The sequence below is a fragment of the Cupressus sempervirens genome, chromosome 9 (assembly GCF_028749045.1).
Source record: "Cupressus sempervirens isolate cs-2001-9-10 chromosome 9, ASM2874904v1, whole genome shotgun sequence".
Classification (NCBI taxonomy): domain Eukaryota; kingdom Viridiplantae; phylum Streptophyta; class Pinopsida; order Cupressales; family Cupressaceae; genus Cupressus; species Cupressus sempervirens.
In genome coordinates this window covers 549,465,225-549,537,313 of record NC_143126.1, presented here as the reverse complement: position 1 = coordinate 549,537,313, position 72,089 = coordinate 549,465,225, and positions in this window count along the sequence as shown.

Genomic DNA, 72,089 nt, shown 5'->3' with positions numbered 1-72,089 from the left:
CATTATTATTTGATAGTTTGTTCAATATATAGTGAATTTATTGAAATAATTGTAATTTGTATATGTATTTGAATGATTTTTTATTTACAAATTGTAAGTAATTCAGATGTTTGAATAATTTGACATATAGAAATCATCATATCAAGGAAGAAACTAAAAACACAAACAATGGAAGAGGGGGCTCGAGAGATTTGGCAATTAAACAAGATAAAATAAATTGACTATGTGAACAAAGAAACATGCAATGCAATAATGAAGAATTGTCTTTCGAAGAGGAACTTGAACCACTAATACAAATAAATAAAGATAAATCATTGGAAAGACAAAGGAAATGAATGAGACTCTTACACTCAAGAAGACAATTGAATTGTGAAGCTACACCATCTTCTAATGTTAGATTCATATCATCATCTCATCTTGAAGAGACACCAATTTCTGTGTGTGACAATGTACACACTCCATCATGTTCTTATTGGATAAAAGTCACATTACCTTGAATTATAAAGAACCAAGAAAGGAAGATAGAAATTGAGATCTCTGTTTATTTGTTTAATTTAAAATTTAACAATATTTTAATAGAAAAAAAAAAAATAGGACCCAAAGTACCATAATATAAGTGGTATATATTAAGACTGCAAACATGAACCAAGATGTGTTGATTGATTGTTTCTTTTTGGAATCCAAATATTAAAATCAAAATTCCAAAATATATATCCTTGCAATCTTAAACATAAGGGAAAATCAAGAAGAGGGGGAGGGAAATTTGACAATTAAACAAGATAAAATGAAATGACTACATGAACAAAGAAACTTGCAATACAATAATGAAGAATTGTCTTTTGAAGAGGAACGCAAACCACTAATACAAAAAACAAAGAGAAATAATTGGAAAGACAGAGGGAATGAATGCAACTCTTACACTCAAGAAGACAATTGAATTGTGAAGCTACACCATTTTCTAATGTTGGAGTCATATCATCATCTCATCTTGAAGAGACACCAATTTCTACGGTTGACTATGTACACACTCCATCATGTCATGTTGAAGGTACACCATCAACATATCAAGTAGGTGATATTCTATCTTTTGCATGTTATTGCCAAGGCACATCATCTTTAGTTCATGGTAAGAAATTCACTTAGCCTTATGTGGATGTTCAAAATGTTGAGGGAATGAAAGAGATTATAACACCTTCTAGAATTCAATTTAGAAGACCAAAATATTTGATTGATATTGATCTAACATTTTGAAATCAGTGCCTAACAAGATTAGCAAGTGTATAACTCATAGATAAGGCTTCACTAGGGAAAAATTTGTTGCACCCTCTGATTTTGGTTTCCCTATCTCACCTTGTGTGACGAGTAACTTTTACCTTAAATGATTTGTTGTGTGGTCTAGGTTCTTTCCATTTGTAAAGTTTAAAAAAAGAAAAGAAAGATGAAACCAGATGAAAATGTGCATAGAAAAATAGCAACATTTGCTTCCAGTCATAGATGAGTTTTAAGACAAAGTAGACATTTTTCTTATTGAATAAAAATCACATTACCTTGAATTATTAAGAACCAAGAAAGGAAGTTAGAAATTGAGATCTCTGTTTATTTATTTTATTTCAAATTTAACAATACTTTTATAGAAATGAAAATAATAGGACACAAAGTACCACAATATAAGTGGTATATATTAAGACTACAAACATGAACCAAGATGTTGATTGATTGTTTCTTTTTGGAATCCAAATATTAAAATCAAAATTCCAAAACATATATCCTTGGAGTATTAAACATGAAGAGAAATCACCATCACACTTTTGATAGCATGCCTTAAAATTAAATTCATAACTAAAATGAATTAAAGGCGGGAGGGAAATTAAACTAAATTCCATTTAATTTGATTTATGTAATTTATACATTCTTAATTAAATAAAAAAATTCCTTATTTTATCAAAAAGGTAATATTTCAACAACTATAATAAACAAAACATAAAAGTCATAAATTAATAAAATAGCAAAAATTTTATACCTTAAAACGGTAATTAGTGAATGAATAAAGCCAATAATTATCCATTATTATTTGCACAAACTCTAGTATCAGTATTTTAATGATGTCTTTTTATCTCTTCAAAATACTATCTTAAATGAATTTAATAGAAATATAGTAGTAAGTAGTCACCCTCTAATTGTTGTTTAGTATAGATCTTAAATTTATTTTTTGTTTGTGTGAATTTTAAGAATAGATAATATACATTATAAATCTTAAATTTGGTTCTTATATGTGTAAATTATGAATTTAAACTATATGATAAATATATTTTTGTTTTTTATTGATAAATATATATATATATTATTAACCACAATTTTATTTGATTGAAAAATTATATCTCATCAGATATATAAAATTTCAAATGGAGAGAAATGAACTTTCTACAAATCCACATGTGACTATTTGAAATACAATCTACAAACTAGGGAGAAATAAGATGCCAGATGGTGAGAGCATTCTTGATGATGGGACTATATTTAGGAATTTTGTGTGTATGGTGGAGGATTTTGGGATGAAATGTTATAGAGACTTACAGGATGAAAACACGAATTTTGGATTGCTTCCATTGTTGGGAGATGAAAAGATGGATGTTCATTCAGAGGTGTCTAAGATGTATTTTGGAATAGATAAAGGTAGTAAGCTTATGATCAAGTTATTCAAAAAGTATATTGTATAGATGACGGCTATAATGAAAAATAATTAGAAAGAAGTAATTGCAAGTGAAAAATATCGAATTGTGAAGAGTGTTTTCTAATTGTATCAAAAATACTTTCACTTTGTTAATGAAAATCTTATAAACCATTGCCTTTTGGAAAATGCATCCATTGTTGGAATGTGTAATATCCCTTCAAATGAAATGTAAAATCATAGTAGAGGATTCTAGAAACTCTAGTTGGATTACCGAATAGGGTTAGGTCAAATTCATATCTAGGTTTGTAAAGTTAGTTATTTATGTTTAGATAGTGCTAGAAAAGTCTATTTGTCCTATGTCGGCTAATTTGGATGTTTCCAGAAGTGATATGGCATCTTGTAATGTTATTGATATGGACAAAATGGTTAATGAAATATATTAGAGTTGCAAGACATTAGAATTGTTCCATTTTAGTTTATTTTGTTCATCCACATTTCACAAGGTGTATCAAAGTTGTCCTAGGTTTCTACACCCATAGAAGCTTTTGAAAGTTTTGGCAATGAGCAAGTTGCAAGATATATCATGTGGGAATAATTTGTCGCATTTTTTGACAAGATTTTGACAAATGGGAACATGACGTGTAGATGTTGAAGATGCCCTTGAGAGGGTTGCAAAATTATTTTTGTATGTCTATGAGGAAGATGCCATTGTAGAGTTTTGTATGTGAAACCTTGGAGAGAAGCTTATGTGCCATAAAAGTTCAAAAGTTGATTATAAAAAGAGGCATGTTAGGTAAGTTAAACAATAAGTATGGAAGATAATATACATTTCAAATAGAGGTCATGCATACCAATTGCAGAGTTCCCTATTCTTGTTCAAATCTTCCAACATAATGCATGTTTTGAGATAGGCTAGCTTGAAAACATAATCTCAAGACATGCATTATCATTGGAAGGTTTGAAAAAAAATAGGGAACATATGCCTAATAGGTAAGCATTCCCTCTATTTTAAAGGTAAATTATCTTCCATACATACACTTTTATTTATATAACATTTTTTTTAATAATCAACACTTAAAATTTTATGACACAAAAGCCTATCTCCAAGCATTTTCGTATAAAACATTGTAATCTTATCAATGACATCTTCCTTATATACATAGGGACATAATTTTACAAACTTATGAAGGATATTTCAACATCTGCATATATCATGTTCCTATTTGTCAAAATGTGACATGCAATTTCCAAATGCTATTTCTTGCAACTTGTTCATTGGAGAAAGTTTGAAGGGATATTGTGAGTGCATTTTTGAAAAGGCTATCTCCTTAACAAATGGAAAGTATTTCTGATGCTATTGGGAAATACTCTTTGCAAAGTTATAGTTTTCAGTTGCAATTACTTATTTATGATTATCTTCCTTTATGGTACTTTCTCAATATCTTGACCATGAGCTAACTACATTTTTCTATTCTATAATAGAATTGAAAAACCTCTGAAATACAATTCATCTTCTCATCTCTCAACAATTAAAGGCAATCCAAAAAATGACTTTTATTCTTTTCAAAAATTTCATTTCGTACCATTTCTACATATCTATTTTGGCTATTTAGATGCACACAATACATTAGAATTTTTATTTCTCCAACCTTAAATACCAAACTATCTATAGCAAGTAATTTAGACAAGAATACTCACATATTCATGAAGTAGTATTTCTGAAAGTGTATGCGAGGACATTTTTAAAAAAGACCAACTATTAATCTCTATAATATTTAATCCCATACAAAAAAAATTGTTCAATATAATCCTATCATCAAGAATGCTCTTACCCTGAAACATCTTATTAACTTAACGATTAATTTTGTTACATGAAGCACCTTTATGAGAATTATGCCTGACAACTTTTTGAAGGGTCCTCATTTTACCTTGCTAAGCCTAAAAAATTCATCCATGCCTACAAACTTGGAGAGTCTCTTTTCTTGTCTGTGATTATGACTCGTAGTGCAATTGATTGACTATTGCTTGGCTACTTTCTCCTGTGTTCCATATTGTTAAGTGAAATATACACACACTCACACACTTTTAGGACTATTTAACAACTTTTAGTTTTCTCAAGAAAACATTAGATTCAAGATTCCATCCCCCTACTATTTCACTAACATATTTTGTATGCCCAAAATTTAACTCTTGAAGAATACAATTATTGCTACAGTGAATTCAATTACTTACAAATTTTTTAGTTGAGAAACTCTCTTAAACTCTTCTAGTTATTATGTATCAAATTAAATATGATGGGATGTCTTATAAATATTTTACTCTTTGTAAAGGATCTTCTATTTTAAGAATAACATTCATTTCCTTAGCTGTTGTCTATAGTTGACAATAACTTTACATTATTTTAAAGCCTTGTAGGTCTAGTAGCCAATTAAGAGTTTCCTACTAAATTCCTTATGGACAAATTCCACCTTTACAACAATTTCATTTGTAGTTAATTTTCATAGCACAAGGAGGCTTCTTTACATTTTTAAAAGTATCATACTGTAGTTGGATGATAATAGAAACTAGTAATTATTTTGATGATTAGTATTTTCTTTTTCTTTTTTTAAATTTCTAAAATAATAGAAATAATAAACAACCATTATGATTGATCTTATAATTTTTTGATTATATTTTGAATGACTTTCTAATAGAATATGGTACATGCAACAACCATTTTGATTTCAAGGATTTACCTATCCAATGTAATCATTATAATACTATTGATACTGTTAATTATAATTTTTTATAATTCTTGATATAATTATTTTCTACAACTCACGATGAATTTACATTTTTATATTTTTGAATTTTAAAATGCAAGAGAATAAACAAAATCAAATCTTAATGCAAGAAAAAACCTAACGAATATGAAATGAAATATAAAACCACAAAACACAATCAGGCATCTAATTCTAGAAAAGAAAAGAGGGCAAGCATATCGGGTTCACCAAAATGAATAGAAAGAAAATAAGATATATCCTCAACCTAAATTCCCCAAAGGAATGATCCAAACTGATTAACCACAAGAAAGTGATCAATGCAGAAATAGATCATGCAATGGAGAATATGGAGAAAACAGAAGATCCTATAATCTTGGTTATGGAAAGGTAAGTACTTGAAATTTGAAATGAATAGAAGACAAATAGTCACCTTGAAGTGGGTTAAATCTCTAGAGAATGTTGATTTTTGATGTCTATGCTTAACTTCTAGAAATTTTGCAACCTGTGCTAGATTGGAAATGTCAAAATGGAGAAAACCCAGAAAAATATCATCCTTTTAAATGTAGGTCAACCTTGACCCAAATAGAGGGGCACAATCTTACCCCAGGGCACAGTTGTTCCGCAAAAAGTTGACCTTCATAAGCACTACTTTGACAAAAAATTTATCCATGGTTCCCACAAGTTTGACAAAAAGGGTATCCAAATCTGCACTTTAATTCACTGTTCCACATCTATATTTGCAAGAAAAAGGGTTTATTCATTTGGATGGGGGGTTTGCCTTGGTCAACCCCAATTTTGAAATTAACCTTGAAATTGAAGTATAATAAACAAAGCAAATGGAACTATTCACCTTGCTTATATTGAAATCCTTGTGGAGGATTCAAATCCTTCAATCCACAAGTACAGATGCTTCAATCAATGTAAAAATATACATAAGATGTCTCAAATCAATGGCATTAGATCTTCAACACAAATCTTAAATGGATCTTTGAATAGAAAAAGGTTTGGATGAATGTAGATGGAGAAATCTTCAACAAGAGGGCTCCATAGAGATTGAATCCTTTAATGGCTAACAATTGACCTCCTTGATTAATTGGATGCTTGAACACTTAAATGCTTGAATGCTTGATAGGTAGTAGATATTCACTTCATAGAATAAATTTTCTCTTAGATAGTGGATGATGGAGACGCTAGATAATTGATGTCAAAATTAGGGAAGAAGGCTTCCTTATATAGAGATCTATGGCACAAACTTTTAGAGAAGGTCAACATGGGAGCATTACATCTCAATTAACCTTAACCCATTGAAATGGACCTAAATTAAATGAAATTTAAGAGTGTACCATTTGAAACCTTAAACAACCAACCTGGAAGAGGGAACAAACAATACAATAAACAATAGATCAAGGAACAAACAATAGAATAAAAAAGCTTAGTTGGTCAGTAGATCAAGGAACAAACAATATAATAATTTTTGTTATTATTATTAGTTGTAACTGATGGTGCAAACAAATTTTTTTTTATCAAACTAATTTTGGATGATTCTCCCAGCTATGACCTAAGGATTGGTTGGTATGATTTATCTATCAGATTCTATTATTTTTAGTTCTCCATTGATTTTTAGTATTGAAAATAATAAACAGTGAATCTATGTGATCCTCATTTTGTGTGTAACAAACTTATTGCGATAGATCTTCCTTTTGTGGATAACAACTTTATTACAATAAATTGATCCTTACTTATGCAACATGCTTAACTATTGAATCTTAAAGACTAAAGATGATGCATGAGAAATAAGAAAATTGAAAAAGTACTCTCATTTAGATGGTCCATCAAACTATTCTAATGATTTGAAACAAGATTAAGGGTTTTATCAAAGTGTTTCAAAAAAGGGAAAAAACTAGTATGCCAACCCCATGTTTCCCAGTTGAAAAGCCTCAGCATTTCCCAGTTTGCTTGTCCAAATCTCTTATATTAGTATGGACCCTTTTGGCTTACAACAAGGATAGGGCATGTAGAATTATGTGAGTAGTAACCACTCACACTTCGCAATAATATAAGAAATGTAGTCACTCTAATTTTAAATCCAAGCACTCAGCCAAGACAACGAACTTCTTTTAGCGAAAGACAATTAATTATATGATCAACACTCTCATATATATTCTACGCAATTAAAGAGAGGAAGTTTACTTATGCTAACATCTAAATTAAAGAGAGGAAGTTTCTTCAATCTTTGGCTCTAACTCACTAGACCACAGGTTGACAAATGCTTTTGACCAAGCACTAAGATGTCATAGAGCCAGGATTGCAAACCATCTCAGTGTCAAAGATAAGGTGGATAGGGGAGGGTAGAGTTACATTCTTCTCTAATAGCGGCTTAATGGCTCTAGGAAACTACAAGCAGAGATCAAGTACTTTTGCAATTATAACTTGATTACAGGATTACAATGTCTCACAAATAGCATAAATGCTTATTGTTTTTTCACAGTGCGTGCTTTGCTTTTTATGTTTCTTTTATTTCAATGTCGTATGACATTTACCTTATAAAATCTACAGTATCTTATAACTGCCAGGTTGCGAACGCACGAAAAAGTCAAGTTCAAAATTAACGCAGTTTTATAGAGGTTAAGGCTGGTTTTCACATCCGAGTTGCAAAGGAGCGACTAGCTATGGATCATATGATCGCAAGAAACATCAAGCTTGAAAGGATTCAAGTTGTAACAGCGCAAGAACAAAACAAAACAGTCCATTTCAATGTTTTAACATCATCACGAGTGGTTAAGGTTAACCCAGAGTCAAGGTGACGAGGTTGTGAAATACATTGTAATCACACTGTCGCATGAAGTTCAGAGAAATTAACCAAGGTTAAGGCTACAAAGTTGCACAAACCCATTGATCACACCACACAGGGTTATTTACTGAGCTAATGATTTAAGTTGTCAAGGTGCGATGGCCCAGTTATGTGGTTATCGCAGGTCTAAAGAGCATTGATTACTTTTCACAAACTGATCCTTTTCATAAACACTTTTCACAAACTGATCTTTTTCACTTGCAATTACTTGTTTCTAATTATTTTCCTTTACAATCTCTTCCACCGTATGGATAACATGCTTTTTGAATATCTTGACCATAAGCTGAACACCTTTATCGATTCTAGAATACAGCATGTAAAAGAATCTAATGACGAATGTTAATCAATATCTGCTGTAATTGTGGGATAATGATGCGTTTGGACTTGATTAGAAGGTGGGAAATACTACAATGAAGAAAAACAAAAATAAGAAAAACCTTTTTGAGAGGAAAACATATAAGAAAGTTGTGTCTTCCTGCAACGAGAACTGGCTGTACTGAGATTTCACAATGTTGAGTCCGGGGGCTTGACCTTGTGATTTGAATGGCCTGCTTATGCTTTCTTCAGCTTTTATAGAATGTTTTAGCTGAGGCCAGGTCAAATTCATGAGTGCATGGCTGATTTCCCTGGTGCATTGTATGTGTGCAAAGTAGAATCTATGGATGCATGACTGCTGATGGCTTTCACAAAACCAAGTTTGTAAACTGGGGATATCCTTTTTTCTGTTGAGAAAACAGTTCTTATAAGTGAGTCATTCTCCCTACCATAGAATCCTCTCTACCACTAAACCTTCAAGTGGGGCATTGCTTGACTATGCTCCTTTTATACGCCATTTTCTATGCTGGTTTCTTTTTGATAGTCTAGTCATGCTACTGGTTCTTGGACACGCTAGTCCAAGTTGCTTAATAGCTGAGGGAAATAATCTACGGACTTAGAAGCCATGATGCAATTTTATTTAGAATCTTCAATTTCAATTTCAGCATGACTTCTTTGCGCCAGAAATTTTTTATTGCTTCACCCCCGCTGATATAAACTATCATTCTAGCTAATATTACTGAAATATTGCAACCCATTCTTGGAGCAGACAACAGAGTTTGTATTTTCCCTTCTTTATCCATATACCAAAAAGTAGCATTAAACTGTTGCAGCACTGGATTGGAGGAGAAATTTTCAATAGGATAACTAACACTTCTCTCTCCTCTTCCTTGTACACTTCTAAAATTCTCAAAAAAAAATGTGAAGATCAGCAAGTTCCCATATTGAGGGCTCCTCCTTTTTCTGCTCTATTCTAAATTTCTCGTGAGGTACTTTAGTTTTGGTTATCCAGCACAATCAGTTTTACAAGTTTTCACTCTCATGAGGTACGTTCTGTTTTAGATGAGACCTGGATCTATTTGGGAAAAATGACCTTCTCCTAAGCTGAATCTTCATCTTGTCTTTTTATGGTAGTAAGCTAATGAGGAGCTGCACCACTGTTGCAGAGTTTTCACTTTCAGAACAACCTGCACGGTTACATGAGAGTTCCCTACTAAATTTCTTCTGGTCAAATTCCACCTTTACAACAATTTCGTTTGTTTCGTTTGTAGTTAATTTGCACAATACCAGAAGGCTTTGATAGTACTACCAACTGTGGTCTCTGTGGGACCAAATACATAGGAAAAGGCTTCATGATCCAGTTTAAGAGACTTCAGGTGTCTTGCCTTCTATTCTATGTCATCATTTTTTGGCTTAGATAATCCCACATTCATTATCACCATTTTATATATCTCATCCTTATTTTAAAGGGGATCCAAAATATTTAGAGAATCCTTTTTAACTGTAAAATATAGTTACACCATAGGCATCACTGTGTATTTTATAATATACTCTTGAACTTTCACGCCGACATGCTTAGCGGTTTATTTCTCTCGTATTAATCTACCATCCTAATTAATTTTGACTCCTATTTATGGTCAACTCAATCTATATTCCTTTTTAAAACCCTTTCTAGTATCCATTGTCGGGCAATTAAACACATTTTTATTTTTTTGAGCTATATATTTGTGAATTTGTTGACATCCATTCAACAACTTTTTTTTATATCTCTTACATTCTATCTCCTCTCATAAATATTTATGGAATAATTGATATAAAAAATATAGTGTAGTGTATTCAATGCAATATTTATCAAAGGGGGCCAACTCCTAAAACTTGATGTCATAAACAAGTCATAATAGAGAAATAATCTTTAAAATTTATAGAGATAATTATAATTGTCACCCTTTATTTTAGTTTTTAAAAATAAAAATAATAATTATTTAATTGGTTATTAACAACTATCAGTAATTTAAATTTAAAGTTTCTTTAAACAATTGCATTTGTCTAATTATCCTACATTAATCATGAATTTTCTTAAACAAAAGACAAAACTCCTATATAATATATTACTATGATAAAGGGAATGCATAGCTTTTTTTTTTTTTAAGGAGGACAAGTTACACCACATAGAAAAATAGTACATAAATTATTACATCACTAAGAAATCCCTATGTAATTCCAAACATGAACATAATTGATAATAGAAGCTCCATCCTATACTGAAAACCACTACAACATGTAAAGTTCCATCTATCACAACATGACCTTATAAAATGCAAAAGTAGGCACCCCAATATTAACATCAAGTATATACTATCAAAATTGGCATATGGGGGTGCATGCACCAAGTTGGTGTACAAAAAAGTGGACATCCACCCAAAAAAAAATCTCAATAACCCAATCGGGTTTGTGAGGAAAATAGTACTTTTTTAGCATTTTCATCCATGGCACCTTGCAAAAAAGGCATGTCTTCATTCTCCTTGTTGTTTATGTATTTTAACATCATAGTTTTTAATGTGTTTTTATAATTTATAAGATTTGTAATTTTTTTTTAAAAAACTTAATATTAGACGCATCAATGAATCCAAGAAAATGAGGTAGAGTAGTAATAGCTCTTACCCAACTATTTCTTGGTGCTCTACCATAAAACATGAAAAATTGAGTTCTCTGTTAATTTTGGAATTCCAAAATTTCCTCAACTATTCAATCAACCCAAATCTATAAAAGAGCTATACAACCATAAATTCTCTTAAACTATTACTCAATCCAAGTTTGGAGAAGACCTATCCAACCACAAATTTTCCTAAACTATTCAACCAACCCATTTCTAAGAAGACTTATGCTACCACAAATTTTCCTAAACTATTCAGTCAACCCATGTCTAAGAAGACCTATACAACCACAACATTGTGTAGAATTTTGCCTAATCTATAGGCAGGTTGCAAAATTGTTGGTCTAAATCATAGTTCAAAATCTCACTCTCTACCACTTAATGCAAGGCAAAAAAAAGAAATTTCTTTGCAAATATTGGATATCTCGTGTGAAAATATCAAGAATTTTAAAATTGAAAAATTAATTAGTATATATATTTTTTTTAAATCACAAAATTCAACATCTAATGAGTAAGTAAATGAATAAACAAACCAAACATGCTAATCTAAATATATAAACGCAATATGTAAACAAGTCACATCCTCATGTGGAGTTTCCACGGTTGGAAGCCATAGTCCTCTGAAGCAAACTTAAAATAGAAAATTGTCTTTGTAAAATTATAAGCAAATACAAATGTCAAGCACAATATGACATTCAAAAGTAGTTATGTTATTGCAAGAAGATCATGATTTATCGTAGAGCAGTGGTTTCTCGCAAAGAATCTAAGTTCTTCTCAGCTTCAATTTTTCTAGACAAAACCTTATGTTTTCTCATTTTGCAAAACTTCTCATGGGAAGAAGAGATATCTGCCACTTCTTGAATAGATTTAATCTATGGTCTTAACAGCTCGAGCTTCTCATAAGTTTTATTGTCTATTGTCTTCATTTGATATTTTACTAAACTATTCAATTCCATTGAACTTTGAAATGTATCAATCATGATTGATGATCTTGTCCTTTCTAATTTAATATACTTGGCAAGAACTATGTTGCCTTGCATCTCTCATTAATTTCAGCCTAACATGTTCAAAACATAATGTCCTTGAATCCATGTTTTTTATTATCTTCTTTATCCCTGAGTTATTTTCTTCCTTCTAATTTAAAATAGGCTATACATTTACCAATCTAGTTTGAGATTGGATATGAATTTAGGATAAATCGAAAGATAGAACATTGCATGTGGCTTCATTCTTTGTCCTTAGTAGGTAAACTATAGCGTATCAATGGTTAACTAGATTCTTTTAGTCCCTTTATTCCTTTTATTCCTTTAAATCAAATAGAGAATAGAGATTTTTTCATTTGAAATTCTACGTTATTTTATTTATTCATAGTTTCCTCTTTGATCCTAGGGTTGTTTGACTGTCTAGATATGCATTTTCTTCTAAATGTTGGTTAGCTGTCCTCTTTTTTCAATAGGTCTTTTTTCCTTTCCTAAATCTATAAGAACTGTTTGAGGTCTGCACACATTTGACTATAGGGTAGGTTGCTATTACTTCCCAAAGTAAGTGGTTTTTCCACCTTTGCTATATACAAATATGTAGCATTCCAAGAGTGACAATAGCATTAAATAAGTGAACTGTCATTTGTCATTTTTCCTATCCTTCAAACTTTCCTTGGCCAAGCCTAAATTCTTCCTGTTTCTCGTGCGGGGAAGTTCACTGGTCTCTAGTCTTGCGCGAGGAATTGTATTTCTCTGCGCGAGAAAGCAAGTTACTTCTGGCGAGGATTCACATAGCACCACATGAGGAACTACCTAGGTGCCTACGAGGAAGCGCACATGTGGAGTGAGGAAGTGCTCACGCCACGTGAGAAAGTGCTCACGTCATGCGAGACATTTCTTCGCGTGAGGAAGTACATGTTCCCGCGAGGAAGTACATTCATGTTCTTCCTATCGTTCTATCTCCCTTTCTTCTTATCTCTTATTTTATTTTTCCACTGTACCTCCTTTTTAGATTCATCTTTGGTTAGAATTATTCCTCAAGCTTTGGATCTCAAGAATCTCCTCATCAATGTTCTCTTCTCCCGATTATTGGTTGTCCTTTATATATGGTGATGGTTGGCTATCTTGTTTGTTAAGGTTATCATCATTGAAACACTAATGAAGCTACGAGGACCCTGTTTCCAGATAGCCTTTGATGCACCTATCACATGTGATAGAATAAAAGAGGCCCTGTTATCCTTACATTTTATATTTTATAGTGATTAGGGAAATTTCTTGAGCCCTTGAAAAAGAGTTGATCCTTAATACTGATAAATATCATGTCAATAGTGATATTCCTTCAATGTTCCTTGTAGTGACTAACATGGTAATTTTTAATAAGTATTGAATTGATCGCACCAGACCTTAATCCTACAATTTCTATAATGATTTTTGAACCTATGGAGTTCATAATTATATATATTTTCAAAATTATAATTACACTCAAATGCAGAATACTTGGTTGCATCAAGCTTTCTAGTGTAACACCTCCTTTAGACATTGGTTGACAGGTACGGATTTAAGATGTCATATTTAGCTTTATATTTTTCCAATTTTTCTCCAAAAAAAAATTGTCGTTCATTCATGAAAAACGTAATGTTTAATTCTATGACTTCTAACAAGGTTTTGGGATACTTCTGGATAGACTTTTCCAAATAGGAAGTTTTAGTGTAAGAAGGATAATGCTTGGATTTCTATTCCAGACATAGTTGCAATTCTTTTGGATTCTACAACGTGTTTGTGACTGGAAATTAAAATTTATAGCCTGGAACAATGTAATCTTGTTTGAGTAAGAATGTTGGACTTATTGGGATAGCTCGAGTTTGCTGCTGTAGTGTAGTGCATATTTCTACAGGGTTTGAATGATATTCTTTTACTCAATTTCTTTCTGAAGAATACACCTAAAATTTGTCTTTAGACAATTATTTAGCTTAGATCTTTGCCTCAAATATTGTAGTATGTCAATTATTGTTTGTCGTTTCCAACTATTGGCTTTGATGTATAAGAATGTGATTCTCTAAAATTTGTTGTCCGTTTCTATAACGTTTTTTAACAGTTCCATGCTCTCTTAAATTTGGCATTTCTGTTATGCTTCTGACTATGTTGCTTGCTAAGCTTCTTTTATGCTTGTTTGCAATTCTATTTTCTGTGTAATGGCAGTGTGTAGCTTGATTGTCAAGAATAGAGAGGCCAATACATATCTCCATACAAAGCACAAATGAGTTTGTATTTGATGAAAGATCTGGCGAGGCTTACACACAGTTTCCATCCTTATCTTGGTATTAAGTTATTAACAGAAGGCCAATACACATCTCCATACAAACCACAAATGAGTCTGTATTTGATCAAATATCTCATGAGGCTTACACACAGTTTCCATCCTGATCTTGGTACTAAGTTATTAACAAAAGGACATTAGAATACATGTGGGCTTGACATGGCTTAAACTTGACTCATCACTGTGGCAATCACTCTATCTATCCATTGGACCATGAACCAACCTAACTTTCCCACACTGAGATATAGACACACTTATGGTCACTAATATGAACAATGAAACACTTATGGTCACTAATACGAACTATGAAAATATCATGTCTCTGAGATTCAAGTTGCTCACAAGGGTTTGAACATTTATCTGATCGTCTGAAGATCATTTGTCTAAAACTCTCAGCACAAAACATAAACAATTATGCCAACATAGAATAGGCGCAACGCAGTTTAATACTCATTACCAACAACAAAAACAGGGCTGAACATGGAAAATACTTGCAGCTAAAAATATGCTACATGGAGAAAATTTACCAGTTTTTCATTTATTAAAAATGCTGCCAATAATCTTAAAAACACCCACCTTTACCAGCTTTTCATGCTTGACTCCAGTCCAAATATAGTTCTATAAAGAATGGATTAGATTGGCAGTTAACTTCCTTTGCTGGGTGCTCCAGGCAATAGCTATGATAGGAGCATAGTAAACAGTATTATTGACCCTTACTTTTGCTTCAAACTTGTATTTTGCTCATTTTCCTGACTATTCTTTTGTCATCCTCTCTCTCTCTCTCACTTCTATATGATTTGGTAGCTTTGCACCATTTTCAAGTCTGCCAATCAATATGGTTAAAATTTTAGACTCAGAATGCACTGTTTATTCTTATTGTATGAATGATAGTTCTTTCCAATAGTATACTATAAGATGTTGATGGCTTACTACTGGCATATTGATTTGTTTTGCAGGTTTCCGGCACAATGAAATCTAAAAATACTCATCTACAATCATATCAATTGTGTTGAACAATTTGCTACCACCCAACAACAACCTCCCAGCCATCTGCTGCCAACTCTTTCAAGTGCTTGCATTGTGCACACGAACCTTTTCTGCAATGTGTAATAGACACTGTAAACGAAGCTGTCGAATGTAATATGCATGGCAAGCTAGTAGAAGAACACATTCCTGAATTAGCAAGGATACCATTTTAGAATTACAAAAGGAAAATATCAATAGTCTACCTCCTACGCCATTTCTAGATATATGGTACATTCTCACTTGCATTGGACGACGATATAATTTCATTGCAGAGGCTACAGAAAGCGTAAGCTCAATAACCCTTTACTTTTATATAGAAAACAAACTATTAACTGTGCACGTCAATCTTGACTCTCTAATATACTCATTTGTTCTACATTTCGTTTACAATTGCAGAGCCCATAAAAAGAGCAACCACCTGCAGGAGTAAATTTTGTTAAAGATGAGATACTGTATATATCTAGCTAATTTTGGTTTTTACCTTCACAATGAACATCAATAGTCATGAACTCCTAAACGAGTTCACCTATAAGACAACATTTTCACAATATTGCACACATTTTAAGGTCAATGTTTATGGATGTTTAATTTTTCTGTGGCAATTTTATGTTCTCCTACTATAATGTAAATGAATGCTTTATATTGATCATGACGTACATTTCCTATTGCTATATATTGCACATATTTTTAAGTCAATGTCTATGGATGGGTAATTTCGCTGTTGCTATTTTAAGTACTCATACTACAATGTAAATGCTTCATTTTAATCATAATGTACATTTGCTATTACTATAGCATTACAGACTTCCATTTCCCAGATTTAAGAGAGCTTTATAGTATTTTTTGTGTTGCTCACGTAGTCTAGTCCTTGTGAAACACATTTTGGAACGCTAGAGCAGTTTCATTTTATTTTTCTTCCAACCTTGTTTCTTCCAATTAATATTCATTTCAGTTATATTATCGTTTACTATTTCAAATTCTTAACCAATATCAACATTTCAGATTTAAATGCTAGACAAGTCTGTTCTCCTCGTCATCTACCTGTTGCGTTCTTGTTCTAACAGGGAAAAGAATTAGATACGAAGTGAATCAGCAATACTATCATCCAATGTCCTACCCTTCTCCTTCATCCGCTCATTCATCCACTCCGACTAGCAACTGTCTCTTCTGAACCCCACCCAGGCAGGGACTAGTGCACGCACCCCTTGTTTTTATCCTGTTTTTATATTTTTGTTTAAAATATATGTTTCTTATAGATTTTCCTTATCTAATTTGTTTGTGTCCTTTTCTTTCTGATTTTCAGATAACATTTGAACATTCTCATCTAATTTTATCTTCTAGATCGTACAGTTTGCATGTATTTTGTACCCTTGACACAATGGGTTTTTCTGTTATCTTCTAGATCGTATAGTTTGCATGTATTTTCTGTTATTTTGAGATAGAATTTTGATATAGTTTGTACAACAATCCTTTAGCTTCTCTATGATGTATGAGAGACTATGCAATTGAATATTTTTTCACTCTGCCCCACTACTATTTTTGCAGTTTTGTCTTAAGATTTTTATTTATTTCATCAAATATAGTATGAAGCAATATTTAGAACACAATGGAGATGCCTGTCCCTTTACTTAATCTTAGTTCAAGATCTCTACACTATTCAGCCAAAAGAATGTATAGTGACTGACAACATTTTTCAATCATAGCCCTTGAAGTTTTGCACTAGAAAAAGCTTGAAAAATTCAAGAGAATATGTGATACAAAAGCAATTGCTAATTGTACCATGAGACCTGAAGATGCTGGTATGCAATAACTGGTCTACTGCTAGGTAGAATCTTAAATCATAACAATCTTTGTTGGTTCTTGTATGAAATTCTAGACTTGTATATCATCTTTAATATTATATTCTTTTCTCTTTTCTACTCCTTTATATAGCACCAAAGCTTTGGACTTTTATTAAAAGATTTTGTGCTATGGGTTCTTTAAGCAGAGATGGTGATCAAAATATTGGAGTTTGATTGAGACTTTTCTTTGGAGGGAAATGGTGTGCTATTCAATTTTGTTACTTCAAATGATGGTAGTGGAAAGATGCTAAGAGGACCTTAGATTTGTAATGAAAGAATGATCTATTCTATTTGGTCTTTTATGTTCTATTAGTTTGGATTAATATCTGCTATGTTAATTTTAGCAAATATTTAGGTCTTTTTCATTTTTATCTGGAGATTTTCTTCAGCATAAGTCTTTTACAATTATGCTTTCCAAAAATGCATCATATAATCTATAAAGATCCTCTAAGAAAATTATCAAAGAATAGTGTCTTGACATTTTAGTTCATAATCTATGTAGTTAGCATACTATTTGTTGTGATTAATTATTATGATTATTATTTAAGCTAGAGATTCAAACCTAGTCCCATATAAGAAGCTCACAATTTATGGTTGTGTTTTATTTTAAAAGAATATTAAGTTATGTCTTCTTTTAATAATTATTTATTCTCAGTTATAATAGAACTATAATAAATTTTGATGATATATGTGCATTTAAAAATAGCCTCACAAATAGCTAGTGTTTCTTAAAAATTTGCTAATAAGACCCTAACATTCAACCAATCACCCTCAAGAAATGTAGCATGAATACTATATAAAAATATCAAAAAAACTTTTGAAAATAAATTTTGAATCTTTATTAGCTGAAATTGAATAGTTTAATCACAATTTTTTGAAATAACTGATAGCACCCAAAAAGATGGGGTGTTGGCCCCAAAGTACAAAAGGGCTGAGGAATTAGCCTGAGCTTATCTCCTAGTCATCTAACCAATATCAACTTTAAACTTCTAAAACAAGATATGTCCTTAGCCAAATTAACGATACTATTAGTCCTTAAACTAATATGGAGAAAAGACTATAAAATAAACTAGTAGCACTTAAACAATTTTCTGCTATTAGTCCCATTAATTGACATAAAGATAAAAACCTAACAGGGTACCAAGTTCAGAGATGATCATCAAAAAAACAAAAACAAACACCTGACACAGGGCTAGCTGCCCTCTTCCTACCCATGGTTTCCTTCCTTCTTTTTGTCAAGAGTGTGCTTATCCACATCCTCCCCCTCCACCTTAACCACTTTGTCTAGGATGGTCTTCAACTAGTCCTCCGCCAGAAACCCATAGATGGATGGGGTTGTCTCAGTTAGCTTGTCCAAGTCCTTCTCCTCTTTGTTCACTTACAAAAAGTAAAGGGTGGTTGCCACAAGATGCATTAATTTGGTGGAAAACTCAACCAAAATTTCAAATTTCTGGCAGATAGTAGTTTGGTTGCCTACTAGGCCCCTTATGGATTGCTCAAGCCTTTACAGTCACACCTTATTGTGGTTATGCTTGCTTTTCTTCCCAATACCTTTGGGGGTTTCTTTCCTTGGGGAAGTGATGTCTTCCCCTGGCTTCTAGCTAGGGTAGCATCAAGGGTGTTAAAGACATGGGAGGGGCTAATAGGATTGGGGGTTGTTTTAGTGTCCATAAGTAGTCTCTTCTTTTTTGCAGGTTTAGCATCACTTTTGGAAGAATCAGAGCTACAGTCATGCTTGGGGGACTTCAATTTTTCTAGCCAGAGATGCTTACTGGTTCTCATGGCATTTCGTGTGCCCTTCCTAGAGTTCAAATTTCACTCTATAAGGCTAATTTAAACCTCAAGGTTAATTTTGACCTCAGGGCCAGGGGTTTTCTTGAATTTCTTTTGGCTAGGGCTAGGGCCAGGGTCCAAGGAGACTCGGAGGGTGACAAAGGCCAAAGGGTTAACCAAGAGCAGAAGATTTTGGGCAAAATGTTGGATATACAATTTTTTCATGACCCTTTGTTGAATAAGGTAGAAAGTTTTTCCATCCTATGTTTCCTCCTAGCCTTAAAAATACAATCTTCTAGCAAATGCAACAAAAGAAATGGGAAGGAGATGTAGTCCTAATTCTTAAAGTGATTTAGGATAGCAAAATGGTAATAATAGATTACATGACAATGGACCTCCAAGGTGATACACTAGTACATTTGGGCTCATTTTTTGACCTTTATTGGTCAAAATTTTGACCCATTTTTTGACCAAACTTCGACCAAATTCGACCAATGAATTGGTTGATAATTTTTTGGTTGAAAATTTGATGAACCTACTAGATGGTCAAAATTTCAACCAATACATTGGTCGAGAAATGTTGAGGTTGTCAAGTCATTTTCTGCCATTCATTGGTCAAACTTTCAACCAATGCTTGGTAGAAATCTACGTGACATTGGTCAAAATTTTGACCAATGCTTGGTAGAAAACTAGATGGCATTGGTCAAAAACCTTTTAGTCAAAAATTTGACCATCCAGTAGGTTGGTCAAAATTTCGACCAATACGGTGGTCGAAAAAATGTTGGCATTGTCAGCACATTTTCTGCCATTCATTGGTCAAACTTTCAAACAATGCTTGGTAGAAATCTATAGGGCCCATATCATGGACAGCGATATCATGGACCCACTTCCCATGTGCTAGGTTCAAAGATTTCTGATCGTGAGATCGATCTAAGATCAAAGGGTGGCATTGACTTGCTATGAAGAAGTGCTCGAAAGTTAAGTATAGTGAGTTAGCGAGTGTGGCCCACCACTGTTGAAGTAAAATTGTTGTCCACAAGATCAAGTCTAGATCAACAAAACTCATTGACTCGCTATAAAGAGATGTGAAAAAATTAGGTATAGCAAATTAACGAGCAATGGACTCACCATCATGTTCTTAAAGGTTGTTTCAATTGTCTACCACACAATTAAAGTAAGATCAGTGATCATCGCTAGCTCACTATGGAAAGGTGCTCGAGAATTATGTATAACGAGTTAGCGAGTTGATGACACATGTCTGTAGTCATCCATGGACCTGATTTGAAGTGCTAGCCTTGAAGGAAAGGTAGAGGTGGAGGTGTTTTATTGGCTTGACTGCCAATGTGTTAAGAAGAAAGCTGAGTCAGCTTAGTTGTCATTCCCAGATCATAGGATTTTTCAAGGATCAAGGCACAAGTTTAAAAAAGAAAGTGTGATGCCACTCTTTTTTTCTATTCAGTGCATTTATGATAAGTGAAAGCTTCGCGTGTGGGAGAAACAGAGTATAACACAGAGGTTTTCATTAATTCCAATCCCACGCGAACAGAGATTACAAATTTTTTGAGCACAAGAGCCTGATTGATTGTGTCATATTAAGCCTGGTAAAGACGTGAAACTATTCTTCTGTCGTTCAAGAGAAATTTTAGAAGTTCAAAGAAGAAAAAGTTTAGCAAGTCAAGTAAGTACTCATATTATAACCTCTATGGCATTCCAATTCTCTCAATACTATCAAAATGACTCCTAAGAAACCATTCTCTGGGCAAATTAATTATATGGGTAGGAAAGTCCACGATGATTTATTAGAATTACTCCCAGAATCTATTGTACATCCTACACAAGTTAAAAAGTTAATTTCCTTTAACCCTAGGCTTAAAATTGGTGATGGCCTATATGACAAGGGGAGCTAGGTTAGGGATGCAAAAACTACTCAAACTGGCCTTATCTTGTTTAAAATGTGGTTTTCAGAAAGAAAGTTGTTTTCCCCACATGCTAATGTCTGGAATTTTGATTTGGGAAAGTTAGTAGTCCCAAGTGTTTTCATGGATTATGATTTTCTTGAAGCCATTGCTAAGAATTATGACCAATCCATTAGGGTTGTAAGAAGAAAGGATGGTGTGCCTCTGGTCTCGATTACTCCTGAAGAAATTAGAGAGGTTTTTCACCTGGAACCATTATCAGACTACCATGTGCAAATCAATCTACTAGAATTAGAGAATAAATATAAAGAAAAGAAGGATGTAATTAGGGGAGGTGCACTAAGGGCACATATTGGTACAATAGGAACTTTTCTAGTAATTACTACAGCCTCTAGAGAGCCTTTTAAAAAGAGTCTTTTCATTTCCTAGGCTGTAGAGATATACAAGACCTTATGCTGAATTTTTGGTGAAGATGAGCAAGAATTTATGCCCATTGGTTTCATGCACATGATGGTTCAGATTGCTTCCTTCGGTGTAGATGTTATTTTTTATTTTGCTTCCTTTTGGGCTAAAGAAATTCACATTGGTTTAGTTGGGATTGCGAAGGGCAAGGTAGAAAAAACTTTTGGTCACTACTCTCTATTAATGCATATTTTTTTGTTCAAAGGAGTGACATATTTTTGTAATGAGATGGAACTAAACAGAGAGGAGAATGGGAAAATACTGCCAGTCTAGTTATGGAGTGCAGATATGACCTGGGATGCAAGTAATGCTAGTTTTGTCAGATTTGATAGATATTTTGCTGCTAAATTGAGATGCCTCATATTGAGTGACAATCCCAGAATCCCTAGGGTACTAATGAGTCTCATTAGGCCTATGGATAACCCCCATAACTTGAAAGTTTCACATAATTGGGTAGATATCATCCCCTACCCTATTTCTACTATTTTTAGAATCTATGGTTTCAAGGGGAACCCTCATGTTTTGCCTTACCAAGTTCCTTTGAAGGTGGGAATGGCTGAAGTTTTATGGCAGTTAGGGGGAGTGGAAGAAATGTTTTTGTTGAAAAGGAAATTAGGGTCAATTTTCCCTACCTGCACACTGGCCCATCAGTTTGTGATTACAAAAGGGGGATGGATCTTTTTGCATAAAATTTTGGAGCAGTATATGATGGCTGTCTCTCATCCCCCTTTTTGTGATTCTGAGGGATTTTTCAATCAAATGTTGAGGCATAGAGTCAAGTTGGGACCGGTCAAGCATGATTCTTATTATCCAGAGGATATTATAAGGAATGAATTCTCATTGCAGGAGTAGGAAACTAAAAAGGAAAAATGGAGAGTTTATTCTTGGGTCTTAGAATCCATTCATTGTTTTGATAATAAATATGATCCTTTGGATAATGCTATTATAGAGGATGACAAAATAAGTAAGCTCATGAATACCTTCCCTGAAATAATGGAGGTCATGAATGAAAAGAAACAATTTTTTATTGATTCATATCCTAATAAGGCCAGAGAGGTCATGAGGAGGTTGGCTTTCACTCCAAATGTGAAAATTGATAAAATAATTGTACAAAAGAGGCCCGGATATACTATAATTTAGAATAAAAGGGTTCCTATAGACAAGGGAAAACAAATAATAGGATCTACCAGTATAGCCCAAGAGGAGAGACCTGAAGAGCCTAGTCCTAAGAAGTAAAAGGTAATGATAGAAGAAAGGCCTCAAGATGAGGAATATTCACCCACCCAGTCCCCTTTGAGGATTGGAGAAGAGTAGCTCACTGGTGAACAGGTTGAACAAATGGGATCACAGTGAGATATTTTTATTACTCAAGCAAAATTAGATTAGGGTAACCCTCCAGAACTTCCTCTCCCAAGTTTGGATCTAACAATAGCTGAATATAGAGGCTTGGAGTTGGACCTTGTATTAGACCAGGAAAGTCATCAATTTTTGACTGATGACAGTTTTGTGAAATCAAGGGCTTTTCAACAATTTGCATGGAGGACAAACATGAGCATTTTCGAGGAGAAATGTAAAAAGATGAAAATAGAGCATCCAGAAATGGATGAAACTTCCATGCAAAACCAAATTAAAGAAGAAATGATGAAGGAATTGCAAAATATAGGCCCTGAGGAGGGGAGGAAAATGATAAAGGCATCTAACATTTTATTATTGCCCAATTGGGATATTGCAGATGCATTAATTTTCAATTCTATTTCAAGTATATTGGAGTTGCAAGACCCAAATAGAAGAGACTTCCAAGGCACTTCATTCATTAAAGATCAAGCTACATTAGTCAGTTGGTCATTGAGAAAGGGATCTAGAGCCACACCATCACAATCAGATGAGTCTGGGTTGATGGGAAATATACTTGTAAGAAGGGTTGCTGACACTTCACATGTACAGGCAGCATATTGGAATGTGGATTCTTCTAAGTTTGTGTTGGCCACTGCTAAGAAGGAGGAATAGGTCATGTATGAGTTACAGAATAAATATGAAACACTTCTTGAGGCCCATAATAGGGAGGTAAAAAGGAGAATTGAACTTGAAAACAAGGCAATGGGGAAATCCACCAAGCCAAGAATAACATACCCCCATCCTCCAGTGGAACCTTTTAAATCCATCCCCCTTGTAGAGATACCAGACACACCTCAAAGGCTTGAATATTATACAGCTGAGGAATTTGAAGAAGAGAAGAGAAAACTATGGGCCTTACATGTAGAGTTAAATATGAAGTATGAGGATAAGCTTAGGAAGCCTCTAATGTATTTAGTGGACAAAATTGAGTGGCCCTTATTCTTTGATTAGTTGATAAAAGTAATAGATATATGGGAGGAATTGAAAACTCATGATGATACCCTGAAGCCTATTGTTAATAAATGGAGAAGAAGGGAAAAGGAAATCAACCTTCTATGTTATTCAGTTATAAAGTCTTCCAATGACCATGTTGAAAAATTGTATGATATTGCTAATGACCTGTCAAATTTTGATAATAGGAGAGTTGCTCTACAATTGAAAATTGTTTCTTATTTGAATAAGTACAAGAATCAAAAATTTGATCTATTTCCTTGTGCCTTGGATAGATAGAAAAAATTGAAAAATAAGGAAGAGTGGAGTAAAGAATTGGATGACCTTTTTTGCACAAGGATAAATAAAGTTATTAATGAAAAGGGGCATGCCTGGTGAACCACCACGATAGAGGAATTGGTTAAAGTCCAATTTTTTTGATTCTTTGAAGCAAGAATTTGTTGGTTTTGAAAAGGAGGCTAGTTATATTTTAAAAAATAAAAATGATATCCTACAGTTCAGCTGGCTAGATGATATACAATTTGACACGTGGATGGCAGATCTTATGTTAGACAAGTAGTTAGAGGAGGACAGTTTAGATGATGATGAGAAACAAGAAGGCGAGGTGCAAGTTATTCACACTTCTGCACCAAAACTAAAAAAAGAAGAAGGGGAAAAGGTAATAATGCCTGCTCAGGGTGAAAGTAGTGAGAACTCACAGGAGAAAACCAATTTGGAGGTATCACAAGATCATCCTTCTTTGGCTAGCTTGGTAGCCACGTATTCTGAGGAGCCGAAATAATGAGAGATAAATCAAAAATTGATGATTCACAACAGAAACTGGAACAGGCCTACCTGAATTAATATTTGATACGCCTGGCATTCTATTGTGATTTTTTTTGTCTTTTGTATGATGCTTTCTTCCTTGGACACTTGTCAGATCACAAGTGCCCTTTGCTTGTTGCAACTCATGCTATATAAATGAGTTTTCAAGGCATTGTGATGGTCTGAGACTTGTGCAATTTTTTGTTTCTTTCAAGAAGAGTACATATTCAGTCGATCCAATAGTATGTAGAGGTTTTGAGTTTGCTTCCATTGTACTTTCTGATAAGCAAATTGAAATGACAAAAATGGCAATCTATTATAGGCATTCAATTGGTTTTCTATTGGTTATTGTATTAGTTATATCAAAAAGATAATACAAAGGGGTATTTACACTATATTTGTGTTATCAATTTTTGTCTCCAGTTTATGGGTTTGTTTACTTTGAAGTCATTTAAATAAGGTTTATTTGGCTGAATGCAATCTGGATGGGTTGTATGTTGGTTTTATTGTTGCTTTTAATTCAAGTAATTATATAAATGCTTTAGTAAATTAGTAGGGTTTATGAGTTCATAAAAAGGATATTGCATAAGACTCGAGATGGGTGATTGCATTTGATTAATTCTTATACAAGTTATTTGAATTAGATCTCCCGCCAATAGTCAATTTCTTGCCCAATGGATAAGGCACTGGTCCTATAGATTAGAAGTAAACAAGGATGAATTCTACTACTGCATATCAAATCATCTTACAAAATCAAAATTATTTTCAATCCTGTTCAAGAATTATAAATTCTGGTCTCAACTCATTTATATCTAATTCTTGAGTCTTAGGTAGCTGCTATTTCTAAGAATATTTGTAAATTTTAGGAGAATTATGACCAAATCTGCTGATAAGGGATGTGTATAAGTTTGAGAGCATTGAAGAATTGAAGTGAGCTATGTATGTATGTGAGGGTAATAGATGAGAATTAGAATGAAACTAAGATAATTTCATTTTTGAATTCTACTGCACCATGCACTTGTACAGATCCTTTCTTGTTCCTCTTTGTGCCCACCACTTAGCCCACATTATTGAGTGTCCTGTACGAGAAAGTCTTATAGCAAGCCAAGATTCTTGGAGTTGTTCCACTATAAGATATGATGAAATCATGAACTAATTGCCTATTATTTAAGAAAATGAGAAACACTATAAGACACTTTCTAGTGTTGCAATAATAGCCAAATCACCAAAGTAGGCATGCTTTTTGGATCATATTCTCTCTCAAACACAGATGTAACATGCATTTTGGTTGTAGGTGATTTCTAGGAGCTTGGGGTTCACTATCAATTCCAACATCTTCAACTAAAATTTTTGAACAAGTCAAAAGTTGTTCCACTATAATGATTACTAATAAACTTTATGATTGTTCAAGTCAAAAGTTTATCATTAGCAAAAACGGTAGATAATTTTGTTCATGGTCTCAAGGAAAACAAAGGCTATTTGAGAATAGCAAGAAACAACATAGATGACTTAGAAATAGTCTATCATAATGAAAGACATATTTTTCCCGTCATAACACTAGCAATGCTCTACTGTCTCATTTTTGGTAACAGAGACACCCCCCAAACATGAAGGATTCACCCCCCAAACATCTTCAAACATGAAACGATCCACTATCTATTAGACTGGTGTCTAATCCAGGCTAAACCTCCATCAGCAATTACCATCCAACACTGCACTTGCACCAAGTTTTCCCACTCTCCTGCATTTGGTTAATATAGTACAAATAAATTATCACAACCTCCTTGTCTCCCACCAATAACAATGACTACAGGTGGTAGGAGAGAATCTACATTGGAAACTTTAGAATAAGTATAGTTGAATGTGCCTAACCAGTCACTGGTTTGAATGCACCAGTCTATTATTCCTTACTCAACCCGCAATGAAAATTAAAAGAATGCATGGACAAGATAAAAATAATAATAAAATGTTCTCACATTAAATATTAGTCAAAATGCATTTGATACATCATAGGAACTCACTGTTCCATGGGATAGAGATTGAATTGCAGAGAACAAGATTATTTTATTGATTATAACTTTTTCACAATACCTTGTCTCACCACTCCAACTCTACTTCTCCCCCAAACACTCAACAAATCCCTTCTAAATAACCAAACAACAGTAAACAACCACTACTGTCTAACTATCTAACTGTTACCAGTTAGTTATAAACTGAAATTTGTTGTCTAAGTTGACACAAAGTGTCAACTTCAACAACTTACAATCATATATGCCTTTAATATGTTTCACTAACCTTTTCAAAGGTTTTATAACTTCGCTAACCCTTCCAAAGACACCTAAAACCCTTACAAGTTGTACTAGGCCTAAAGACACCTAAAACCCTTACAAGCTTTTCTTTGCATTTTTTCTACATTTGATACTTTTCTTATAGGTGGACATGTCTATCACAAACATCCAACATGTCTGTCCTTAGACTTCATGGCAAAAACCCTACAAACAACACCAAAAAAATAAGGACATGAACCATCCAAACATCTCTAATAGCTTGTGGATATCCCAAAGATGCATAAGTGCATGACTTCTGAAAACCAAAAAGATAAGACTAACTTGTATAACAAGTGAATAACCAAAATGATTTTATGTCTGTGTTATGTTTGACAATGACAATGATATTTGGATTCAAGTATGAGGAAATTTGTATCAATCAATTCATAAAATATCATTTTAATACAAAGAAGATTTTAAGAGATTCAAGAGCATAATTATAAGCCAAATTTTTGGAAGACCTAAATCAGACCTAAGTGAACAGACATGTGAAGGCTTATTTTGAATATGATGAGCAGATCTAAGGCAGAATTTTTATGAAGGTATATTCCAAGTTTAGAGCATTTATTGAAAAACACTATTTCAAATCTTGGTGGATTATTCATAAGTACAAGGCAGATTTTTTGAAGACCTCGAAGGAGATCTAAGGAAAATCTACCTACATTATAAACACTTTGCATTTCAAAGGTCAGTTCCTTCTGCATTATAGGATTTGAGGTTGGTATCTCTTGCTAATTGAGTCTACACATTTGTTTGAAGCTATATACATGCATACATATATGTGTGTGTGTGTGTGTGTACATACACACACAATTCACCTACAAGGATTTCCATGCTAAATAGTATATGCATCTTGTCTTCTTTTGTTAGACATCAACAATGTGAATGCTTTCTACATTGCTTTCAGTTGACTAAATATATATAATAAAATATGCAGGTTTCTATGCTAAACTGACTCCAATGTGGAAAAATATCTAATAATTGGGATTTAAACTAAGCAAGAACTATATGTTCAAGGAACCAAAAGATCATTGCAATGAGACTATTACAAGTGAAAAAACTTTAGTCTCGTTAAAGAGAATTGGGATGTGTGTTTGAAGACTTAACAAATTTGAGCTTCACTTGGTTTCAAGAATACTATAATATTCTCTACTTAACAAGGCCAACCACATGAAGGTGGAAGCTCATCTAGCCTCACCCCCCTCCCCCTAACATCAATCTAAAGTACCCATTATCATCTAATCACATACTTCATTCATTCATTCATCCATTTATGAACTATAAAATTCAATCAATACAATCACATAGCATTCATTAATATGATATAAAATTCATTAATACACAATACTAATCAAAACTTCATTAACACATAACAATATTCATTAACATAAAATAAAAATCTGTATTAATATGCATCATTCATACATAATTACTTAAAACAAAGTTCTTTCATTATCCAACAAGGTTTATCAAAGAAGATTTTTAAAACATCATTTCTTTTTTTTCTTTTTCTAAGCTCTCTTAAGAAAAGCACTCATAGGGACATCCATATCTGCTTCACTCTCCTCCTCTTCTGGCACGTGTAATGTCAAATTACGATGGCTCCTTCTCTTTGGAGGAGCAGGAGGTTGCTGCACTAAAGGGGGCTCTATTGCAAGAACAAGTGAATGCAATAAATTGGCATACTCTTTTTCTTTTTCTAACTGTTAAACATTTTTAATTAAGTACGAGTACAACATAGAATGCATTTTTCTTACCTAACAATGCCACATCATGTACATTAACATTTTGATCTACCATCGCGTCAACATGTTGAACACTTGGAACATGGTCCAGTCCTTCAGCATGATGTTCAACATGCTTTGAAATATTCAAAAAAATGATACACGTCAAATTCCAATTGAAGATGTTAAATTGTATTCATAATTGCATAATTAATTTCCAATAGCAAATTAATACCTCCACCACTATAATGCACATCATGGCCTTCGTCAGGAGCAAGTTCTATGATAGGATATGAAGGTTGCAGTAAAATGTTATGCACATTGTTATGTAGTCAATTTACATTTAAAACTAATACCAAAAAAGAATCTTCTCAACTATTTAATTTTATTTACTTTTCATCTGACCAATTTACCTGTGAGATATCATTTGGTGCATTGGATTCTTGGTCAAGACTTACAGATTCTTCATGTAGGCATGCAACCACAACTTTATAGCCTTCCTTCAAGGCAATTTTTCTATCTTCATCTATGACCTCCACATTGAAATCTGTGCCCTATGGTTTTTTCCTGATAATGTCAGTTTTCCATGTATGGTTTCATTAAAAAAAATTGTTTGCAACATTATATTAAAAAAACAAAACAAAATTCATTGCTCTACTTACAAGTCGAGACTACAGATTCATATAGCCACCAGAGCCAAGTTTGTGTTGGCCAACCTTTTCTATTCTCGCTTTTGTAGCCACGAATGTGTCTTACAATCTATGAACCATTTCAAACATCTTAGATTATATATTTACAAATATCAATAATTAGTGCATGATTACAATGTACTTAATACTATAATGACATACCTCTTTTTTCCCTATGCTGCTTCATTATCTCTATCTTCACATAGCCTTTTCTCCTTTGCATCTTCTATTATTTCATTCCACTCCATCAGTGGAATCATAGGAGGAAGATCGTACTTTGGGTTATCCTTAAGACCCCTTATATATTGATCCCTCATGTTCTTTATATGCTTTGCTGCTCTTTTCAGAAGTAGGCCAGTGTCAAAAATGTTTTTCCCAAATTTCTCCTCAATGGATGCAATCAGCTGATTTTTTAATTCCCCAGCTTGTAAATTCCACCTTTTTAAAAACAAATAGATTGTTAGGTCAATAACTTTAATATATTACAATAAATAGAAGAAAATAAAAATTATGTAGCAATGATATGAAACTACGTACCTTTTACGTATGGTGGGTCCAAACAGTCTCAGTGTCATATGAAAAAGATGTTCAAAGAAAACATTATTACCTACAAAAATATAAAGGATTTATCAATCCAAAATGAGTAATGTAAAAGTAAACTAAATTTACACTTTAAATAATATCAATTTTAAAGCACCTAGAAGCTTTCATTCTCTTAATAGAAACATAGTTTTCTTATTTAGCAACAATGTCCCTTCATACGAACTAGTACTAATCACATGAACTGTTCGAGAAAATGGATCAGCTTCAGTAGTAGTGCTCTTTGTTGCTCTATCAACTGAAACATCATAACAATTAAATGACAATTTTAGTACTGCTCTCTATTGGTCTACATCCCTGCCTGTGTCCATGTCTCTCTATGTGTGGCTATATATATATATATATATATATATATATTTGTATGTATGTATGCATGGTGTGTGTATGTATGTGTTTGTGTGTATGCAAGCTTTTGTAGACATCATTTAAGCACTAATGTGCTACTTTGTTGTTCATCAACTTGTAGAAAGACATTACAAAATATAGCATATTAAAAAATATAGCAAAACAAGGTTTTACCAGTTCTACTGGGCATAGACGATGATGTTTGCATGGTCCTTGTTGCCGACAATGTAGCAGACAATAGTGGACAGCCAACAGAAGGAGGAGTCCACACTTCATCATGAGCTGAAGAATAGAATATTGTTAGCAAAGACATTTGCAATGGATAAAGATCAAATGAGATACTAGTGAGAAACATCGACAAAAAAAAAGGTAAGTATTATAATGTTGATCAAAAAAAACAAAGTGTTACTTACACAAAGGTACTGTGAAACAACCCTGACCATGTTCAACATGTGATGTCGCAATTGGCACATATGTCTATACAAGAACACATAAATCAAAGATCATGATCCGTAAGATACTATAAAATATTAATATCTATTGAACTTCTATTAATGCTTTAGTCGAATTATTGCTTACTTTCAAAGATTGGATTCTACGGTCCAATTCTATTCTCAGTGCCTCTTTCTCCTCACTTCTGTCACCCTTGATGATAATTTGAATAAGCTCATTAGTGTTTCTTTGTGTAATTTTTTGGGTGATGAATACAAGATTAGTACTAAGGCCAATGTCATGTAGATATGATGCCCGTATTTCAAATTGCATTTGATCAGTGATCATTGTAGCTTTTTCCTATCATTTATGACATCAAATATTCGTATACTTTCATCAAAATAACTCCAAAGCCATAAAGAAAAGAACATAATAATAGGACATTTGTTACTATATTAACATTAAAATTTACAATAATTAATGTTTACCTCTACTGAAGGTGTCTAACATGGTGTATCCATATCGCCCTATGAAAAAAATTAGTAAGTCTTAGAAATTAGTAGCGAAATTAAAGTAATAGACTTACCAAAAAAAATATTAATAATAAAGTAGATTGTATATGTAAATCATTTGTCTTAAGTTAAAAATTTAGCATAACTAATGTTTATATCTAAAAAAATATTTGGCATGTTCTACTTAATTTTTATATGTGCACATATGGTTTGGAAAGAAATAATTGGTCATACAAGACCCCATCATAGTTGACATTGATCATACTTGAAGATTTCATTGATTATCATGACTGTCATCCATGTCATCATCATCATCATCACCATCATCGTACTGATCACTTTGATTGTCATCGTCACCACCACCATCTTCATCACCATTATCATCCTCTTGATCACTATCATCATCATGACCATCATTGCCATGATCATCACCATCTTTGTCACCATGATCATGATCGTCATTAGCATCATCATCATCATTATCACCATTATCGTTAGCATGACTAAAATCATCACCATCTTCTTCTTCTTCATCACTAGGTAATTGTCGTTCCTAATAATCATTTACTTCCTCTTGTGCTTCTTCAATATCTTCTTCTTTGATTACATTATACCTTACCAACCTTCCTCTTGAGTCATGTCTAACAACAAATGACCAACGTGGTTTTTCTAGAACACCAAAGTAAAACGCTTGCTCGCATTGACTTGGAAGAACATAGGCCTCATCTCCGACTGGATCAAATGAACTTTTATTAATTATAGTAAATCCACTATCGTGTTCAATAACAGTCCTATCGGGATCATTTTGATTCAGTCGTAACCTAAACCATTTGACGATAAATAGAACTATTTTTAATGAATTAAAGTCGCACTCAAGTATATCATCCAAAATGCCATAGTATCAATTTTCAAATTTTTGAGGATGTATGTCAGTTCTAGATGAAATATTGGTGACTGCAAAGACAACACTTATCCCAGAATCACACATTTTCTTCGTTTCATCTAACTTTTTTGTGTAGAATTATAGCCATGGTAGTACATAGCTTTGTGCTATTTGATCTGCAATTATTCAAACATGTCAAGAATCTTCTCATTGATCTGTGAGTTGATATTAAACTTATGTATCATGATTAGTAATCTTATGCATACCTTTGTGTCTCTTAAGCCATATATTAGATCAAGTACCATTGGCATAACATTGGGATCTCCATTGCGATGAGCTTCTTTAACCAACGATGCAACACCATCCCATGTTAATGAGCAACCATTTTCTTGAGACTGTTCAATCCATACTATCATCCAATCAAGATTGTTTGCAATATACAAGTGTAGTGCATCCCACTCACGACCAACTATAAAGAAGACAATTACACTAGTTAGAAACAACTTATATATATTGATGATGGATAAGAATTTTTTAAATTACAAAAAAAACTTATAATTACCTCTCAGACTCCTCAATCTACCTTTTCCTGTCAGGTACTCCCCTTTGAATTTGTCATTACAGTTGGGATCCCAAATGCGATTTAGATGGATACTTGCTGCAAACTTTGGAAGATATTCATTGATATACACCATGGTCTGGTATATCATATATCCCTCTATCATAGAACTCTTAGGATGTGCTCTTTGTCGAACCAAGCCCTTCATAAATTTCAAATGCCTCTCAACCATCCACATTGATCTAGCTTGTACAGGTCCACACAATTCAATCTCCTCAACTTGATGTATGAGGTAGTGTTCTTGAGCATTGAAAAACGTTGGAGCTAAAAAAATTTGCATTTCACACATAAGCTGTGGAATTTTTCTCTTCCAATATTTTATATCTTTTTTATCAATTTCTTTAGATGATAACCACCTAAATGACATTCAACATGCAAAAACTCATAGAGGAGATTTCAAATAAAATTATACAATAGATTTCAAATAAAAAGCTACAAATCTAAGAAAAAACACTCTTCTAACCTCATGTATTTTCCAAGATCATATATAACTTGTTTAATACTGTTGTCAAACTATTGTGGAAGGGATAGAGGTAGGACGAACTACAATCATTAAAAAATGATCATTTCAATATATTATTAAATAATGCAACTGGTACTACATTCAATCTTACAAATATACTGTAAATAGAAAACATGACTTACCTTGAGGAAGGTATGCCAATCATGTGTCTTCAACCCTGGCCCAAAATCACCTTTCTTTGATAGAAGAGTGCTTATATATGCAGCAAATCCTATTGGAAAATTTTTTTTTTATGACTTCTTTTAATGCATCACTTTGTTGCTCCGTTAATAACCAAGGAAGGGCACTTGTATTTATGCAATCTCCATTCCAATTTGATTCAATGAAAAAATTTAGTGCATGATTAGATTCATGAATGTCAGTACAAATTTTAGCAATTTGTTCTCTATCACTCCTTCCATCCAACATTTTTTATAGTGTCTCTATTACATTCTTTCCAATATGCATAGCATCAAACAAATGCACAATTGGGAGATCCTTGTAGTATGGTAACCTACTAAATTGAGTAGGATAACTTTTCATTCCTCTAGGAATTTGGTCATTGATGCCTTGACAACCTTCATGAGCATCAGTTACAGCATTAGTAAATATAAGACAATAGTGAAATACAAATTGTAAACTTCGAACGACAAATTGGACATTACCTCGACGATTTAGTCGATCGTATTCCAACTTCCATAAATGAGGTATCATTCTTCGTGGCCTTGATGATGTCTCTTCTTTCCCATTGAAAAGATTTTTTTTGACAATTTGATACCTATGATTATTGTGGAGAAAGTGTCTAAACTCATCAAACACTTGCTTTCCTAAACTTCTCGAATGATGACATTTCATCTTCGGACCACAAACTAGACATGCAAATTTTCCCTTTATTTGAAGACCTAAAAGATCGTGTATAATTGGATCATGTACAATTATCCTGCACAACTTAAGCAGTCAATAGTAATGTGTAAGCACTATAACAAACCAAAAATATGTGATCTTAACAATATAACATACCGCAAAAATGAGCTAGCTCAGGGGCATCATGTATTGTCCATACAAGAATTGCATGGAATTGAAATTGTCGATGTCCTATCGATCTAGAGATGTCATACATAGTGATGTCATTCCATAACTTCAACAACTCATCAATTAGGGGCTCAATATACACGTTCATATCTTTAACTTGGTATTTACCTAGCAATTGAATGAACATAAGCATTACGTAATTATTATAACTATTTTCATGCACTATTTATAAATTAATTTAGATAACTATAAAAAAAAATACCTGGCACAATCATTGACAACATTATGTGCTCCCTCTTTATGGACATCCAAGGAGGAATGTTATTGTTAATAACAAAAATAGGCCATATTAAGTAAACAGATCTCATATCTCCATATGGATTGACACCATCCGCCGCCAATGAAAGTTTCAGATTATGAGGTTCTTCTTTAAAGTGTGACCATGTTTCTTCTATCTCTTTAAATGCAGAACCATCGGCAGGCATTCGCATAATGTCATCCTGACTTCTATTGTGTGCATGGTAATCCATAAATTGTGCCAAGCTAGTGCACCTGAATAACCGTTCCAGATGTGAAATAATGGGAATGTACCGAAGAACCTTGTGAGGCACTTTTTTTATTATTTGATCTGATCGATATCTACTAACATGACAATCATGACATTCTGTTGCAAATTCATGTTGTTTATGATATAGAATGTGATCATTGGGACATGCATGTATTGTCTGATACTTCATTCCAATCTGATTCATAATGTTAGATAATTCTCGGTACAAATGAGGCAAAATGTTTGATGGTGGTAACAAAAACTCACTAATCAACCTACAACAACAAATATGCATTGTTAATATAATGAATAGTAATTGTATGCTAACATTGAAGATGACAAAAATGACATACCTTAGCATACATGACATTGCTACATTGGATATGCTATTCATAACCTTTAAGTTCACCAACAACACTATAGCCAATAGTAGAGTTGTTTGGGAGCCTGGGTATAAGGGCTTGTGTGACTTCTCAAGTAAAGGTATATCAAGACCATCTTCATCATTATTATTAGATTCTCTAGTACCATCATTGTGAGCCTCTTCATCACTTGCCCCAATACCATCTTCTTCAATCATGACCTTTGGCACATTATCATCTTCTTCCATGGGAGTGTTATCCTCAGCTTGGATATTCACACCTCCATGTTCCTCCAGTAGGAAATTCACATTCAGCAATGGAAAAAAATCATGGCCCCCTTCAACATGACCATATTGCCTACAATGACTCTGGGCTATTGTGATTAGAATTTTTTGATTCTTTAAACCCTTACACTTTTTGCAAGGACAATAACATTTATCAGGTTTTCTTCAGAATTGAGCCCACAATGCAGCCATTGTCTCATTATTTTCTTCTAGATTCATATTGTCAAGCGTGGTCTTTCTTCATAGGAAAATATACCTACAAATAAATTGGACATGTGATTAATGTTTATATCTGCACATATGATTTTTTTTAATTAATGTTTTCAAATGTAACTAAAATGATTACATACATATCAAAAAGGACCTTGACAAGGTCTTATTACATCAACTATTCTAACATGGTCATGTTGGTTATCTTGAGACCTTAATTTCTTTTCATGCCTTCAACCTTGACCTTGATGCTCCTACATCATTCTCCCAAGGATCAAGGAAAGTTGGATCATCATGGAATTGAGTAAGCAGGCCTTCTAGGAAGTTGCAATACTTCAACCTTGTAAGTGTCACATCAATGCAATGGGTACTAAACAAATAATTTAAGTTGATGAGAAATGGTTTTTATGAATTTAAATTGTAAGCATCACCTCAATGAATTGGGTATTAAACAAACAATTCAAGCTAATGAGTATGGATTTTTATGAACCACAACTCATGAAATATGCATTAAGTCCACACCTGCTGTTTACAATGAGTATGGGTTTTTTTTCTAAGAACATACCTGTTTTTTATAGTCAGTAAGTTTCTATATCCTCTAACAAATTTGAAGCAATTAGCCAAAGTCACACAGTTGAAGATGATCATTGTCCCCTCAAAGCACCATCGTTTGATAAATTGTTGCATTGAAATATGATCTAGAAAGGGCCTTTCCACATAGTATGTTGGCACTATTTGGCAATCATTGATCATGTGGTTATTGCAAAGAGGCTAAGGACCAAACATGGAATCATGGAGATAGTGCATGGATGTACAAGGAAAATTTTTTGCTCTTTAGTTACTAATCTTGCTTTGTGCTTGTCAATTAAAACATTATTTTTAAACTTGATCTTAATACTTTTTATAATCAATGGCTTTCTTTCCAATGTCTATCTCTTGACTCAACACATTTTTTCATTTTTCTTTCCTTCTTGCTTCATCATAAATACTTGGTTCACAAGTGCTTATGGTGTTCTTGCTAAGATTATGAAGTGGACAATGATTTTCAATCTAGATAATCAAATGTTTGGCTCAACTTTTTTGGGTAAGTGTGATGATATGTAGTGCACTATAAAATTTATCTTCAATGAAAGGATTAGCACCTCTAATTTTCAAATGGCAATCAACTAGAACTAGCTGACAATCTAACCTAAAAAATACATTTTATGCCAAATTCCAATCATAGTTAAAGACATTTAGCTATTGCAAAATGGCAAGATTATGTCTTATTTCAGATATGCAATAAAATGGGCAAGAAATGTGGAAGAAAGTTAAGTTTTTATCCACCAAAACATGAGTAAAATTGTCTAAACTGAATGTATTTTTAAAAATAATGTCAATTCCTTTCAAAAAAAAATTTTGCATGCAACTTACTTGCTGAAGATATTTCAAGTTCAGCAACTCTTTAATCATAGGATCCACAATAGTTGGAAGCTTTGACCTGTCTGTCAGCTATTGCTTGGCTTGCAGCAACAAAAAATTCTTAGCATATGCATCTCAACATTTAAAAAATACATCAAGAAATTCAAGTCAGTTACAGTCTGTAAATTAACTGGAATTTGTTTCTTCTTTAACATATTCAAAAATCAAGTACAATTAATAGGAATACAAGAGCAAAACTTGGAATTCTACTAATGTCATCAATGTTAATCTTGGGTACTAGTACAAAGCCAGTAAGAAATTTGCAGTTGTACCAACCAAGATATTTACAAGACTTGATCACAAAAGGTTCATTTAGCACAAAACAACTTCAAAAATATTGTATATATACACTCGTTGACACTATCAAAGGGAACAATTATTTTAATGATGTTTTACATAAGAATTGCTAGAGGAAATGATAAGCATGAAATATATTCAAGTTTTGATGCTAAGGAATTGAAACATCCACACTCAGGAATTTCCTGGAGTATTTAAATTCACTCAAATTATGCCTTACAGCTTCTTTGAAAAATAATGATTTAGATATTCAATGGTATCTTAAGTACTATATACTAGTGCTTGCACCAAGCATAGGTGCAAGAGTATAGTCGATAGTGACATGCAGTTGATCATTTTAGAAATGTGGTAGCTAGTAGCATTGTTTTATAGAAAAACCCTATACTATTATTTGGTAGGAAGATAATTAGAACCAAAGTAAACATGGTGTGCACAACTAGTGTCATTTGATTGTTTTCTATTTTGAGGTGTAGAATATTTGGTGGATCTTAATTTTTGTGGAAACTATTTTGAGCAAGGATATGCTAAAAATGAATTCTTCTTCTACAACCATAAAAACATTATCAAATTCACCATTCAAACTATTGAGTTTCAACCAAATATCAATATGTAGTTTACGAATAGTTGGCCTAAATGGTTGTTGTTATAATTGAGAATAACACCGAGCTTGATTTAATGAGTTTTTTTTATTGACTCGTAAATTTTCTAATAATTCAATAGATTAACCCATTGATAAAAAAAAATGGGAACTCATTAGCTATTATTGTGGAGTTAGATCTCAACATTGGCTCTAGTATTTCTTTAGTTGGTAATCATGCATTCATTACATCTGGATTATCACCAGCTACTGCAGATGATGGAAGTGATACTATGTATGAAGCTTCTAATATAGGAACTCCATGAGAAGCTAGAGATCATTTAATGGAGATTTGGTGATGAAAAATGGGATCTCTAAAGATGAATAGAGCTCGCTGAAGTTAAGAAGGCTCGTCAAAGTGTTTATTGAAGTGTCCTATGTGTTTTTTGACAAGCAGGATTGGTTATAAAGTGTAATGTCCTCATTTTAGCTCGCCATGGTTTATGTTTGGATTGACCTATTATTGGCCCTCGTAGGTTAAGGCTGATGGCTAGAGGGCCCCATCTGGCAAAACAAGAAGATCTTTCCCTTCTATAGTACAGAAGTGTTTATGATTGCTCCTCATTTGTTTCAGTTAGGTACACTTACAATGTATAGTAAGTTATGTATCCAACATTTCTACATTTGGCAAGGCACCTGGACCAATCTCAACGTAGTGATGACTCTTGGCAATACTAATTGTATCAAATATTCAAGGAATTACTAGTTATAGTAGGTTAGGAGTTAATAGAGAGAACCATTAATATTTTTAGTAAGGCAGTTGGTTGTGTGATGGAAGCAATGGTTGACCAACTGGTTCAGATGAGACAGAGAGATGATGAGTAATCAATGAGATATTAAAATTATAGTAACAATAATAAAGCTATTTATAATGGTTATATTGTAAATGTATTACTTATCTTCATCAATTATTATTGAGAAGCCATTATATTTAATGGAAAAGTATGCCTTTAATAATGACATAACTTAATTCAAACACAAAAAATAGTTATATAAGTCATTAAAGTGACATATTGGTGAAGCCTCATGAGTCAAACTTTATTGAGGAATTATAAAAGCCCTATAAATGAAATTGATTTATTTTTTGTTTATGAGTTTTGACTTTTATATTGGATGTTCCAGGGAAGAGTTTAATGTGACCTAGGGTTTTATATTGGATGTTCCAGGGAAGAGTGCAATGTTGAGTTACAAAATATTATATGACTACTCTGAGTCTTTATTGCATTCAAAGCATAAAATCTAGTATTGGTCCTAAGTTTTCATAGCAATCAAACCATGGATTTTGTATTGATTGATTCTAAGACTTTATATTATTCAAACCATGGATTCTAATGTTAATTCTAGGTTTTTATGGCATTCAAAACATGAACTGTAGAACAATTTATATGGTCTGAAGGGATGTTGCCCCACACTTCTTGTCACCACCCTTGTAGTCAAATGTTGTTCTTGGACTCCTAGGATATTATTATTGGGTAAAGCTTAAACGGTCTTGAATTTTTTTGTTTGCTTTTGCTATTTGGGGTTCTTTGGAAAGGGAGGAGATCCTGGCAACGGCAAGCCCAAACTTTAGATTGTTGTTCCTTCTATGGCTTTTGGTGGAGCATTAATAAGTTTTGTACTATGCCCAACAGAGTTGATAAAAGTAACAAGAACTAGACTTTGTATCTATTGTATATATATAAATTGAACTCTAGACTCCTTACCATTGACTATTTGTTGTTTTGCAATGTAGATTGCAAGTTCAGGAGAATGCATATGTGTATTTCAAAGTGAACTTGAATTTTTGTTGTCTCCAATGATAACATGGCAGTGTGGTATTTAATGGAAGGCATTTACAATTGATTGAATTTCCAGTGATTTGACATAAGTGGCTGAATATATTGTATTTATAAACAAATATTGTGTGTGCATGGAGTACTGTTCTAAGTAATATATGACAAGAGAGACTCGGGATTCGAGGTTGCCATAGAATTATGCTGAGGATTTGGTAATGGTGTTGAAATTATTATTGAAAGTTTCTTATAATGGACACTTGAACAGAGCTGAAATTACTGAAACTTTCAAAGAATGAACATCAATTCTTTTAGTTTTGAGGAATTCCATGATTGGTATTTATATCGCTCGTTATAATGGTTCCACATAGTAATTCTTTAGCACTTCTTTTATTATCTTTTTGATCAATCAAATTATAATATTATTAATTAGATAAATATTAAATAACAATACATAAAACCATCAGAAAGCCCATCGCAAAGCCTCATGGCTTTGGTGAACCATCTGAAGGGAGAAAGAACAATATGGGCATGTCGAATAGGGGTGATAGGACACATCTATTTACTCTTTCTGCTCATGTCTATTAACAAGAAAATGTCAAATACTGCACAATATGCATGAAGATTCATGCTTCAGTTGATCTCAAATACAGTTTGAGATCAATTTCTAATTTAGGATCAAAACAATGAGATTGCAAGATCTTCAACTGAATATTGACTTAAGATTCATGAAGGTAATGTTAATGATGTCAAGTTTCCACAACAAGACCAAACTGCTAAAAACCATTCAACCAATCTTTGGTAAGTTGTTCTTTTCTCTTGGAAGCTTACCATCCTAGACAAATCACACAGTGTTAGTAACTCTCCTTGTGAAGATCAAGCCAAATTTTTAGGTCATCGATCCAAACCAAACCAAAGTTTGGAGTAATCTCCCTATAAATCTAATTGAACATTTGAGCCGTTACATCAATTTATCTTCAATGACTTTTTAAACTGATCAAAACTGAGTAAAAAATAAAGTTGTTTGTAAAAGGGGTGTTCAAAATTAAAACATCAAACCAATATTGCATTGAAACATTTGTTGAAAAAGAAACTACAAAAGTATTAGCTAATTCTAATCTTCATGAATAGGTTTAGATCTCATATTATATGTGTAAATCTAATACAATGCCTGCTTCTTTATGCATTGTGTGGGTGTTCATAATGTTAGCAGAAAATATAGCAACATGGAAAGATGCTTAATGAATAGATTCCTCTATTACCAATGTGTGTTGTCCCCACCTTGAATTTGTTAAGGAAATTAGGATCAGATTTAATACCTTCTTAAATTATATGAATACCCTTAATGCGATGGATCCACTAACTTGTATCTTCTTGATGATGTGATTAATCAATTTTTCTTGCAGGTTTTGCATATATAGTTTTACTGCTAGAACTGTAAGTATCTTCTTGAAATCACTTTCAATATTGTTTTCTACATTTTCCAATCGGAAATGATCTTGATAGTATATATAAGATGCTATGTGGGTGAAGCCATGTAGGGACATGGCCCTACACGGGGCATGTCAGAAAGATATGATTATATTCTGCTAAAATTTTGCAGTAAAAGAAGTCTTTAATGTCATGGAGTTTAAAGCACATCTGCAACATGAAGATTATGCTAAAGATGATTATGATAGAGAAATATCTCCATGTGTGAAACGAGTCTTATGTTTAAGGCAATATGTGGTGCATCAGATATGGATGAATAGAATCTGCTTGCCACATTCATGTGGAAGAGGAGTAAAGATTCTACACAGCAATGAAGACATCAAATATAAATATACAACATAGATATAAAATGGTATGTAATCTAAGAAATGACATGGATTGAAAAGTAGGGTCCACTATTAGAGATGAAATATCCGGTGATAAAATAAGACAAATTGTTAAGCTAGAGATAAAACAATCATGTTGTACTATGATAGCATTTCTGATATAGCACAAGTTTATTAATAAGAAAATGATGCACCAATATAGCAAGTCCTTCATGTCATAACATCACTAATAGTTGTGTTATTAAAATTCTAGATCATACTTGAAGCAAAGCCGCAAGAAAAATTAACAAAATGCACTAATTTATTGATGCACTATAATCTAGCTTTGTCAATGTCAGTATTATCTCTTTCAAAGGTTTCAAAATTTTTGAATATCTTAAGAAAAAGGACCCATGCCAGATCGTGAAACTCTAAGAGTCCCCATATAATCCCTATCTATTACAAGTTTAAGAAACTCAACCTGTATATCATAACTAGTAGTCTAAAAATATCATGATTGTGAACATAGAAATAATTGACCATCCTTTTATATCAAATATACTAAAAATTATAATCAATGAGAACATCTCAATACTTTCTTTAGTTGAAATAGAAACACAAGATTCTCCTCAAAGAAGTTTGAATTCCACTACTTGATATTTTTAACAACCATAACAAATATGCCTTTATTTACTAGTTCTTGCATCTCCAATACCAATTCAATTTTATCAGCATAATTGTAATTCAAAATACCCTAAATAAAAGATCAAAAAGAATTGAGGGTAAGTATCTAAGAAAACATGATCTCCTTAAGGGAAAATTGATCTTTTTTTGCTCACATGTACATGATCAAGAGTCTTACTACTAATTCTAGAAAGAAGTTGATTATGATCTCTATGTGTTTGGTAGAATCCACCATTAAATTCCCTTGCGATTCACTCTCATTATGTCTCCCTTTCCACCTAGGATGATTTTCTAGACGTACTCCTAATTTATCAGTATGACAAGTCTTGTTGGAGCTGCAAGCTTCACCACCATGGACATGTTCGATTGGACATCTCAATTCAACATCTTAATCATGCTTATGTGAGAAATTTAATGGGAGTTCATACATCACCACGTCATTTGAAATGGTGTTAATAACTACCTACTCTTATCCACTCCTAATGTTAATAGTAGAAAATTCCTTTGAGCATGTATTTTCTGGATTGGTATCATCTGTAATTAGTTTCAATGATCTACTTGTGAGAGAGATGTCTAAAATTTTCAACAAAAGTCATAGATTATGACAATTTGAAGTAATATCTTGCTGAGGATAAATTATTTATTTCAATAATTATTGGTGTCTCAAAACTAACAAAAGACACCCTTTGAAAATGCATCTTGCATTTTCCTGAATCCATAAGTGACCTTATATGAGGGAGAAATTATACTAGAATGTACAAGGCCTCTATATACACAATATTCTTGAATCGGGTCATCAAGCATTCACATGTTCAGCTTCATTCGGCTAAGTTCATTCTATGAGAAGAAATACACATAAGAAAATAGATTCATTCAAAAAACCTGTGACAACTTATCATGACAAACAAAATGGAGATGATACCTTCTATTTGGAAAATAAGTAAATATCTCCAAGGAAATACCAAATTCAAACTCATGCTCAGGTTGCATGTGTCAACATTCCCCATCGACCTTAGTCGTAAGGCTAACTAACTTATCAAGAGTGTGTATCCCACAAATAAAATTGGTATAAATGTTACAACCACCAAATTTGGAGGGCATGGAAATTCAGTCATCACTATCTAGTACACTTAATTTCATATGTTGGAATCATCTTGTGACTTGTACACAAGATAGTCCAATAGTTTTTAATGTCATCTTCATCACAATTTTTCTATGATAGTCTAATAGTTGCAAGTGGCATCTTCGTCACAATTTTTCCATGATAGTTTTGTTGGTCTGAATTTTTGCATAATCGAATTCCTTTGACGAAGGTATAGAAGAATTTAGATTGGGATCCACCTATGGTGAATAGGGTTTCTAGCCAAGTCATATTTTGTAGGTCTTTGAAGCAATTTTTTGTCAAAACCCTAGGTCTTGTTTTCTTTTAAATTTTTCGGGTGCAAAACTAAAAATATGCGAAGATTCCCATCCTTTTCAAACTTTTTGTGCCCTGAGTCACATCTTTTTTTGTGTTTCTGACTACCCAACCCCTAAAAGATCCACGGCAATCACTATCTTGCTATGAAAAAATGTACAAGTATTTTACCCTTAGTGACATAGTGACCACCGCTAAGTTAAAAAGTGGTACTGTCAAGTGGAAATACGGTGATTGGAGATTGTATAGTTTCAGAGATATTTCATCATGTTTATAATAGACATGTCAAAACCTAAAAAGGAATTATAACATTGAGGTACAAAAGGCGTCAATAGAAATCTTAGCTTTTTTGATTAGTCACTTTGTCACTATCGGAGAAATTGGGCACTCTACCATTAGCAACATGACGCCTTCACCAAAAATAATGGCCGGCAGTCACTTTTAAATTTTTCGATGATCGTAAGATTTTTTAGGCTACATGGTGCATGTGCTACTTTATTATGTGTCAGATGCACTAACAAGGGTAGTTATGACTTCACTCGTCTTTATCTTTCCGACCCTAAATGTTGATGAGTCACCAAAAATCGCTATGTCGCTATCAAAGAATTGGTGTCTCTCGCCATTAGCGACATAGCACCCAGACAAAAAGTAGTACTGCGTCAAATTTTTAGAGTAAGTGGGTCCTAGAAAGTACTCCATTAGATATCAATTATAAAGCTTTGGAACACACTAGCATCTAATGGGCTATACGTATACGCTGGGAAAAGCAAAGACACCGAGATTTTCTATGTCGCTATCGAGAACTTGTTCTTCTTGCTGTTAGCGAAATAGCGCCCAGCTAAGAAATAAACAAATATGGGCCCCAAGAAACATGGTAATATAGCCTTGTCTTCAAAAATTTGAATCCAAATGTCAGCGGGGTAGGATTTCATGATGTCATCATTGATTGGACCCACGCCCTATTCACAAAATATATGAAAGACTTTGATCGTCAGATCTATCTCAGATCCATGATCATCACTATCTCACTATGGCGAGTTGCAGGAAGGTTACAAATAGTGACATGGCGACAAGGGCCCATCATATTTCTTTTGAGCAATGCATCAAATGTCATCTGCATGATCAAATCAGGATCAATGATGGGCGCTATCTCGCTATGGCAAGTTGCTCACTCTTTATGTATAGTGAGATAGCACCTAAGTGACACGTGTCCTCAGAGTTCTGTGGGTCCAGTTCAGAGGTGCCAAAAATGAAGGAAAGATACACATGGAAAATTTTCATTGGGTTGACTACCAGCTTGTCAAGAGGAACATGAGTCATCTTTGCTTGCATCCTTGGATCGTAGGATTTTTTGTAAATCCATGGTGTAAATTTGGATATAGAAGGTGATGCCACCTTGTGCATTTATGAGAGATGAAAGCTTCGCATGTGAAGAAAAATAGAGTATAACACAAAAAATTTTCTTAATTCCACCGTACTCGAACAAAGATTCAAAGCATTTCTAAGCAAAAAAAGTTGTTGAGAAGACCGTGCTGGATTCGGTAAGATTGTGAAGCAGTTTGTTTGCAAAAAGATTGCAGTAACACTAAGAAGAACTAGAGCGAAATTCAAAGTAAGTACTTGCATTATAATCCTTCTACTATTTCAATTCCTTTGAGAGTAAATTAAAATGGCTCCAAAACAGAAAGCGTTTTCTGGTCAAGAGAACTATTTGGATAGGAATGTCCACAATGATTTGCTTGAACTGCTCCCTTCTTCCATTGTTGAAACTATAGAAGTTAAGAGGCTAACTTCATTAAACCCTAGGCTGAAAATAGAAGATGGGTTGTATGAAAAAGGAAACTGGGTTAGGGATGCAACAACTTCACAGACTGGTCTTGTTTTATTCAAAAAATGGTTTTCAGAGAGGAACCTTTTTGCCCCACGTGCCAACATCTAGAATTTTTGTCTAGGGAAATTGGTGGTTCCCAGTGTTTTCATGGATTATGGTCCTTTGGAAGCTGTAGCTAAGAATTATGACCAAGCCCTTAGGGTAGTGAGGAGAACTGATGGTGAAATCTTGATTACAATCAGCGTAGAGGAGATTAGGGAAGTTTTCAATTTAGGGCCTATCACTGATTATCATGTGCCCATTGATTTGAAAGGGTTAGAAAATGAATATATGTCTAAGAGAGATGCAGTTAGGCAAGGAGCGTTGAGCGGACACATAGGTAGAATTGGAACACTGCTAGCAATAACAACATCCTCCAGGGAGCCTTTCAAAAGGGCATACTTCAATTCTAGGGCTATAGAAATATATAGGTCCTTGTGTAAAGTTTTTGGGAGAGATGAAGAAGAGTTCATGCCTGTGGATTTTATGTATATGATAACTCAGATTTCCTCTTTTGGTGTGGATATAATTTTTGATTTTGCTTCTTACTTAGCTGAGGAGATTCACATTGGACTGATTGGAATTGCTAAGGGTAAGGTGGAACAAACTTTTGGCCATTATTCTCTATTAATGCACATGTTCTTATTCAAGGGAGTAACATATTTTAGTAAAGAAATGGAATTAGATAGAGAAGAGAGTGGGGAAGCATTACCAGTTCAATTGTGGAGTGCAAATATGACTTGGGATGCAGAGAATGCTAGTTTTGTCAGGTTTGATAGGTATTTCACTTCAAAGCTGAGATGCCTCCTATTAAGGGACAATCCCAGAATCCCCAAAGCATTAATGAATATCATTAGGCCTATGGACAACCCAAGTGGTTTGTAAGTTTCACATAATTGGGGAGATGTCATTCCATATTCTGTTTCTACTGTATTTAGAATATATGGTTTTAAAGGAAGCCCTCACGTACTACCCTACCAAGTGCCTTTAAAGGTAGGAGTTGCTGAGATATTGTGGTAGGTGGGAGGAGTGGAGGAAACCCTTCTATTGAAAAGACAAAAGGGGTCAATTTTTCCTACTTGCACAGTGGCTTATCATTTTGCAATCACAAAAGGAGGTTGGCTTTCTCTACACAAGATTTTGAATCCTTATAAGATGGCCACTTCCCATCCTTGTTTTTGTCATTCTGAAGGATTTTATCATTTGGGTCTGAGGCAGAGAATTAAGCTTGGTAAAATTGAGCATGAATTTTATTTTCTTGAAGACTTAATAAGGAATGAGTACTCTTTGCAGGAGCAAGAGACTAGGAAAGAAAAATGGAAAGTCTTTTCTAAAATTTTGGATTTCATTCATTGTTTTGATCCAGATTATAGTCCTTTGGATGATGCAATTACAAATGTAGATAAGATGAGAAAAGTTATGACTAATTTTCCTGAAATAATAGAGGCAATAAATGAAAAGAAGCAATTCTTTATTAGGTTCTACCTAGATAAGGCCAAGGAAGTAATGGGAAGATTGGATTTTACTCCCAATATAAGGGCAAGTCAATTAACTATCCAAAAAAGGTCGGGATATACTATTGTTCAAAATAAAAAGAATACAGTGGACAAAGGCAAACAAATAATTGAGTCCACTAGTAGGGTTTTGGAAGAGAGGCCTACTGAGCCCTACCCTAAGAGGAGGAAAATAATAAGAGAGGAGGATTCTCATGTTGAGGAGTATTCACCTTCATAGACCCCTTTGAGAACCGGGGAGGAGCAGCTCACTATTGAGCAAATTGAACAAATTGGATCACAAGGGGGAGTTTTTGTCACTCAAGCAGAGATTGATGAAGGGAACCCCCAGGAACCTCCTGTGCCAAGCCTCGAGCTGACTGTAGCTGATTTTAAGGGAAGGGAATTGGACCTTGTTTTGGAACAAGCCAGCCAACATTTTTTTTAGATGACAGTTTTGTAAAGTCTAGGGCTTTCCATCAATTTTCTTGGAGGGCAAACATCCACAATTTTGAGGAAAGATGTAAGAACATAAAAACAGAGCATCCAGAAATGGATGAAACCTCCATCCAAAACCAAATAAAGGAGAACATGATGCAAGAATTCTAGAACATTACCCCTGAGGAGGGAAGGAAAATGGTAAAAACTTCTAACATACTATTGTTGCCTAATTGGGATATTGCAGATGCATTATTTTCAACTCTGTTTCTAATAGACTAGAGTTACAAAACCCAAATAAAAAGGAATTTGCAGGGACTGCTTTTAGTGATGATCAAGCTGCTCTTGTTATGTGGTCATTAAGAAGAGGATCTAGGATTGTATTAGCATAGCTTGATGGTTCAGGATTGATAGGGAATATTATTGTGAGGAGAGTTGTTGATACCTCACACGTATAGGCAGCCCACATGAATGTGGATTATTCTTAGTTTGCCTTGGCTACTGCTAAAAGGGAGGAAAAGGAAATGTTTGAATTACAAAGTAAATATGAGATAGTTGTGGATGCCTACAATAAAGAGGTAAAACGGAGAGTTGACCTTGAAAATAAGCTACTGGGAAAATCCACCAAGCCTAAAATAACATATCCTCACCCCCTATTGAACCTTTCAAATCTACCCCCCTCATTGAAATACTAGACACACCCCAAGGGCCACAGTATTACATTGCTGAGGATTTTGAAGAAGAAAAGAGTAAATTGTGGGCCTTACATGTACAACTGGAATCTATATATGAAGATAAACTAAGAACAGCTCTTACATATCTAGGAGACAAGGTTGAATGGCCACTAATCCATGATCAATTGGCCAAGGTGATTAACATCTAGGAGGAGTTAAAAGCAGATGATGAGGCTCTAAAGCCTATTGTGAACAAATGGGTGAGAAGGGAGAAAGCAATAACCTTCTTGTGTCTATCTGTTATAAATAATTCTCATGATCAGATTGATAAAACCTTTGACATTGTTTCTGATCTTGCTTATTTTGATAGCAAAAGGATACATTTATAGAAGATAATAATAGGCTACTTAGATAAATATAAGAGCCAAAAATTCAATTTATTTTCTCATGCCCTAGATAAGAAAAATAGTTTGAAAAGCAAAGAGGAATGGGCGAAGGAACTTGATGATTTATTCTGTTTAAGAATCAATTAAGTCATAAATGAAATAGGGCATGCATGGTGGGCCACCACAACAAAAGAAATGGTGAAAGCCAAAATATTCTTTGATTCTTTAAAACAGGAATTTGTTGATATTGATAATGAGGTTGATTATATAATAAAGAAACAAAAGGATATTTTGCAATTCAATTGGCCAGATGACACATTATTTGATAGGTGGATGGCAGGAATGGCTTCTAGTGAACAGTTTGATGTAGATGAAATTGACAGTGATGAGGTGCAGGGTGAGGAAGTCCAAATCACTAATACCATCACTACTCAAACCCAATCAGAAGAAGAAGACAAGAAAAACCTGTCACTTTCAGTTGCAAAACCGAGACCACAAGATTCCAATACAATTAAAGAAAAGGAAAAGGTAGAAGTTGTCCTTACCATGTAGAGTGAAGGTGGTGGAAGCCTATAGCTGGAGGTTAATGTGCCCTCATCAAAACAAGCTTCATTGTTGGCTAATTTAGTAGTTACATATGAAGATAAATCAGATCAATAGCCAACTCAGCAACATCAGAACATGTAACAGAAGTTGACTCATCGAAGAGAATGATTTGATTTTGATATCTTCTGTTACCCATAGTTTTGTCATTTTGTGATAGGTGTATGTAGATATTCCTTGTAAAAGACACCTGTCAGTTTCTCTTAGCCTAAAGCTTGTTGCATTTCACACTATATAAGTGAAATTCTAGGGCAAGAGAAAAGGTCTGAATTCTATTTGCTAAGTGATACACTTAGTCTATTTTTGGTCCACCATTTTTGAGCAAAAATTTGTGATGTATTTTCTCTGTCAGATCTTGAGAATACATGAATATAGAATGATTTGTGTTTCTTTCTGAAGGTCATTTTGAGTCTATTGTAAATTGTATACAATTTTCAAGGAAAATGAATACAAATTATGAACTGTCCTTATATCGGTTCTTTCTGAACTTTGTCTCCTTTTGATTACTTGGTTATCTTGATGTTGTATAAGTAAATACTTGTGTAATTGAATGCAGTTCAATTAGATTGTATATCTGTTTATCATGGCTGCTAATTCAATGGATTAAGTAAAAGCTTTGATGAATTTGATAAGGTTGTTGCAGTAGTGGAAAGGATTTTGAATGATGATTTCTGATAAGAATTGCTGATAAAATTTGTTGTAAGGCAACAAATTAGATCTAGAGATTTGTAGTAGACTCTGAACCCCAATGGATTAGGCACTGATCAAATTTAATCCAGCTGAAAGAGAAATGTGTCACACATGATTGTCAAAATGCAAAATTATAATCAACTTTACTTTTATTTCCTGTAGATCTTCAAAGTTGGCATCTACTTGTTTGCAGACCTATAGAAGATTTTTGGCCATATTTGCTATATGGGATGTTTTTATTAAAGTATCAATAATTATACATGTATAGGAGAATTTGAGATGAGAATCAAAATGAAACTAAGATAATTCTCATACAGTTTTCCCTATCTTGTATCATCCCTGGGTATACCCACCCTGATTTTGCAGAGCCAAAAGAGTAGAAAACCACCCTTGGTTTTGTAGAAGTTTGGCCCAAATGGTGTGCACATACAATTGATAATAAGAATTGGCTAGTCTTTAGACTATGTGAGTATTGTCATCTTGGTATTTAGCATTTTGTTACTTAGTAGTTTTAAAACACCAACAAGATTGTTATTCATCCAAATGGAAACCCTTGTAGGAAGACCTAATTGCAATGCAACAATTAAATGTAATGTTGAAATATAGGAGAGAGATTCTTTTGGTTAAACTAGAAGATAAATCATCTTCTAACAAAATGACAGAGACTTTCGATGAAGGATCCAAAGTACATCAATTCAATTATAGTCTAGTAAATTCAGGTGCCATCTTCATCATAAGTTTTTGAAGATATTCCAGTACTTGTAGGTGTCATCTTCATCAAAAAATTTCCATGATAGTCTATTAGTTTCAGGAGTGATCTCCATCACAAGTTTTCCATGGCATACTTGTAGTTAGAGGTGCATTGAAGACCTTTTATCACTACATGAGCTAGTAGTAGATGGTAATTATTCATTATCATCATCATCATCTAACATAGAATCACATAAATATCATGTTTTATAGCCCACACGGCCTAGGTATTGAGGGTACAACTCCAAGCACTAAACACACCAGATTTCAAATTATTATCTTTATGTGTTGATGTTTAAGTTGAATGTTCTAGAGTTGAAGAGAGAAACACACTCAATTTTTTTTCTTTTTGTTCTTTTTTTGAATATGAAACTGTTGTCTAAATGACACAATATAATTATGTATTATTAAAACAAAAATACAAGAAAAATATGATACCAACACAACTATATTTATAAAATAAAAAAATTGTCATTATTATTTCTTCTAAGCTTTTACAACTATAGCTTCTACATATACATTTCCTTTCTTTTCTTTCATTACTATAACAAAAATTATAATATTTGTTACAATAGACCAACATTCCAAATGATAAATCTGCATCTACACACTTTCAATAAAATGAAACAACAAGTACATTACATTCTTTTTGCAACTAGACTCTTTTTAACACTTATCATCAAAACATCACTGAGAAAAAATACTTGAGTGGAGACTTTCCCATTTATATTACACAACAGTGGCTGAACTTTGGCATAAAAAATAATAATGATAGTAATAGTATTCACTTCCATCTTCAATATTATCATAAAAACCTACAAAAAAAATACACATGTATCTATGGAAATATGCTCAAAGAGAAATCCCTCTCCTCGACCATCGGAGATGTAGGTGTGATTGGAGGTCGTGAATGGAAGAGCTTTTGAAGTCGAGCACATTAGGAAGAATGAAAGAAAGACAATATCGAGAGTTTCGAACTACTATTCTGCCTCCCCTTTATTGATGCAAATGCAGGGCCCCCTTTCATATTATTCCCAGGGCTATCAGGCATCATTAATCAAGTAGGTGGAGAAAACTTGAAATGAAACTAGGCTTAGAGAAAACCATGCGAAAATGTAGAGATAACCATGCGAAAATGCAGAGATAACCATGTGAAAATGCTCCAAAAAAATTAAATGAAACCGGGTGCGAAAGACCTAATTGGGCAAAAAAAATTTGAACTTTGGGGATGTATAAGCCCTGTGTTGGTCAAAATTTTGACCAACACGGGTCTTATATGTTAAAAAAAAGAATTTTTTGCCTGTACATTTCGACCACCCTAAATTTATTTAGTTGATGGTCCAAATTTTTGTTCGAAAAATGATGTTAAATGTAGTAGTGATATGCCACATGATCACATAGAAGATGAAGTCCCAAGGCTTTTGAAGGGCTTCCTATGAAAACCCACAACACATTCTTGTTAGTTCCTCCTTGACTTTGAAAAATTTATGCAAACTTGCTGCCTTATTAACCTCTGTCTACCTTCACTAGTTCTTTCCTTACATAGTTAATTCTCCAACCCTCATAATAGTTTCCTACAAGATTTCAAATCCCATTCCATTGATAGTCACCTTTCTATTCTTCCGAGTTTGGAAGAACTGCATCAAGACAATCTCATGTTTGCTAGTTCCCATGTTGTCGCCCAATTCAACCACTAATCCTTTAGATGACGTTTTGGAGTTATTGGATATAAAATTAAAAGACTCAATAAAAAATATGAAAAGGCATTGCATAACCATTATAATTCTGCAATGTTTCTTGAAATACCAAAAATTGCCTTTCACGACATGTGTGAGCGATCTCTTTCCATCCATAAATGGCTATCACTAGTTGTAGTTTGTGTGGGAATTCAACAACTTGTCTTTGGATCATTAAAATACCATTCTCTACATCTCACCAAATCCACCCTCTATGTCCTTTTTTGGTAGTAATCAATACTCACAATAATCAAAACATTAATGCATATTAATATGCAATCTTGCCAAGAAAACCCTTTATGCAGTGCCTTGTTATCGTGACCATATGGAGAAAATAAGGCTTGCAACCTAGTTTGATTATTCATATGTTATTATTAAAGGTACACTCCCTTTCCATTACAACTTGACTTGATGATGGAAACAATTTGACATCATCTCATTCCACGAATCGCATGACACCATGGCCAAATTTAACCAGCTTATCTGCCATGCTATTCCCTTCATGATATATGTGATCCATGTGGATCTCATGGTAATCTTCCATCAACCTTTAGATTTTTTCTATGATAACTTTAATTGACTAGTTTCATTAGCCCTCATCCTTAGTAGCCATAATGATTAACATAAAGTTCCCCTCAATGGCCATCTTGTTGGCTCCTTGAGTTCTCACAATTCTCAACCCTCACAAGAGCACCAATGCTTCAGCTTTATTGTTAGAGCCTCCTCCACAGTTACCTATAAAGGTGACCACCATATTTTTCATACTATTAGAAAGGATACCTCCCACTGTGGTACTACCATCATGGCCAAACCATCAAAATTTAGCTTGATCCAGGACTTGGGAGGTGGGTGCCACACTGTCTTCTTTTTAGTCAAGTCTTTGGAATTGTGAAATTGTGCCACAATCAAGCCAAAATTCCAAGCCAAAGCCCATTTCATATCAAGTCCACTTAGGGGGCTTGGAAGGGGGAGGGCCTTCCAATGTCAGATCCCACTGCATTCTTCTAAGAGCCTAATAATCTGGTGGGCCACCCTCAAGCTAGTAGTGGCTTACTCCCTAAAAATCCTATTATTCCTCTCCTTCCAAATTTTCAATGAAACAAGAAGGGGGAGAATCAACCATAAATTTTTGAGGTATGGGTGGGCAATTAGATTGTCCTAGTGAATAAATTCCTTCAACTCACTATCCATAAACCACTGGACCTCCCATAAAGCAAAAACTTTCCTCCAAACATCTATGGCAAAGGGATAGTAGATAAGTAGGTGTGGAATAGATTTAGCATCTTGGAGACATAAAATGCATCTTGGAATAGATTCCTCTTTAATCATAGGGTTGTTTGATTATCCAAACATGCATTTTCTTCTAGTTGTTGGTTAGTTTTCTTCTTTATCTAGTAGATCTTTTTTCTTTTCCTCGACTTTTCCTTGTCATCCATCTCCATCTATTCTTATCTTATTTATTTATTTTACCTCCTTTTAAGATTCATCTTTAGATGGAATTGTTCCTCACCCTTTGGATCTCAAGCATCTCCTTATTAGTGCCTCTTCTCCTTCTTATTGGTTATCCTTTATATATGGTGGCGGTTGGCTATCTAGTTTATGAAGGTCCTGGTCATGGAAACACTAATAAAGTTTTGAGGACTATGTTTCTAGCTAGCCATGATGGATCTTTCACAAGAGATAGAATAAAGGAGGTCCTCTTGTCCTCACATTTTTTGTTGATTAGTTTTGTTTCTAGAGTACTTCAAAAAGAATTCATCCTCAATATTGATAGAAATTGTGTCAATAGTAATATTCCTTCCATGTATCTTGGCATGGTTAACATGGTAGAGCTTGATAAGTATTTCATATCCACATTATGCAAGGAAATTATTTAAGTTTTACTTTTTAGTGGATTTAGAGAGAATAATGGCTAATTATATTAGTGAAGATCACACCATACCTCTGCTATGTAATTACTATGCATTTCTGATTAGTGTGCAAAATGTTACTTTATATCCCATTCTTTCCACTTCAAATCTTCCCAGACTTAGGAATTGGCTTCCTACTATAAGAATAAATTTAGAGTTTTGATTTTTTTCCTTCATGTTAGATTTCCTCCATCCATTTTCTAGATTGATCAATTCACTATAGTAGACCAATTTGGTGTCTGAGAGAATGAAGACAATGTCACTCTAGAAATGCTTGATCCTTGTGATCCTTAGAATGACATCCGTGAATCTAAAATGAAATTTGCTCCATTGCTTAAGCATTATTTATTAGGTGGCTAGCTAGATACTTGGGTTTCTAAGATTCAATAGCAACTTTTTTCTATATGTAATTCATGGTGTGATCTATGGAAAGGTTTTTTAGTTTACTTTGATTACCATCATCTTTCAATTTTAATCAGATATCTAATTCATTTTCTCTTGACATAACTTGAAGCAATTTCTAAGAATTATTGGTAACCATTTTAGCCCCCCTTTCTAAAATTCTAATGTTGCCATTCTCATGAACATCTAGGGTGATAGCCATGTCTAGGTTCATTGATTTATTCATTTACTGTCATGCAAGCATATAAGGGATACATAAAAGCCTTATTCCTTTCTATATCCCTAAGTCTTGTAAAGTTTTCCATATCGTATGATACAATTCAAGCCATGATGATGCAAAACTCATTTTCTCTTTGTTGCTCTAGTTTAGGTCTTCATCATTAGCAAGGTTGCGAATGCATGTAAAAGTCAAGTTCAATGTTAATGCAGCTTCATAGAGGTTAAGGCTAGTTTTCACATTTGAGTTGCAAAGGAGGGACTAGCTATGGATCAGATGATCGCAAGAAAAATCAAGCTTGAAAGGATTCAAGTTGCAACAGTGCAAAAAAACCACAATAGTTCATTTTAGTGTTTTAGAATCATCACAAGTGGTTAAAGTTAACCCGGAGTCAAGGTGTTAAGGTTTCAAAATACATTGTAATCACACTGTCACATGAAGTTTAGAGAAAACCAAGGATAAGGCTATGAAGTTGCACAAACCTATTGATCACACCACATAGGGTTATTTACTGAGCTAATGATTTAAGTTGTGAAGGTGCAATGGCAGCCAGTTATATGGTTATTGCAATGGTATGGTCTAAAGAGCAATGATGGCTTTTCAAGTTAAGAAGATGTGAGGGGCATCAAATAGTCCAAGGAATATGGTCGGTGAAACATCATAGGGTCTAATTTGTTGTTATGTTTTTTGGTTGTGAAGCTACAAATTAATGATGGAAATCATCAAAACAATGTTACAACATTGTGTGGTTTTAGACAAGCTTTTGTCTGACTATCGCAAAGTCATGATAAAGTAAAAATCGAAGGCCTTGCATCAATGCATGGTTAAAGGGTTGTTAGGTCCTAACCATGGTGAGGGCATGAGAAGACCAATTTTATGATGTTCACAGGATCACTATAGTTAGAGGGATAAAGTAATATAGAGCTATGAAGAAATGATAATGTGTAATATGGGAGGGTTGTGGTTTCATTAAGCTCAATAGTTAATGAAGAAAATAAGTTACGAAGCCATGAAAATTTGTAGGTGTAGGTCAAAATGATAGTTAGAGAGTTTTGTGAGGTGGCAAAATGCTAAAATGGTATGAAGCTGCATGGTAGATTGAATGGTTGAATTCAATTGACTTGGTAGCATGGTTGACCTAGCGCATCATGAATATTATCCGAAGTAACTGTTCAAAAGATTAAGGAGGGATTATTTGTTTACCTATAATGACTTTTTGGTGTCCTCAAATCCATTGCACTCCATTCATCTTAAATTCAAATCACGATCGATTTTGTTTGATTTGATTTGTTGTGGGTGAGTGCACTCTTTTCCTTGCTCATTTTGTCATTTCTTGTGGGTAGTTGCACATCACAATCATATTTCCTTCTTATTCTCAATTATTTCTCTCATCTACATTCTAATCATGTGGTGGTTGGATTTTAAACTCAAGGTTGTATCTCGGTTATGCCTGCACCCTGTAAAGGCAAGTTTTGTTGTTGTTCAAAATATCTCTCTTTCTAATCTTCTACAAATATTCTTTGTTAATGTTTTCTTATTCAATAAAAATTATTGTTGTCATATCCATTCTCAACCAGTTGAATTTTTGTAACTTGAATATACCTTATTGTGGTGTATCTTGTGATGTCTATTTGAGTTTAGTGCAGTTATCAGGAAGAAGTAGATCAACATACTATTTGGTGTATCACCCCTCTAGATTAGGTTAGTTAGTTTTATTTTCATGCATTTCTTTCTCCCTTTTCCCTTCAACAAGTAGTTAGATGTACCTTGATAGTAAGGAAGTCGACCTTCTCTAGAGACTCAATCTCATAGTTCAAATCCCACAGCTTAGAGATTGTTTCCATGTTACACAAGTTCTCTTAAGGTTCATACTTAAGCAAGGGTGTAGAATTTTGTGTCAATAGTTATCTAAGAATCTAAAGTTATCTTATCACAATAGCTAAGCCTAAAATTCCTCTCTCCATAAAATTAGAAGTTAGCCAATTAATAAGCATCAAAGTTAAGTAAGAAATGCATAAAACCAAAAATAATTACTAGATAATTCAATTCCCATAAAAATATTTGCAATAGAAAGTTAGAAGTGAATTTACCTTACAAAATGAATACCTTTTGACATGTGAATGAGACACATATTTAAACAAGAATTTTTTTTTACCCAAATTCAATGACACTAATGTTAACTATGAATATGGTTTTATTTTCACACTACTATCTCCTCCAAACCAATGTTTTATGTTTTTTTTTAAAAAAAATTATGCCAGATGTACAACCAAGATTTTTCCAATAATTGTTTCAAGATTATTAAATTAATGTGTCTCTTTATTAGATTATCTAATGTAATTTCCAATTGAAAAAAGTACAAATAAAGGTATTTGACTAATGTTTAAAATTACCTTTCAGTTTAACAAATATAGGTAGAATGAAATGTAAATATTTTTGCATATAATAAGTTAAATTTTAATCATTATAGATAATAAATTTTTAATTCAAATTATAATTATAATGTAAATTTTATTTAGATTATATATAACACAAATGAAGTAATTATGATTATTAAGACCATCTAATATATTTAAAATATTTTTTGTGTATTAGGTGGTTTAAATCTTATTATTTTATATTTATTGATATTTAGCAACTATAAACAATATAAACACTTTAATCTTATGTGAATCTTAACAGATATTAAGATGATATAAATATTATAAATTTTGTACCTACTAAGATTTGATATTAAATATATAAATTATTTTGAAAAGTAATATAATTTATAATTTTATTATTGGATTTTAATATATGGCATTACATGTAGGTGGGAGACCATTTTCCATGAGTGCAAATTTTGGGCCATGTAGGCTGCGCCCATTTTTCAATGGTTTATTTGAGATTACTCAATATTGATTTTGTCTCTTAATCTCTAAAATATTTCGGATCATTGATTTTTCCTCTTAGCCTCTAAAATAATTGGATTGTGGATTTTGCCTCTTAATTCTAAAATATTTTGGATTGTTGATTTTGAAAAATTTGGATAGTTGATTTTTTATCTTATCCTATGAAAATTTCTAGATATTTGATTTTGTCTTTCAATCAATGGAAACTTATCTCACCATTGATTTTGCCTCTTAATCCCTACCATTAATCAAATGTACATGAAGTTTATAAATAATATCTTTAACCCTCATTATATATCTAGTCCCACGAGAAGCGAGGAGCAACCTGCATATGAAATCATCCAAACAAGTCTAAAAGGGCAATGGAGTCTCTTTGAGGTCTTTATAATGATATGATTGTTTATCATTTGATTTTCTATATAGATAAAAATGTTTTTGTATAGAGTTTGATTTTATGCATTGATCTGAAGTTTATTTATATCTTATTTAAATTTTAAAAATAAATGATATACATTACAAATCTATAATTTAATTTGTATATGCATAAATTATGATTTAAATTATATATTCATTATTTTTTGCTATACACAGACCTTTACTTCTATACTGGTAAGTACATTGAGAGTATTAACCTCTTTTATTTTATTTGATTGGAAAATTATATTTCATAAGATATTTGAAATTTCAATAGTAGATATCTCTCCCCATTGAGAACTTTCTATAGATCCAGATGTGACAACACATTTGTTTATACTAAAATTTCTTGCCGAGAAAATTTAGGAAAAGATGTCCATAAATAGCTCCTAGAAATCTCAAAGTCTTTACAAGGCAAAAAAAATTAAAATTAAAATGCCTTGGATATATTCCCCTGAATTCAACTGCTGGAAATCCTCTCAAACCATGATTGTGTTGAGAAATCTGGATTCTTTTTGGCGCCGTCATAGGCAATCTTTACAAATGGTTTTTTACGCAATAATGATGCTTCAAATTAATAAGATGCCGGAGGGTGAGAGCTTTCTATATCAAGGAATTTTGTGTGTTGTAATAGAAACATTTGCATTGTATTGTGACAGTAGAAAATTACATTATTGAAAAGGATGAAGCCGACTTTTGGAGATGAAAAGATGGATGATCATTCAGAGGTGTCTTTCTTTTACATGTTGTTTTCTACCTACTTAGAAGCCACGATGCAATTTTATTGAGAATCTTCATCTTCAATTTCAGCAGGACTTGTGTCCAACAGAATTTTTTATTGCTTCACCCATGCTGATATTAAATATCATGTTAGCTAATATTGCTGAAATAGTGGAACTCATTCTTGGTGCAGACAACCGAGTTTGTGTTTCCCTTCTTTATCCATATACGAAAAAGTGTCATTATACTGTTGCAGCACTGGATTGGAGGAGAAATTTTCAATTGGGCAACTAACACTTCTCTTTCCACTTCTTTGTACCTTGTATATGTGAAAAATCAACTATTGAAGTCACTGATTATTAATCTCCTATCGTAAATGATTATTAAACTACTGAAAACAAATTTTCAGCTAATATCGAAAAATAACACAATTGCACTTTAGTTATAAAATACAGAAAGAAATGTGCAATGAACACAATATTTTCTGACAACTCTAGAAAAACCCCTAAGGGAAAACCAATTCTACAAATGAGGAATTATATTAAACTTCAGCAAATCAAGAGATACAAAATTTCTTGCCTCTCACTGGCAGAACTTTGACACTAATGTGCCCTTGCTAACACTGCAAGACTGTTTGCTAACACTGCAAGACTGTTTGCTAACACTGCAAACTTACAAACTCATTTGCTAGCACTACAAATATTTCTCCAGACTTCTTTCTTGTTTTTCCAAATGCCCCCCTAACCTCCTTTTATACTACTCCTGTTGGTAAACCAATGGCCATGATCGATTTACAATCGACGGTCACGAATAAAACAACTTAACAACCCTAACCAAATCGATTTCTAGTTGTTTCAAAAGTGGTCAATTATTTAACAAATATTTGTCTCTAACCTAACTAATTAGTTAGAAAAAACAATTAACAAAGAAATGAACAACTGTCCAAACCTAACTAAACTAACAGCACGCTATTAAAATTCTCAAATAAAAATGAGAAGGTGAGCAAGTTCCCATATTGAGGGCTCCTTCATTTTGTGCTATATTCGGAACCCACATATGTGTCTGTTCCTTCTAAATGAGTGAACAGGTTGGGAGATAAAAAGATTTATGAGTAAACAGCGTTCCGGCCCATTGCCCAAAATGGTGGAGGAAATAAGACCGCACTTAAAGAAGTGCAATTTCAGTGCATTGCCCAAAATGGCGATAGAAGTAAGATTGAGCTCAGCCGAGCAGTACTTCAGTCAATTCCCCATAATGGTTGGTGGAGGTAGAATTGAGCTTAGAGAACTAGTATTTCAGTCTATTGCCCACAGTGGACCTCCCACTATATTGCAGGTCATTGGCCGTGATAGGCCGGTTATTATATTTGATGGTAGTGAACAATATCCTTTCAGTTTGGAAAGCGGTGGACAAAAGGAGGCTGTTGGTGGGTGTGAAGGAATTTGTCACAGTTTTGAGCCTCCCAGCAAGAAAGCCCAACAAATGAGCTTTCAATCATCTCGTGCCACAACTGCTATGAGTGAAGCGGATGAAGACTTTGACCTGTTTTTGCATCTTTGAGATCACAGGACAATGTTAGGGTTTGTAGTTTCTGATCTGAGAATTAGGGTTTATAGTGTTTGTTCTTTTCCTCAGACCATGAGAAATTTCGAGGGTTTTTGAATTTTTTTTCTTACATCACAAGACATTGTTAGGTTTTTTAGTGTTCGTTTTTTTTCGCATAAGACTTCACCACTTATTACCTTCAACCTGCGTGTTACTCTCCTCTCATCCAGCATGTGTGACCTGAGAAATCTTTTCAATGTTCACTGCCAATCTTGCAAGCGTGCGATTCACAGCATCATAGACGAGGAACTACTGTCTCCAATTTATGTGTTTGCTTCCAATCTAATCTAATCTAATAAGCGTGCGATTCACAGCATGGTGATGGGTATGTTGGGGGTTTGTTCTGTTGTGGTCTTCTTTTGGACGAGCATATGTATATCTCTACATTGGATAACATTAAACTGACTTTCGGACACGCCATTTCCATTTTGTTCGTCAGTCAGAAATTTTCAAGTTTGATAAGAGCTAAAGTGTCTCCCATTTTCAATTTCCTGTTTTAGCTTTTTTTAGGGTGTTACATATGCATTGTTTTAGCTTGTTTTAGGGTGTTAAATGGTTTTAAAACTACTAAAAACCCTAGCAATGATTTGTGATCTAAGGAAAAATAATCCAAAAACCCTAAAAATGTCTCATGGTCTGAGATAAAGAACAAACACTATAAACCCTAATTTTCAGATCAAACACTATAAACTCTAACAATGTCCTGTGATCTCAAAAATGCAAAGACAGGTCAAGGTCTTCATCCTCTTCACTCATAACAGTTGTGGCACGAGATGATTGAAAGCTCATTTGTCGAGCTTTCTTGCTTGGAGGCTCAAAACTATGACAAATTCCTTCACACCCACCAACAGCCTCCTTTTGTCCACCGCTTTCCAAACTAAAAGGATATTGTTCGCCGCCATCAAATATAGTAACCGGCCTATCACGGCCAATGGCCTCCAATTTAGTGGGAGGTCTATTGTGGGCAATAGACTGAAATACTGGTTCTTTAAGTTCAGTTCTACCTCCACCACATTTATGGGAAATTGCCTGAAGTATTACTCCGCTGAGCTCAATCTTACTTCTACCGCCATTTTGGGCAATGCTCTCAAATTGCACTTCTTTAAGTGTGTTCTTATTTCCTCCACCATTTTGGGCACTGGGCCGGAACCTCGAAGCTTTTGAATTTCCTTTCATTGTTGGATGATAAAATGATGGATGAAAATAGAGTACTCGACTTTTGGATTTCCTTTCATTGTTGGGAAGTAGAAAAGATGGATGAAAATTCACAAGTGCCTAACTTGTATTTTGGAATAGATAAAGGATGTTAGTCAATGGTCAAGATATTAAAAAAAAAAACTTCTAAAGTATAAGTATGGAATATAATTTACATTTAACATAGAGGGCATGCTTACAAATGGCAGAGTTCTCTATTCTTGTTCAAATCTTCTAGTGATAATGCATGTTCCAAGATTATATTTTCAAGTTAAACAAAAAGATAAATTGGAAACATAATTTCAAAAGATTACGTCATCTTTGAAATATTTGAACAAAAATAGGGAACAAATGTCCAACAGGTAAGCATGCCCTCCATTTTAACTGTAAATGGTCTTACATACTTACACTTAATTTATCTAACATATTTTTTTTATAATCAACATTTGAACTTTTATGACACAAAAGCCTATCTGGAAGCTATTTCCCATAAAACTTATCAATCTTATCCCACAACTTGACCTTACTTATACATTGTCAAGTGGGCTTGAAAATAACTTACAATAGGCCCAAACCAAAAAATCCTTCATTAGCTGACCCTATTCAATAAACACTAACCAAACCTATTTTCCTTCGTTAATCAAGTGAGCTCGATTAACATTGGTTTTCATGCCAACTCTCTTTTCCTCCCAACTAAACTCGGTAGACACTGTCTTTTGTGAATTCTCTTCGGTAACTGAGTGAGCTCGAATAACTTTCTTTACCTTCAAACTTTCCTTTGTCTTCCAAGTGAACTTGGTAGACACTATGTTCTAAATTTGACATATGTAGGAATTCTTGGCAGCCATAGAGAACTGTCTTCATCACCTTAGTGAGCTCAATAGACATTGAATGGTGAATGTATGACATTTTGTGTAACATTAAAGACAACATACAATTGAATGATTGTATGCAACAGTTATCTAATTTATTATTTATTTTACCTCCTTTTATGATTCCCCAGCCTTTGGATCTCAAGTGTCTCCTTATCTGTCTCCTTCTTATTGGTTATCCTTTACATATGGTGATGGCTGGATATCTAGTTTATTAAGGCCCTCATCATGAGAACACTAATTAAGTTTTGAGGACTATCTTTCCAGGTAGCTTTAATTGATCTATCACAAGTAGTAGAATAAAGTATGTCCTCTTATCCTCATAGTTTCTAGTGATTAGGGTTGTTTCCCAAGTCCTTGAAAAAGAATTCATCCTTAATATTGATGAAAAAATGTGTCAATAGTAATATTCCTTCAATGTTCCTTGCCATGGTTAACATGGTAGAACTTGTTAAGTATTGCATATCTAAACAATGCAAGGACACTCTTTAAGTTGTACTTTTTAGGGGATTTGGAGAAAATAATTGCTAATTACAATCTATTGAAAGATCTTTTCAGTTTACTTTGATTATCATTGTCTTTCTATTTTAATTAGCTATCTAATTCATTTTCTCTTGACATAACTTTGTTCAATTTTTAAGATTTATCTTAGAATCTAAAGTTAGCTTAGAGAGCAATCGCTGAGCCTAAAATTTCTCTCTCCACAAAATTAGATCATAACCTATTAATAAACATCAAAGCTAAGTAGGAAATGCATAAAACCAAAAATAATTACTAGATCATTCAATTCCCATTAAAAAATTTGCAATATAAAGCTAGAAGTGAATTTACCTTAAAATATGAATTCCTTTAAGCATGTGAATGAGACACATATTTAAACTAGAAATTTTGTTACTTACCCAAAATTAAAGACATTATTGTTAACTATGAATATGGTTTTATTTTAGCACTACTATATCCTTCAAAGGAGTGTTTTATGATTATATTTGGAACAATTGTGCCAAATCTAAAATGAAGACTTTCCCATGGACTATTTCAAGATTATTAAATTAATGTGTCTATTTCTATCCTTTGAGTATTAGATTCTCTAATTTAATTTCCAGTTTTAAGAAGTGCAAATAGAGGTATATAAATAATGTTAACAATTACTTTTTAGCTTGAATTTGACAAACACATGGATGTCATTTTTTTTAATTAAAAAAGGTAGTCCCACAAAAACAAATATAGATATCTATAATTGAGAATTGATATTGCTTAATAATTGATTATTATTAAGAGTAATATAATTTATAAATTTATTATAAGATCTTAAGACATGGCATTACATGTAGGTGGGACACCATTTGCCACGAGTGTAGATTTTGGGCCATGTAAGCGGTGCCCATTTTTTAATGGTTGATTTGAGATATTTCAATCATTGATTTTGCCTTTCAATCTCTAAATTTTTTTGGATCATTGATTTTGTCTCTTAATCTCTAATATTTTTTTGGATCATTGATTTTTGACCTTATCCTATGGAAATTTGTAGATTCTTGATTTTGTCTTTCAATCCATGAACATTTATCTCTGTCTCTTAATCCCTACCATTGATCAAATGTATGTGAAGTGTATAAATAATATATTTAACCCTCACATTATATATCTAGTCCTATGAGCAGCCAGGAGGAACCCGCATACGAAATTGTTTCTCTTTGAGGTCTTTGTAATGATATTGTTGTTTGTCTTTTGATTTTCTATATAGATAAAAGTATTGTTTCAATATAAAGTTTAATTTTATGCATTGATCTAAAGTTTATTTATTTTTTGCATAAATTTTAAGAATAGATGATATACAAAATAAATCTACAATTTAACTTGTATATGCATAAATTATGATTTCAACTATAAATTCATTATCTCTTAAATTGTGATAAATAGATTTTTACTTTTGGTAACTATATTTAAGACATTAACCTTCTTTATTTTATTTGATTGAAAATTCATATTTCATAAGATATTTGAAATTTCAATGGTAGATATCTCTCCCCATTGAGAACTTTATATAGATCTAGAGATGTGACAACACATTTGCTTATAGTGAAATTTTTTTTCGAACAAATTATGGATAAAGATGTCCATAAATAGCTCCCATAAATCTTCAAGTCTTTAGAATGCAAGAAAAGCCTTTGATATATTCTCCTGAATTCTAACTCCTGGAAATCCTTTCCAACCATGATTGTGTTGAGAAATCTTGATTCTTTTTGTCCTTGATAGAGGCGATCTTTTCAAATGAATTTTTAGGCAATAATGATGCTTCAAACTAATAAGATGCTGGAGGGTGAGAGCTTTTTGTATCATGGAATTTTGTGTGTATTTGCAAAAAGAGGGGTAAAATTTTATTAAGACAGAAAGGAATACAACAAGGAGAGCTCAACAAGGAGCTCAATCCTGAGCAACAAGATCATCAAATTCTTGCACCATCTCAAAGGACAGTTGCCCCCTATCCCTAATATTCCAACCCGGATTATGACTAGAAGCCCATTTGGCTAAACAATCAGCAGGTCTATTCCATTCTCGCGGAATATACTTGAACCTAATGAACTGAAAAGAGGAAGAGAAGAAAAGAATCTACTTAACAACAGTGGCCAGCTGCCAACTAACATCCTCAAGCTCTTGCGAAGAAAGCATGTTCACCACCACCTGGGAATCAAACTCACAAATAATCTTACTCCATCCCCACAAGCAACACTGTTCCACAGCATATAAAATAGCCTAGGCTTCCATGAGATTGTTAGTATAATCACCCTTATAAATTGAGAAGAAAAATTTAACATTCCCAGAACTACAACGAGCCACTCCGCCAATACCAGCCGGACTAGGATTCCCACGAGAAGAACCATTAGTGTTAATTTTCAGAACTCCACGGGGAGGAGGATTTCAGTGCCCATCCTGGTTAACCCGACCCTTCCTCTGATGGTGAAGCTGCCTAGACATAGAAGGTGCCTGGACATAGAAGGAATTTTGTGTGTATTGTATAGGATTCTCATGAGCATTATTTTCAATGCTACTTTCTCAAGGTAGGTAGGTATTAAGGTTGGAGTAGAAACAATTCTCTTATATTGTGATGGTAGAAAATAAAATTATTGAAAAGGATGAAAGCCCACTTTTGGATTGCTTTTTTTATTTTTTTTTATTGTTGGGAGATGAAAAGATACATGATCAGTTAGAGGTGTCTAAGTTATATTTTGGAATAGATAAAGGTACTATGTTTATGACCAAGATATTCAAAAAGCATGTTGTCTAGATGTTAGTTGTAAAGACAAATAATCAGAAAGAAGTAATTACAAGTGAAAATATCAATTTGCAAAAAGTTTTGCGTAATTATATATCAAAAATGCTTTCACTTTGTTAAGGTAAAATTTATAAAGCACTGCCTTTTCAATATTGCAACCATGCAAGCCTTTTAGAGTTTTGGCACTAAGCAAGTGTAAGACATGCCATGTGATAATAGCTTTTCCCATTTTCTAACAAGATTTCAACAAATAGAAACATGACATAGGTAGATTTTGAGGGTGCCCTCGATAAGATTGCAGATTTTTTTTCCTATGTCTATTACAAAAATGTTGTTAATAAAATTATGGAGTTTTACAGGTAAAAGCTTGGAGACAAGCCTACATGCCATAAAATTTTAAAGGTACATTATGAAAAAAAGCCTATTGGTAAGATAAAGAATAAGTATGGAAGATATTTTTGTTCTAGCTAAAGAAGGTAATAACTCAAAAAAGGTAGAGACACGAGATTTGTGCTAAGTGGGAAACTCTCAAAAATACTTATGGTTTCATCATAGGGAGAAAAACCACTCCATGAACTTATAATTTTATTGAGTTTCAACTGTTTACAATCAGCAGCTACAACTGCTCAAGGCTAGAACCTCTTAGATCACCTTTAAAACTATTTGAACAATTTTTTTGTGTCTCTACTTTGAACACACTGAATAATTTTACAAGTTTCAGCTTTCTCTTAAATAGAGAAGCAAATTCGTACAAGTGAAACATAAGAGAACTAGTTTTCAAAGAAACTGAACTAGTTAGGGTAGTTATACAAGAATGCCCTCTTTGTATTTACATTACTGAGATATATTTTTAACAAAAAAAAAAAAAATTCAACTCTAACTGTTAAACTGCCGAAACCAAAAGATGGTTTTCATTGTTAAACCAACAAAAATGACCCATCAACTCTTTCAAACTAATTCAAAATATTTCACAATATATGCTTCAATAAATCTAAACCAAGCCGGTTAGGGTTTATCTCTAAAAAACCTTATTCATTTCGTGACTAAAGAAGAATCTTTTACACAAAGCAATAGAACTGTATTCATCTTTTTCAAACCCTCATACTTTTAAAGGAGCACATGAAAATGATATTAAAACAAAACCTTTGTGAATCAAAAGAAATAGACTATGATTTTTCAGTCAATAATTTATTTTTTCTTTCAAAATCATGTTCAAGGCACTATTTTGTTCAATAGAAAGACACAGAATCAGCCATACCTATTATGCACATACCTTTCCTTTTAAGAAGATAGAAAGAATGACAAATCCTTATTCTTTCCTTTCTTCTATAGCACATCTTTAAATCCTTTTACGTCCATTGTTCTCTAGTGAATAATGCTTGCACCAAAGTATACGAAATACATATAAGAATCATAAAAATATTTCTCAATCTTTTCATATTAGCATTTGACCAAATGATGAATTTACCTTGACAATCATAAAACCTTGCTATTACTAATCCTTTCAAAAAATTTCCATATCAGAATATGTAAATTGCCATGATAGAGTGTTAGTTTTCTAAAAGAAACAATGAACTGAATTGTTCATTATCAATACCTAGAATAAAAATAACTTTAAAAACTTTTCAAATCCACCATACAAGATTGACATCTGGTGAGCTCTTCTCAAAGCACATTTAACTTACTACATGCGTTGACAGATCTCATAAATGCCACGTACAGCTTCTGCCTATTATTTACCTAAGTTTTTTTTTTTAAATATTTACGATGCCACAACATTTAGTAATTTTGATGACATGTAGTCCATGCATAAAAGAAGATAAAAAACATAGTCAACAATCTCCCCCATTTTTGAGGCAAAAATTTAACCTCCTCTATATTTTCATCTAATGTAGGATGATATACAAATTATATCCAAATGAATCTCCTTTTCATATGCCATTTAACATATACAAGATAATATACAAATGTTCTGATTCTATGACCATATAAATAGATAATTTGAAGAACTAACAAAGATGACTAAATAGATATACTGATCACTGATAGAATTTGAATTGATATGCTGCTCACTAATGACTAAACATGCTGATCACTAACTTATGTTGAACAAAAATGATCACTGACAAAATTTGAACTAATATGCTAATCACTGATGGCTAAACATCTAAACATGTTGATCACTGACATATGCTAAACAAAAACTATGAAAACTAATTCAAATTGTGAAACTGATTCTTTATCTCCCTTATCTCCCCCAAAAATTTTGCATAAAAAACATAGGACTTCTAATTTTTGATTGAGTTAGAAGAGCTTTAGTGAAAATATCTGCTACATATCCTAGGTAGAGCTTTAGTTAAAATATTGGGACATAAATCAACTTAAATTCATTGTTAAGAACTTTATCACACAAGAAATGAAGTTTGATAGCCACATGTTTTGTACGATAGTGCATTACTAGATTTTTACTTAGTTCAATAATGCTCATATTATCACACATGATAGAGATAGGCTTTGAGACTTGAATACCTAAATTAGATAGCTGATAATCCATCCAAATTAGCTGAGTGCAATAGGTAGTAGCAGTAACATATTCAGATTCACAAGTAGATAAAGTAACACATTCTTGTTTTTTTCTATGCCAAGCAACCAAACAATCACCAACAAAAAATGTTGCACCACTAGTGCTCTTCTTATCATCAGATCCACCCCAATCTACATCAGTATAACTAGAAAGTGTAAAATGATCACCATGAGGATACCATAAACCAAAGTCAAGCATACCTTGAATATACTTTAGAATTCGATTCACTGCATTAAGATGACATTGTTTAGGATCAGATTGAAATCTTGAACACATACAAACTACTTGCATTGTATTAGGTCTGGATGCTATGAGATATAATAGACTTCCAATCATGGATCTATATATGGTTTGGTTTACAGAAGGCGAATCATTATTCTTTACTAACTTGCAACCTATTTCCATAGGAGTACTCACTGGTTCACAATCAGTCATGTTAAATTTCCTCAACATTTCTTTAGCATATTTTGTTTGAGAAAGAAAAAGACCATGTTCAAGCTGTGAAACTTGCAGACTAAGAAAGAATGTGAGCACACCCAAAAGAGACATTTCAAACTTAGATTCCATGATGTTAGAAAAATGTTTTTCTGATTGATCATTACTAGATCCAAAGATAATATCATCCACATAAATTCCAATTGCCAAAATATCATCATTTATAACTTTGATATACAATGCACTATCTGTGTTCCCACAAGAATCCATTTGCAATAAAAATTTTGTACAACCTAGAATACCAACCTCTAGGAGCCTATTTTAGATCATGTAATGCTTTTTTGAGTCAAAACACGTCATTTAGTTTGTCAAAAGATTCAAAACCTTCTAGTTATTCTATATAGACTTCCTCTTCAAGTTAACCATTCAAAAATATTGTTTAACATCCATTTGGTAAATAGTAAACCTTTTATAACTAGCATATGCAAGAAAAATCCTAATTGATTCCATCCTTGCAACTAGTGCAATAGTTTCACCAAAATCAATTCCTTCCTTTTGAGTGTATCCCTTGCATACAAATCTAGCTTTTTTTCTTATAACTTTTCCATCTTCATTCAGTTTATTATGAAACACCCATTTTCCACCTATGACATTCTTGTCATCAGGTCTAGGAACAAGTTCCCAAGTTTTATTTTTCTTAATTTGATTTATTTCATCTTACATAGCATTTAGCTAGTAGGGATTTGATAAAGCTTCAGTTACTGTTTGGGGTTCAAAATCTGATATCAAATAGAAGTGTTCAACAATATTTGCATGTTCATCTATTTTTTCCTTTTTTCTAGTTAGAATTCTCTTTTCAACATCTCTAATGACATGAGATTCAAGATGTCTTTTAGCAATGATTTTGGATGGAGTTTTTGTCATTTTCAAACCAGTATTTGTTATTTTAGGATTTGAACAATTTTCTTGTTCAATTTCATCAGTAATTTCAAAATCAACATTATTCAAATTTTCATCATCATGCAAGGTTTCTAATTTTTGAAATGAGATTTCTTCAGGATCCTCTTTATTATTATGAGATAAAGAGCTTTTATCAAACACAACATTTATGGCTTCAACTATCTTACTCAATCTTTTATTGTAGCATTTCAAAGCTTTACTATGTGTAGAATACCCAAGAAAAATTTCTTCATCAAACCTTGAACTAAAACTCTCTAAGGAATCATCATTCTTTTTAATGAAGCATTTATAGCCAAAATTCTTTACATTAGCTATTTTACCATTCCATAATTCATATAGAGTATAAGCTATTCTTACTCTTATTTGAGCTCTATTTAAAATGTAAACAATTGCATGAACAACTTCTTTCCAAAATTTATTAGGTAACTTGGCTTCATTCAACATAGTTCTAGCCATCTCTTTAACTGTTCTATTATTTCTTTCCACAACACCATTTTGTTGTGGTGTTTGAGCAGTTGAATATTGTCTTTTAATACAATGTTTTTCACAATACTCAATAAATTCTTTAGAGGTAAATTCTCCACCTCTATCTAACCTTAAAGATTTCAACTTTAGATCAAGTTCCCTTTCAACCATTTTTCTAAAAAACTCGAAATGATCAAAGGCTTCTAACTTGTGTTTCAAAAAAGTCACCCAAACCATTCTTGAATAGTCATCAACAAATAGCATAAAATACTTTTCACCAATTAATGATGTAGTTTTAGTATGCACAAGTTCAAGTGGTCTATTAGATAAATATTCTTTTGTTTTCAAAGATACTCTTGTTTGTTTTCCTTTAACACATTCTTCACATATGTTCATTGGTTTGCTAATTTGAGGTAGCCCTCTGACCCTTTTATTCTTACTAATCCTAGCAAGATTGTCAAAACTAAGATGTCCCAATCTTTGATGCCACAACCAATTTTGTTCTACCTGACTCATAAGACAAGTGTTAATTAGTGATGATTCTTGAACTATAGAATCAATCAAATTATAGAGATTTCCACCTATCCTCAAGCCACTAGCAATGACCTTATGCCTTCCATTTTTTATAAAACATCCTTTAGCATTAAAGAATATTGAATATCCACTATCATAGATTTGAATAAAACTTAGAAGATTATGTTTCAAACCTTCTACAAAATATACATCATGAATAGATGTATCTTTGTTTAAAATTATTGAGCCTTGTCCTATTACATAAGCTCTTGAGTTATCATCAAAGTGAAAAAATCCTCCATCAAAATCTTCTAGAGTTTTGAATTTACTTTATTATCCATGTGATATGAGCAGACACTATCTAAAACCCAGGTTACAGGTTTTTGAGCAAATAGGGCTATTTCTACAATTAAATATTTTTCAGGTGTCTTAACAATTTGTTTCCATATCTGTTTAGGCTTTAAATTTAATTTGCACTGATTTGCAAACTGACCATAATGAAAACATTTGAAACATCTAAATTTTTTATTTTGACCATGACTAGTACTGTTTATATCACAATAAGATGCCTTATGCCCAAAGACATTACAATTAAAATAGTAACCCTTAATTAAGAATTTAGTTTTCTATTTTGGAAGATCATTAGATAAGTTTTGTAATGCATTCAATTTTTTATCTTTTTCATCAAGTAAAATTTTGTGATTTTCTATAATATGATTTTCTTCTTCTAATTCTTCTTAAAGTCTTTTATTGTCATTTTCATGATTTGAAATCAATTTCTTTAACCTCTTAATCTCTTGCAATGATTTAAGAATTTATTCTTCAATATCAATTTCTTCATCTAAATCAGATGAAGATTTAGATTCACTAGATTTAGATTTTGGAACAATGACTATTTCAGCTATAAACAACCTTTCTCCTTCTTCATTAGGATCACTTGACTCTTCATTTGAGTCCTCTTTTGATAAAAGGTTTTTCTTTTTGAAATCCTTGAATCTTTTATTTTGATTCCAAGGCTTCCTTTTTGAAAACTTTTCAGTTTTCTCATCATCATCTTTGTGTTCTATATTTGGACATTTTGCTGCAAAATGTCCTAATTGCCCACAATTGAAATATTTTAGCTTTCCTTTGTATTTATTTTTCATTC